Source organism: Chamaea fasciata, unplaced genomic scaffold, assembly GCF_029207755.1.
Source record: "Chamaea fasciata isolate MVZ Bird 193981 ecotype frontalis unplaced genomic scaffold, bChaFas1.0.hap1 SCAF_3, whole genome shotgun sequence".
In the NCBI taxonomy this organism is placed as follows: Eukaryota; Metazoa; Chordata; class Aves; order Passeriformes; family Sylviidae; genus Chamaea; species Chamaea fasciata.
In genome coordinates this window covers 94,879,128-94,951,216 of record NW_027094088.1, presented here as the reverse complement: position 1 = coordinate 94,951,216, position 72,089 = coordinate 94,879,128, and the positions used below count along the sequence as shown (strand labels likewise).

Below are 72,089 nucleotides of genomic sequence, written 5' to 3'. Positions count from 1 at the left end.
CCCCAGTTGAAAATATTGAATAATTTTGAAAATACTGAATAACATAGAATAATATTGAATATTGAATAATATTTATAATATTGAAATACATGGACTTACTGTCTCTGAATGGAGGGCTCTAATAGTGAGATCACTGTTCAGCATCCTATTAACTTTAAACTTCCTTTGTGAATTTGTGTCAAATTCACAAAGTAATTTAATTGAAATTGTTCCAATGCAGACTCCTAAATCAAGATTTAGGCATCACAGAGAGCCTTGAAACTCCCTGTTCTTAAACTGCCTATATCTGATATCTTAAAGGATACAGCGGTGTTTGGTACGCAAATGAACTAAATTCTGCTTAGGTTTATTTGTATTACCTTTAGTAGGTGTGAACACTTACCTTCCTGGTACTCAACAAAACCCTCACAACCCACAACCCAAAGCCCTAGAATCTTCATATATTAAGGTTTCAGTTGCCTGTAATATCCTTAGCTGTGGAGTTTTTTAAAGTCTTGCTTTTGACCCTAGGTAGGCATAGGAGACATCCATTCCTTAAGCCAGAAATCCCAATTTCAGATGGAAAGAAATGTTTTGGGGTGAAAAACATAAGTTGTCTCTAGCCTTCCTTACTGAAGTCTGCAATAGGGCTGGGTAGGATGGGAAAAAAAATCTCTTAGGAACAGAGAAATGAGAGAGGTCTTGAAAATGCAGATAAAGAAAGTATGTGTCCTGAGGTATGATACTGGGTTTCCCAAATGAGCACTCCAGCCAATAACTTCTAATGATGCTCACTTTTTTTTCAGCCTGGGGAAGATTCTACTGATACACCCACTCAATTTGTCTACATTGTGAAACGTGATCTTTGTGAAGGACAGCACTGGTCTGTCTTGAATCTCCGAAGGGGTGGTGGCTCAACTGCATTCTGGTCCAGAAAAGGTGCATCTTCTGAGAATTTTCCATTTCTTTCTAAATTTTTCAAGTCATTAGATTCTGTGAATATTTTTGTTTGATAGAAAGGGTTGTTTTTTTTTTCTTTTCCCCTAGTCTTTTTAGGGACCTGACCAGTGAATTTAAGGCAGAAGGTTTCATTTGGTGATAGGAGTTCCAAAATATTTGCTACTGAAACATTTAGCAGTGTTGCACTTTTGTAGAAATTCCCTTAGTATATGACTATATTTAGTTTTCCCCACGTTGCAAAAACTATGAAAACGAGGAATGATGTGGGACACATTAGTTAGAGATGAATAAAATGTCTTGCTATAAATGCATTGTGCTTCCCTGTTCTGGCAAGATGGAATATTAAGGAGCTCTGTAAAGATTCACACCTAAATTGATTTTTCTTTAAAATAATTCTTATTCAATTTACTTAAATTATGCATCTTTAAAAAAAGAGATGATGTCTTACAGTTCAAACCCTGAAAGTACAGGTTGTTGTTGAAGGGTTGCATGATTTCTACTGACTTCAAAGGGACCTGAAATATTTCAGCATCACAGTGCTTCCTTGGTTCTTACATGAAAATTTTTAAAGCTGTCCAAAATTCTAACTCCCACGAGAGCAATTAAACCCAAACAGCTTTAGGTATCCGGACTTTAGGTCACACAGGCACGTCTGCAACCACACAGTGATTTCAGCTCAATTGAAAGCTGAGCTGTCAGGGCAACATGAAAGGAGAGATGGGGGTCTTAATCTGGAGGTTCCTTGAAACCTTTATTCCACTGCTTCCTCAAAGTGATCCAGGTGCAAAGAATGAGGGATAACAGGGACTTATATAGATAAGCAGGGGGCGGGGTTACACAACTTGGCCAATGGGGTTAAGGACTGAGAAATGAACCAATCAGGGGAAGGATCGAAAATGGACCAATCAGGTAGGGTAAAAATGAGGAAGTAAGGAAAAGAACCAATGAGGTATAACTGATTGAGGTATCAACCTCAAAGCCTCATGGTGGGAACACATTTGCTCCCCCTGAGGGAGGGAACAGTCTCCCAAGGTTTCTCCCTTAGGGGAACTACAACATACTTGAAACCTAAGGGTTGCTCTCTCTCCAAGGGAGAGTGTTCACATCACCTACTGGCCTAGCAGCCTCCACAATGCTGGACTTTCTCATCATAGGTTTTATCACTCTCATTTGCAGAAATACACTTTAACAGTTAAATTAATGCAAAACAGCATTGAAATGTAACTGCAGGTGCTCTCAAAAAAACATAACAATGGAAAGCAATGGAGCTGGGAATAATGAAATGGTGATCCTCTGCATTTTTCAGGTTTTGAGTACAGTTGCTCTTAGAAACGATGTGCAAACAATTCCATCTGAATTACTGTATAGCACACAATCGAAATAGATGCTGTAAGCCTGTTCAACTCAATAAAGCTCCATATGGGATGAATTTGGCCTATTCCATATATTATTTCAATTTAATAAGATTTTTATTGTTTGACAGTCTTTATGTAACATCTAAAATTATTAAATTTCCTGCCTAAGTGATAAAAGTAGGTTGAAAGTTTTTTTTTCCTTTGAAGGGAAACAATGCGACAGGTGATTGTTCTTTTTCATTATTAGTCTTCCTTTTTAAAATGAACTTATAATGTTTAGTTTCTTAGATATTTTATGCAGATTCTTCTAGTACAGTGTAACAAAAGAAGAAGAGTGGGATTTTTAAAATATAGTAGAATACTTTCTGTCCAGAGACAAACAGACAAAGAAAACTAAGCATTGTTTTTGGCATAAAAATTTCATATAAGTTTGCTCTCTTTTCTAAAAGGGAAATTTCCTGAAGAAAAAGCAACAGATCTGCTAAAAAATTTATGCTTATGTCTACTGCAGTGGCTTGCCTTTTGTTGTTGACCTGGCCTGATTTATTTAGAGAAAAGATTCCATTATCAGCAATCATATTTCAATCAGACCTCGACTGGATAAAATGATATTGAGATTCACATATGCTAGTATTACACAAGCTTTATGTGTTACATAAAGACAGTTACAGAAACAGAAGGCAATCACCTAATAATTAATATACACCAAGAAGAATTCAATGATAGTAAGCACAGAGATTATCTGATGTCTTATCAATTTAAACAGACCTTCAGGAACTGGAAAATTGAGAAATATATATAGCTACAGCACCAAACCAAACAATGTTTTTTTCATGTTTCAACAGAAACAAAATTAAGCCTATTTTTGTGATATCAAATGCAAAATATGTACTATTACTAGACATGAAAATTAAAGAGCTGGTTTACTTACTGCTCCCTGATGGTATTTAGAACATAAGACACAATTTAGCTAAGCTAGTGCAGGAACGAAAAGAATGTAAAAATGTAATTTCCTGGGCAAATTCTGTTCTACAATGTTTTAATTCTGTGCTTTCTATTTCTCTTGAGACAACATGGAACACTGACACAAAAGGTGGGCAAACCAGATATACAGCTACTTCTTACAACCCCTTGTTTCTTCAGGCAGGAAAGCTCCCCCAGATTCTACATCCTGCCTGAGCAGATGCAATTACACACTGAGTGGTGCACAAAGTAGAGATTTCAATTGAACCACACATATGAGTGAAGATAAGTATGTGTGTAATATTGGGAGGACTGGACTTGAAACTTTTCTAGCTACCGACATCTTGAAGACACAATTTTATTCCTATTATACGTCCTATTTGTAGTGGAAAAAGCTGTTATTTTCTCAATGAAACACTGCAGAAAACAAGTGATTATAGACAGAGTTTTCATTGGTTTAAGTTGGAAAGAGAAGTTTACAAAACTATTACCTATTTGAAAATAAATCCTTCAAATGGACACTTGCTTTTAGGGTTATTTCCAGCGCACACTAAAATAAAACCATCAAGAATGCCTCTGTTGTGCTCTGTTGAGCCTGCTGCAATAGACAGTGGCATATTAGCTGTCCTAAATGCAAGGCAATATCCTACCTAGGGCTACAGTTTATGAGTTAGTATTTAGATAGATTAGAAATGTTCACTATATGTTTGGCTAGATGACATTTAAAATGATATTTCATTAATTATGACAAGGCAGAAGTTCCCATGACTATTTGTTTGTTTGCTTTTTTTCCAGGCTCTGGGTAGGAATCGAAGAAAGTGGAAGACAGATGATCTAGGACAACCTAGTTTCCTGCCTATTGGAAATGAAAAATACATGTAGCTGTATCTAATCTGTCGGGATTTTCTCTTTTTTTTTAGAGTACAAAACTGCCACATATAATCAGTGTCTGGATCAGTGGCTATTCTTTCTTTGTAAAGATAGAATGGCTTTGAAATGCTGCCTCCTCATACCCCTTTATATCTGTGCCCTGGGCAGGCATTTATGGTTCAATGGGAACTGGAGCAAGAGGGAGTCTGAGCTCAAATTGTCTAGGCTTTCTGCTGTCTAAAGCAGCATATTCTTCTTCTTCCACAGTGCTGAACTTAGGTCATCTCTGCCCCTTTATGTTTCCTGAAGTTTTTCCCTGATCCCGTAGTTGTGAAAAGTGTTAAGCACACACCACTCAGCTGAAGATAGACAAGACATCAACTTCTATGTATGGAAAACTTCAGAAATCCGGCTTGCTGAAAGCGTAACATAGAAATAAAAATATGAGACTGAAATTCAGAAGATAAATCTAGATTATCTATTAATTCCTTTTAACTGCAGCCAGTGCTTGAAGTTTTAAGTTTTGCAGCCATTGAGAAAGTGATTTCTGTTGGAGAGGGAGAAGAGATGAAAGCTGGAAAGAGCCCCTTAGCAATGCAGGTTTTGATTTGTCATTTTGACTAATTACTGAACAGAGTGTTTGTGACCACGGAGGCCTGCAAGGCATGCCTGGGTTCATCACTGGCTGAGAGAATCTTCAATCAGATTCTTCTGGAAACTTCACAAGCAATTAAACCCTGGAGTATACAAGGAGCAGTTGCTGCTATCTTTTTCATTTTGATTTTCCACCTGACATGACAAATACCAGAGAGGTGTCTATTAGAGGTTGAAGATCTGCTGGGAAAATAGTATAGAAATAATCATACCTTGTTTATATAGGCACCTTTCAACATGGAAAACTGAATTTCAAGGGTATATTTACCTGCACAGTTAGCATAATGAAAAAGAAACAGATACAGCCAGGACTAAATGGGTGAACTATGCAGTCATGAAATGTCTCACTGGAGTTCATTCTTCTATTTTCCATGGTCAGTGATGGGGAGAGCACCACAATATCCTTTTCTTCCCTTTTTCCTAGTAAATTTGTTTCCATACATTATGACATCAAAAATCTTCATTTTTGATTCCAGACAGTCACAGACCAGTACATTATATGGGTATTTTTAAGCATTATATAGATAATATCTATGTTTGGGCAGAATTGGAAAAGGGAGGAGAATTCAGCCTGAATGCTGATCTAAGGTCTTTAACCATTTTTACACTACAGTCACAGGACATAAAGAGGAATATTCAGCCTCCTCTTGGCCTAAGGTCATACACAATACACTAAACAGCTGCATCAGATAGTGCATTTACTGAAATCATTACTGATGCAGCTACAAACTGCATAGGTCAGGTTCCACTCTTACGTACAATAATTATAAAAGTAATTCAGGAACTCAATTCACTTCTGGTACTTTCTTTCCTGGCATCAATGAAGCCCCTACATTTGTTCTCCTTAGAGTATATCCAATTTCACTGGTTTTGCATGGCGAAGCTTTGGTGGTTGGAGAATACAGAGATGGTTTCTGTGAGAAGCTGCCAAAGCTTCCCTCATGTCTAACAGAGCCAATGCCAGACAGCTCCAGGATGGACGTGCTCCTGGCCAAGTTGAGCCATTCAAATGTGATGGTAGCACCATTGGGATAACACAGCTAGGAAGGAGGGGGGGGAAAGGCACATCAGCAACTTCAGCCAGAGAGAAAATCAAGAATGGGAAAGACACCTCAAGGTCAGTGGAGAAGGAGGGGGAGGAGGTGCCCCAGGTGCCAGAACTGAGATTGTCCTAAAGCCCGTGGTGCAGCCTGTGGTGAGGCAGCTGTGTCCCTGCAGCCCATGGAGAACCACAGCTGGACAGATACCCTCCTGCAGCCCATGGAGGAACGCACACTGGAGCAAGTGGATGCCTCAGGTAGGCTGTGATCCCATGGGAAGTCCATACTCTTGCTGTGTACCTGTGGAAAGAGGAGTCCATGCTGAAGCAGGTTTGTTCATAGAGCTTGTGACCCTATGATGGACCAACGCTAGAGCTATCTGTTCATGAAGGATTGTCTACCATGAGAGGGATCCACTGTGGATCAGGGAAAGAGGGTGAAAAGTCCTCACTGTGAGGAGTTAAGAGCAGCAGAGATGATGTTTTTCTGGGCACAAACCCAACTCTCTGTTTCCCTGTTCCACTTGCAGAGGAGTAGGCAGAGAAATTTGGAGGGAAAGTTAACCTGGGAAGAAAGGACAGGAAAGGGGAAGGTGTTTTTATGATTTGGGTTTATATTTCATTTTTCTGCTCTTCTTTCACTGGTAGTAAATTAAAGTAATTTCTCCAACTTCTGTCTGTTTTGCCCATTACAGTCACAGGTGAGTCATCTCTCTCCCTGCCCTTATCTTGACCCACAAGCCCTTTGTTATACTTTCTCTCCCTTTTCAGTTAGGAAGTGAGAGGATGGCTTTAGTGGGCACCTGACATTTAGCCAGGGTCAACCCACCATGCCGCTATACACTCTAATGATTCTAATGAAAAGGAAATTTGCCCAAGGCAACTTGGTAGGCACTGGCACTTTAGGATACACAACGGCAGAAGCGATCTTCTCTTTAATCATAGGTGCCTATGAACTCCAGTTACCAACAACTTCATGAAAAAACTTCCTTGGCCAAAGGAATTCTATTTCTATTTAATTCAAAAATTTCTGCTCTGTTCATGTCAGACCTCTCCTAATCACTTACCTTGGCTACAGTGATATTCCAGCTCCGGGTCTGGCCTTGTCATCGTCAGTGACACTGACCTGTCTTGTCCTCACAAGGCATCTAATTTTCTAAAAGAATCAAGCAGGTTCACAGGGACAGCACATATTACATGCACTCAAGACAGTAAGAATGGATTAGAATAGCTCATTCACATACAGTGAGTATACAGAAAGTCAATGGTCATTGTAATAGATACATAGTATTAAATTCGTGGATTAAAATTGTGTGTATTAAAATTTTGCAGTGGAATGTAAAAACCCCTGAATTCCTGGAAACAGTTCCAGGGCATCTCTTTGCATACCACAGTCTTTTCACAGTCCAAAGGTGTTACCTCGACATCTGCCAGAGAGATAACCGGGAAACGACCCATTAAGCATGGGCTGACCACATCTTCACAGTTCATCAGGAGATCCTATACCAATCTGGGTGGAGGGCGGCGGAAACCTTCTGACAGAAGATTTGATTCGGAGACTTTTCATTCAGACGTCTTTTCAATTTCTCAGGAAACTCTTTCACATATCCTTTGCGAACACCAGACATTTCAATGATTATGTTATGTACATGATGTCATGTTCTTCGGGTTCTTTGTTACCATCTTGTTTACGCCTCAGGGTAGAAAGATGGTATAAAACACCTCCCCTGAGACCCCGAATTTGTGGGCAGTACTCCGGAGAAGCACCCTTTGCTGCTCCCAGATTGTCCACCCAACATTCAATCGGTGTTGTCCTGATTTATCGTGGCGTTTCCCGAGATTGCTTTTCAAATTTGTTAAATAAATCTTTGATTTTGGAAATTGGCTCTGATCATTTATAACAGTCATATTGCATAAACAGAAATTCTGTGTATTTATAGACAGGAAAATAAAAAACTCACATGAGCCAGGGTAGTTTATAAGGAAGGGACTTCTGCCTGCTGTTATTCTAACTAAATACGAACTGGGACTATTTGTGATTCCAAGCCAGTGACCATTAAGCAAACTCTTGAGCTGTGCTGCGGCTTGTAATTTTAATTAAATAGTCTTTTGGTGTTGGCACTCTCCTGAAGGAAGCTAATCCTATTACCTTTTCTAATTTTGAAGCTGAACAAAAGAAAAGAAGATTTTCATAACTGGTAAGAATTCTGTAGAATTTTTTTCTCTGTGTAATAGTTAAAATGCATATATGTAGCAACTCTGAGGAAGACTGCTGGAATGATCAGATGAACAAAATAATGTCTCAATGTTTTTTGAGCACCTTTTGAAAATGATGCAGTTTTGGGAATAAGGTCTTTCATATCCTTGAGTATGTGTACCCTCAGAAAAAAGAGCAGATTAGACCCCTGACAACTTCTCAGACTTTTTTTTTTATACTTTGTTGGATTAGTTTCTTTGGCATACAGTCATCAGAGAGTGTGCAGGTTCTCATAGCCCCTGTGCTGGAAACAGTCCTTTAAGCCTAACAGTGTTAGTCATAGGCTGTTGGGGGTTAAATTTCTTCCTTTTTTACTTATGGATTTTTTCCCATGAGTTTCTAGGAGACTGACTGCTGGGTACTTGTGGGTGCTTGACGAAAACAAAGAGGTAGCCAAAAGCTGGGAGAGCCAAAAGTGTAGCATCAGGCTATACTTCTTTTGTGCAGGAGATTGGGACATCTGAACACATAATCCATATGATTGAAGCAGAAATCATTTATTGTTTACAGTAAGCTACAGTTATAAATTTTAAACTGTTTGTTTACTTGTTCACATATCATCTCATTGGTTGCCTGGCTTTGTCTATGCATCTGGCACGAACCCTTTAGGACACTTAATTGGTCGAAGTCTATCATCACATTGTGTTTCCTTTATCAAGGTTTTGCATTCTTGGTAGTTAGTTTCTTAGGCTCTTTGTTCTTATTTTTAGTCCTGTTGTTGTTTTAATAACTTTGATGAATTCTTGAAGGCTTTGATAACAAAAACTAGAGGTGATTTGTTAAGATTACTTACAAACAGTTTGACTGGTGCATAGAAAGGCCTAAGTTATGCTGATAAATTGCTACCCTTTTGCCCCTGGGAGTTTCCCACTGAGGGAAAAGATAGGGTGAGTTTTGGGGGGCAGGTAAAGGATGGGGCTGGGGCAGCTGTGGTCTCTTGCTCTCAGCATCAGAAGGAACACTGTCAAGCTGTTGCTTACTGTGGGGAGAATTCACTGTCACCACCAAAGTCCAGTCATACCTAGGGATCTACCACCATCTGCTCCCGTGTCCGGGAATTCTGAGCTCGCCTTCTCCCGCCCTGCTGGAGCTGGGCTAGCCCTGTCCCACCCCTGCTGCTTCTCCGGAGCTGCTCTGGGTCTTTTTGCTTCACTGTAGCCCCGCACTGCCGGGACATCCCCCTGCGGTTCCAGGTACAACCATAGACCTTCTGATGCATCTCATCCACCAGCCTGGGATTTCTACTCATTCCTGCCGTTCCAACTTGGTGCTCCTCAGAGTTCTGCAGGGACACCGAGATCAGACTGCGAAGCAAAGCCTCTCCTCCATCACTTTCTGTCTTGGCTGAGAAGGCCGTCAGGAGGTTCCTGGTTCTGTTTTGTTGTTAATGCTGTAGTTGTTTTGTTTGCCTTGTTATACATACTAGTAAAGAACTGTTATTCCTATCCCCTTACCTTTGCCTGAGAGCCCCTTAATTTCAAAATTATAACAATTTGGAGGGAGGGGGTTTACATTCTCCCTTCCAAGGGAGGCTCTGGCATTCCCCATCAGACGCCGGTCTTTCCAAACCAAGACATAGGCAAATTTGAAAGATAGCTACCCTCAGATCCCTCTGAATTGAGTGTGGACCTATATTTAAACCCATGGTAAGGATTTAGTTGTGTTTATCTTTTAAGCATTTCTCACAAATACTTATTTTTTTATTCTTTAGGTTTTCTCCCTTCTTCTACGACTTGTTCATAAAAGATTTTAGCTCTTCAAAAACTAGTGTTTTAAAATACAAATGAAAAATTTGAGATTTAATACATTTTGCTTATTTAGATTGTATGTGGTCTACCAGCAGAAAATCACAACCACTTGAAATTCAGCAAATACCTATTCATTATTTATTTTCTGATCACGTTTTTTCTTCTATAGAAATAAAGCTTAATGTAAACACCTTTCCAAAAGTTTATATCATGCGTGATTGTCCCTGAGAAATATCAATAAGATAGAGACTGACTCCATGTTACCAGTTCATCCATTCTTATTTTCTCATTTTCAGATTTTAAAATCTCAAAAGACAAAACAGAAAGAAAATAGTAGCATTATCTCTACATACTATAGCACTGTGAACTGAAAAATAATAAAATTCATTCATAGGGTTATATGAGAAGGCTTTGGTATGAAACACAAAACCATCTTCTCACATATGAAGCATTCCTCAAGCACAATGATTGATGACTAAATCTGCATTGAACTACCCACAGGCATATTGTGTGTTGGTTATATATTTGCTAAGAATATTTTTCACTGTGCCTGAAGTCAAGAGTATGAGACAAGAATTACTCTACCCGTATGCAAAAATCATATCCCTAAGAGTGGAGAAAAGTGAACTTTCATGTCGTGATGTGACCTTAGAAATACCTGGTATCCCATTCTAGCACGTGGTCATCCAAAATGTTGTTTCACAGAAGAAATGATGCCCAGTCCTTCTGGCTTCCTGTGCAACACTTGCAAGGAAGTTCTGATTGAGGCCCACCAAATTCTGCTAATTTAAACTATTGACTAAGCTTACCGAAGTCAAAACAAAGGAAACAGAATAGCGACATCTTGCTCTTTGTATATTTCTACATCACACGCACCTTATATTGGGTGCCACTTCAGATACATAGCCTTGAACCATGTCAGTGAATGTGACTCCGTATTTTTCCATTTATCTTTAAAATTAATTTCAATAATATCAAATCCAAGAGTTTCTTCTGCTGAGGATATGTATAACCACCTGGCTAAGACTCAAACTCATCTTTTCTTTGATTATTTAAAGATTTAAATACTTTATGTTGTTAAATGGACTGGTTCTCCCCAGGAAATCAGAAAGTGATTTAAATTACAGGCATAGTTGTTGCAGACTCTGAAGAAGTAGCTTAAACTGAAATTCTCTCAAACAGAAGTAGAATGTGATTTCAGCTCTCTAATGTTTTAGAGGCTATTTTAAAAACCACACTGAGAGATGAGCCATAGCACTCAGTTTCATTTGAACTTAGAGTTTATTTGGAATGCAAGACAAAAACTCCATTTTAAGGTGAAAATGGTGTTCCATTAAAAAAAAAAAAAAGTTGGTTCATTTATTAATATTTTCATGGTATCTGAACTTTGATGTGTTAAGAAACATCTCTGATAATTGTACTTGGATAAAAAATTTGGATGTTTCTGTTGATTTGATGCAGATGTAAAAAGCACATAACCTTGTAGTGAATTCAGTGCCGTGATGAGCTGGTAAATCTTCCTTCAGTATTAAATATTGTCAGTTCAAGGCATGTTCAGCAGAGAATGTAGAAAACCACTAAGTCCCTCTTCAGTGCAGGATTTCCACAGATATTGAATAATTGTAATTTCTGTTTCAAATAAAATTTGAGGTTTCTAGTCTTTTTTCAATCAGTTGTAATCATCAGTTCAGAATTGAAATGGGACTGCAAATAGGATTCTGCAAAGAGCCTAGTTTAGAGACAATTTATATTTAGTTGGACTTTTCGCATAAGATTTTGATAGTTTATACCAGGCTCTCAAAGAAAGGTTCACTCAGCTTGCCAGCAAGCAAAAAAAACCGGACACACAACTGAAAGAATTTTTTTTAATCCTTTAAATTGAATGGAATTGAATTGCAGTCTGTCAAATGTCATGAAAGAAGTGCTAGAAAATAGTGAGATAATATTTTTTTTTGGTAGAAAAATATATTTCTTTTGTAAAAATAAAAGTTGGGTAATTATACAGTCCAGCATTTGTAAAGTTTTGCCTTTCAGCTTATGAAAGGCAGTAATTTATGCGTAAAGTGTTCATATTGGTGTAGTTTGACATCAGTGAGCTTAAAAAAAATCAGAGCTGGAGTCTAACTTCATCTAAAACCCTTTGACACTGTTCAGAAGTGTAGAGGGAACTGGAATGGGCAAACTACTTCTTCTTAAATTCCCTTGACTATCCATATATATTCAAAATTTCAATAGAACCATAACATTGCTCTTTCATGTTTTCTTTCAGCATTCTTTCAAGTAATTTAGCCTTACTGGCATGAATAAGTACAAAAGCAAGAATCAAGTTCAAAGACTTGAAAACTCAAGCATACAATATAAAATATAATAACAACCCATAAGAACAAATCAATTAAACAACTAATTTCTCACAAACTACTTCTATTGCAGTACTGACACTGAAATAAATTTAATAAAAAAGTTGCTAAATACTTTGAGTGTTTATTACAGTTCAGATCTTTGCCACCAGCAGAAAGAAAAGCTAAATTAAATTAAATTAAATTAAATTTTGTCATTATGACTATGTATTTAACATCAGTTGGTCCTGTGAATATGTTCCTTTCTTCTTGGTTTCACCCAGGAAAGTATTTAAGAAACTTGATTTATTGACAGAAATAACTTTTTCCCTTACCCTCTGCCTGACCAGATGATTTTCTTTAAAGAATATGCTTTTCATAAAGTTTTGGGAAGAATTGGAAGTGTTAGTGTCCTGTTTTCAGCTGATATAAAGTGAATTGTCTTCCTAGCAGCTTGGAGAGTTCTGTGTTTTGAATTTAATTTGAGAATAATGTTGATAATACTCTGTTGTTAGGCAGTGTTTATCCTCAAAATCAAGGACATTTTCGTTTCACATGCTCTGCCTGTGAGGCAAAAAAAATGGAAGGGAACATGACTGGGAGACCTAACACAAACTGACCAAAGGGATATTCCATATAAAATAGTGCTATTATTATATTTTATTTTAGTTCACTGATTAAACTTTCATATCTCGACCCACAGGTTTTACCATTGCTCCTCCCTATCCCACCAGAGGGAGGAAAGGGAATGGCTGCACAGTACTTAGCTGATGTTTGAGGTTAATCTGTGACAGTTGGGATGCTGCAATTCATGGAAATACATATCACAAACCAAATGAGTAATTCAGATTTTTATTGCTCCAGGGTGTCTTAAGACTATTTTTGATACCTGTAATATATGAAGCAAAAGAATCTATGATGTTTACACACTTTCATTAATACCCAGTGATATGGGAAGGGGAAAAAGTAGTTATTGAAATTAATTGATGAAATATCCTGGATTTTTTTCATATTTTTAAAGTATCATTAATGATATCTGTATATAAAATCATTACAACAGAGCAGATAAACCCTGCAGATGTACTTTAAATGATAATTTTCATGGGGAAAAAGATGAGATGAGGACAGAACAAATTTACAAACATTTCTAAGACACTGATTCTAATTGATTGCTGTGTTATATAATGTTTTTAATGTTTAATACAAAATATACTTTTTCTGCTGCTATTATTTTCTATATGTACTTAAAAATCAATAAAGTATTTATGACATTAAAGAAGATGCTTGGGTCAAGGACTGCACTTGTGAAACAAATATTTATACAATTTATTTAGTAGTTTGCATATATACAAAAACAAATAATGAGTAAGCACAATACATACACACTCATACACGTGCTCATAATGTAGAGCTGAATCATCAGATAATTTTACATTAGATATTGACTCAATATATTGCATGATAGAATATCAACAAGCAGAATTTGCTTTATATGAAAGATTTACTGGAAAAAGTTTCCAGAAAAATAAACGAATAATAAAAATTAAAGGTATAAAACCTAGATGTTCAACTGAAAAACAGAACTATTTTGCTCACTCCATTTCAAGCCCTCCTAATACAGATTTTTTTCTCCCTACTTTATTCCATTTTTTGTTTTAAATCCAAATTCATGTCTCATGGTCATAAGATAGGCATTGAAATTGTCATAAGGCTGCTGAGGACAAGGGGAAGCAAGTTCAATTCAAGATTAATTCTTTATATTTGTTACTTGAAATGTGAAAACCTTCTTGTTCATCTGTCAATTTTCACAGTCAAAACTGAACAAGATGAAAATCAAAGTCAATTATAGTAACAAAATTCACATACAATTTCACTCAAAAGCTCAGCTTGCCAGAAATATAATTGACATGCATCACAATGTGTCAGTGGAGGAAAAATGATAAAATACTAACCTTTCATATCCCTTTTATCTCCCATGCATCCTTTTGGTAACTATTTTTGGTATAATACTTGACAATTATTGCAAAGTACTGATTGTAGCTGATTCCATGTGACTGCAGCTATATTACATCACACAATATATCCTTATCTTTTGAGGTCTATGCCTGAGATGCAGAGTCCAATTACTCTAGCCCATTATATCTTGTTGGCTGTTAAGTTGTCAAGACAAAAAATTTTGGTTAAACTTAATGTCTTGACACATCATCAAATTTATTACTCAATTTATACTAGCCAATAGACTCTTTAGTCTTCTATTAATTAGGAAAATGTCTGTCCCTTTCAAAAATTTAATACACTTTAAATAGTTATAATAAAAACAAATTTATCAACTTAAAATACTTAGGCTCCTAGAAAATATTTCCTCAGTTACCACTACTGAGCCTTCTCCAGATCTTCCTTTTCTTTGGAGGGAATACTAGCACCTCCAAGTCTTTCAGCTGCATCTTCTGAGAAGACTGTTTTTACACTTCCATACCACTCACATCTGTTGGTGCAGTTCAACAGGCAGCAATTTTAACAGCATTGTATAAGACTGACAAAAATAAATGACTGCTCCAGACTTAAAAGACCTGAGAGTTTTCTTTTTGGTTTGTTTTTGGGTTGGATTTTTTTTCAGAAGTAGAAGATGGGCTTGTAGGTTATGGTACCTTTGGATTGAAGCAATATTTGCTTTGTTTTTGTCCCAGCCCATATTTCAAATCCTCATGATCTGTCAATGCTAATCATCTCAATTCTCATCCTGAATTCTTGTCCTCATGGAAATGGCCATCCCCTTCTCCATTCAATGCTGTATCTGCCAAAAAACAATGCCTTTGTACACTCAACTAACTAAGTTTACCATAATTTTTATCCTCCTTCCTAATTTTGTATCTCTTTTATTTATATGCTACAGAAACCACATCTCCTTTTCTGAATATTTCACTTATTACACTTGAGCACACTGGATCAAAATTATCCTGTTATAAACTACTAATATATGCCATCTCTAGTTCTAGAAAGACTTATGTAAGTATTCTATTTCATATGATGTAAGTAGTACTGTTTACACCAGTGGGAAGAGTTGCTGTGCAAAAAAAAAAAAAGAAAAAGAAAAAGTTAATCCCATAGGAAGATCTTCAGTAATTTCAAACCAAAATTAGGGAAAAAGACTTTAACCTTCTGGGATCTAAGAGTCCTTGAAGTGCTCAGTGTTCTCATTGCCTCAGCTCAGTTTTCCTCCCACTACATATTGAACACAGCCTGGACCTCAGAACGTTTTAGAAAGGCCACCCGCTCAAAAGTGTGTTTTCTTCTAGCCTGTTATAAAGACTTAGTATCAAACACTGTCTCATTTTTAACTGATTTAACTCAATGGAGGTACTCTGAGTGGCAGTTGTCCATGGAAGGCAAACTTCATATCTCCTGTTCACCTGCTGAAAACTGATTACCCTTTATTCCTAACACAATGTATAGCTAGCAGCTATGAGTGCTTCCACATTTGTATTTACTGTATTGGATGGAGGGCTTTTCATGTAGACACAAGACATTTTTTTTGCCATTTTAAGTAAGAATAAAAGCTGTCCTGGAGGTCCATATGCATTTCTCTACAACATAAATCCAAACTCTGTTTTCAATCAACTCCTGTGCTTGAGTAGTTATGGAGTCCAGAAAAGCCTCAAGACAGTGATAAACTAAAAGCGTGCTATTGTAGGGATGTACTTTTGATTTCATAGAATTAAATTGGGCAATAATTCACTCTACAAGAAACAAGAGGAGAGAACAATTTCTAAGAGAGCAGACAAAGAGTACTATCTTGATTCTGTTTGTTTTGTAATTGATGTATGTCAACAGAAATTTGTCAGTGTTCTTCACCAAACTTGACTTAAAAGAAGAGTGGATATTTACAGTGAGTAATGCCATGTAAAATACCTGATGTAAAATTGGTGTTAAATACCACTTACACCTAATCCAAAAAAGGCATTATTTTTCAAAATATTTTTCATTCCGTCTTTCTAACTAAAATTATTTTCAAGGGAGCCTTCCCAAATGAAAGCAGCAACATACACAACCACACTCCAACAGTTGCTGCACTAGAAAATTTCAAAAGATAAAAACATGTTGAATGACATAAGAATCAAACTGGAATGGACAGGGATGTAAACTGAATTCATAGGTTGTAAGAAAATGTGAGAGAAACAGCTCTGCAAACACCAAAGTCAGTGCAGAAGGAAGGGAAGAAAGGGCAGGAGGAGAGATTCCACTGCAGCCTGTGGTACAGACCATGGTGAGGCAGGGGTGCCCCTGCAGCTCATGGAGGATCCCATATGGGAGCAGGTGGATTTGCCCTGAAGGAAACTTCAGCCCATGGAGAGCCCACCCTTGGACAGTCTCTTCCTGAGGGACCTGTACCCACGGATGGGACCTGCACCAGAGCAGCTCTTGAGTAACTGCAGCCTAGTGAGAAGAAGCCAAACCAGTGCAGTTCTTGTATGACTGTCCTGCAGTGGGAAAGACCTCACATTGGAGCAGAGAAACTGTGTGAGGAAGAAGGAGAGGTGGAAATGAAGTGTTTATGACTAGCCCAAACCCCTCTTCCCAATCTCTTTCATCATGCTTGGGGGGGGGAACTAAGTAGAAGATTTGAGAGTGAAGCCGAGCCAAGGAGAGAATGAGAAATGGTGGGAAGGTGTTTTTAGTTTTACATTTGTTTCTCACTATCCCACTCTATTTAAAAAAAAAAAAAAACAAAAAAACAAAAAAAAAACAAACAAACAAAAAAAACACACCCAAAAAAACACACACCAAAAAAACCCAACAAAAAACCCACACCCAAAACCAAAACCAAAACAAAACCAAACACAAACAAGCAACCCAAATAACCCAAACAAACAAACAAAAAAAACCCCAATAAATTAAATAAATGGTGCCCAGCTGAGTTTGTTTTGCCAGTGATGGTAACTGGTAAGTGCTCACCCTATGTCCATTTTGACACATGAACTTTTTCATCTTATTACTCTCATTATTGTGTTGAAGAGTGTGAGAGAGGCTGGGTGGGGGTCTTGTTGCCAGGCAAGGCTAATCTGTCACAATGGCACATGTCTCTCAGTCAGGAACTGTTTAATGGCTACATTTTAGGCACAGGCATTGCAATTATACTTTAGAAATTCCCAACATGAGACAATAATAAAATCAAAAGTTTTCAAGAGGTATAGAGAAGATAAAGGGGTAAAAAAATCTCTGAGGACTAAGAAAGATTTACAAAGACATTAAGGATTGAAAGCTTCATATAAGCTTTTATTACTACAGATGCAGAAAATTGATGCTGTATTTTGCACAATACAACCTGTCCTGACCACACATTTGTCACATATGCTAACCATCTTCTATGGTGTGTCCTAGATTGCCCTGACTTGAATTCTTACCCCAAGAGGTGCTCTGATTTTGCCAAGATTGATTTAAGCATTTCTCCAGAATATACTGGTGTGATTGTTCCTGTAATAAAATCCTGGTCACCCCTTTAAGCATCATGAAACTGAGTTCTCTTTGCAGATCTTGCCTAAGAGTTACTGATGGGCTTCACCTGTAATGAGGTGCATTGCAGATATATTTATAAAATACAACATTTTTATCAACAAGTACAGATGTATTGTCTCTGTAACTACTATGGAGAAATTAGGGATTATATTTGACCAGTGAGTTAATACATCAGTACCTTCAAAATGTTTATAAAATGAAATGAAAGGAAAACTTGTGCATGGAAAGATTAGAAACACTATCAGTTCAGAGGCATGTTCAGGTCAGCACCAAAGAATTTGTACTTCACAAGTCTGAAGGCTACGGGCTGGTTGAACTGAAGCCACATTTTTGTAAATTTTCTGAGCTGGAATCCAATCAGTTGCTTTGATTAACTGAGAACCTCTCATGTTTATTGCTGGCAGTGTTTTGAAAAATGGAAGTACTGTGAAAGAAACTGAATTGTGTCTTTCCATTACGCAGATAACTGTAGTGTAATCCCTCATCCTTGCTAAAAAAGGTCCACAAGGAAGCAGTTCTGGGATCTGCAGCTTCCAATTCATTTCATCTCAGTCTGCCTGGAATTTGGTCAAGGGGTTTCTTCCAAATTCGCTTTTATTTTCATAAGAGTTTCTGAGACTGAAGGTGTTTCAGAGTAAACATGTTTAGCTCAATGAACCAAGATTTTTTAACATGGTTAATTTCTCAGAAATTTTTTAACAGTGTTTTCTATGTTCCATATCTTGCACATAGAGCTCAATATGGAAAGGACAAATAAACAGATGTGCAGATTTTCCATTGTGAGGGCTTGCTTTTTGTCTGTAAACAAGTACAGTGCAATTACCAAGCTAATCCTTCTGCTTTTTAAAAGTAGAGAAATCATCAGGGAAACTCACTAATAAATGCCTTTACTAAATACACAGCTTGAATTACAGAAGCATTTAGTTAAAACTACTCTAACTTTTGTACCATTAAATTCATTACTAAAGGCAGTGTAAAATGCTCCAGGACATAAAAAATGTACTCTTTTAAAAACAATAGCTATTTTTTACAGTTTCTAGTGTCATGGATGAAAACAAACAAACAAACAAATAAGCAGTTTTTTCCTTAGAATTGGTGCTAAAAAGAAACAGGTAGAGGGACAATGCCATTAATCAAGCAGGTGATTTCATACCATCCATGAAGACAACTCAGGATTAGGGAAGCTTAAGTCCAGTAGATCATCTTAGATGAGTGCATAAGCCTTCAGATGGAGATGAAACCTTGTGAGAGAAATCCACTTTACCATTAACTTCACATAGAACTCAGATTTGACCACAATTTCATGAGTGACAACCATAAGAGATGACCAGCAATGATCTTTGAAATTTAGGCCCATTTTCAGTCTTGTACCATACCTGATATATGTTGGGTAGAATTTCCCACTGGGAGAAACATTTTTAACATGCCGAAAACAACGTTACCATACCATAAAAAGAAAAGGAGAATATTCCCAAGTTATTTGGTTCCTTGTGTAACTTTTGATGGAACATTTAGCACTGAGAATGTGTGTCATGAATCACTTCAACACTAGGCATGGATTTCTGGTTCTTTAAAACCATTTATGCATCAGAGAGCATTAAAGTAGAAGCAGATAATTAATCTTTATAAACCCTAGAATTAGCCAAGAAAATGCACTGCAGTGTTTTGGGGTAGATATATATAAATCAGTAAGTACACTTTAGGTTGTCTATGTGTTTTCACTTAGAAAACAAACTGTAACCATGCCGATATGATTTACTTGCTGAAATGCATCTGTAGGGCAAGATCCACAGGTTGGATATTGCTTTTCTTGAGGGAGATCTGGATGGTGGGATGTATCTATCTTTATGTGACCATTTTCTCTGTGCAGGCTACATTAATGCTCAGAGATTTGTTCTTGCTTCTCCACAGCTCTCTGGTGCTTCATCACTTTTTCACAATGTCAGTTTGTAACACTGTGCCTGTGGGATTGTTGACTTCCCCTCCCCAGTCTGAGAAGTGCTAATGTCTCTGTCTAGACAATAAATAGGAAGTGCTAACATTGCTCCCAATCTCTACATTTAAGGAAATCACTGACTTCTTCTGAGCTAACTACTTACAAGTTCATGCAAACATAACATTCAGATAACAGTACCTTGACAATTAAGCTTTGTAGTCACAGGTAAGGAAATAATGTGTGCAGATCATCAGATCCTCTTTGAGAATGAACACGTCATGAAAAAACTCTTTTGGGAGTGGTGACAGTCTTGAAGTGACTGCAACTTTATATCTGAGCTATACTTTGATTTTAAGTTTCTATGATCCACATAGAGTTAGGGTTGGAATATTTTTTTCATGAGCAAAGAAAGCCTGAACAATGTAAATGTCTTGGTGTACATATGAGCTAATTTCTCAGAGATCTCTACAGCAGTCTCAGGAGTACTATTGTAATCCCTTAGGACCATTTTCAGAGTTTAGCATCAGTTTACCTGAAATAAGGTTAATTTACAAGTGGTCTTTCTCTAAATATCAGAAATTTTGAAATTGCTATTTTAACATCAACTTTTTAATGAAAAACTTCGAATTACTGTGGGTCAATGCACCCTTAAAACTGAAATATAAAACAAAAGTTGACTAATACATCATTTGCTTGCACGAATAATTCTTATAAAATATATCTTAATGCATACCAAATTTGCTATTTTAGCCAGCATCTTAAAAAGGGAAAAAAAAAAAAATCAAAGCTTAAAGGCTGGAGTATGTTCAGAAGTGCAAACTTCTGAAGTAGGGAGAAAGTTTTACCCATGACTCCTTGATACCCTAAGAAGGCCACGAGGGAGCTGGAGAGGGCAGTGCTCCCCCTTCCCTGAGCGGTGTCCTGGCTGGGTGTGAGCAGTGACTCCAGCCACGGGCTCAGCCTCTTCTCCTGGCAAAGGGCTCCTCCAGACACCAGGAGAGAAGGAGTCAGCACAAGAGGCAGCAGTTCCAGCACAATGAACAAAGAACCAGGACCAAGGAATTGATCCCAACTGTGGTACGGGTTTCATTTGTCAGGACTGTCAGGTCCCAGTAGGAAACCTGAACACCTGATGTGGGTATCAAACTCCAAAGGCTGGGAGGGCTGCACAAGCCAAGTGGCTCTGCTCATTACTTACAAGAGTATGTGGGCACAAGCAGACACAAATAGAAATATTTGCTTAATGTATGTGCTCCATTCTGTTGACTCATCCTGTGAGAATGACACACAGAGAAAATTTCTGACAATTAAAAAAATGAGTGTTAATAAAATGCTTTGTAGGCACAAAAATTAACTATTATTTCTACAAAACCCTCAGAGTCTGGGGACCCAGAAACTTCAAGAGTTCCTGCTGTCTTCAGCACCATTTCTTGCAAATGCTGGCAAAAAAACCCAAAAAAAACAATGAAGTGCCTTCCTAGAAGCTACTGGATACTGCTGCAGTGGTCACAGAGCAGCACAAGAGTGGTCCACCCTGACAAACACTGCAGATCCATTATTGTTGCTTCATCCCTGGGCCAGTGAATTGCAGCTCTGGACACCACCTATGCCCTAAGCATGGAAGTAGATAAAATAAATTTATAAAAATAATCCCTCTGTCCTTTGATCTACTTAACAGGAAAAAAGGAAACTATTGTCCCTCATTAAAATGTTTCTGTTAATTGCTGTATTGTGTGACATGAAAATATGGTTCTCTGAAGTCTGTTTCAAACCCAAGCAATTATAATTTTGAAATTGTAATGCAATAATTTACAACATAGTCTGTTGATGTTCTCTTTTTCAGAGTGGTACTTCGAACAGAATGACTCTTTGAATGAGAGCAGATTTTGTCAAACAGAATAAACTCAAATTGGTCTCAGTAAAATTATTTCTGAAGGGAAAAATACTAAAAATCCATAAGTACTCATATCTATATATTTCATATGTAGGAATATAATATATAAACTTGCACATACAGACTACAGATTTGCTAAATAAACAGCATTAGTAGTTTGGAAAAAATTACAAAAAATGTTTTTTAATGAGTAGACAGGAATTAAGTAGACTGGCATTTGGTTTAAAAATACCTTTTTCAAGAAAATCATAGTTTTGAATTATGCTCAGCATTACATTTAATATGATAGTCATATAATAAAGTTGAGATCTGATAATAAAAATAGTTAGTCTCTGAATTTTCTATTCAGAGACTATCAATAATTTCTAAATTCTTGCTGACGAACACATGTATCAATTTAATTACATGATTTATTATAATTTATCTCTGATTTTATTTGAAAATTAAAACACATTGCTGGTATTACGGGAAGAAACATACACCATACACCCCTTCAATGAACAGAACAATGACAAAACAGGACAAATTGGCCAACAGACTGAAGGCCAGCAGAAAAACATAAATTTAAGTGACGTTAAAAGATGACCTGCTCTTAATACCAGTCAAGGAATAGGTGTTTCTTAGTATAATAAAGAAGTAGCAGTAGTAGTAGTAATAATAGTTATAATATTATAAGCTGTTCTAACTTGAATTCTATTTTCTATCCTCCAAAGCTCCAGCAAAGGCATTTTAATCACATCTCATTGCCCCTCAAAACCCCCTTCTTTGCTGAACACATGAATTGTGTCATAGTCTTGTGTTAAAAAAAAAATTGGGAAGAGAGAGGTGAGATTACAGAAAGGAGAAGATCTAGAGGGAGGCAGTGGCAGGTAAGCTAATTCAGGTCACAGTGTCTACAATATGTTTTGCAACAATATTTTTCTTGAAACTTAGATCCTATCTCAGGAATTATTGCAATTTATGCAGTTTTCTAGAAGAAATTTAATACAGCATAATTCCAAAACATTATATGGTCTGGAAAATTTCTCAAAGTTATGCTATCAGTGATAACTTTTTTTCAACTGTGTGCAGAGGACTATATTCAAACAGCAACATAAATATTAGCTTATTAGTACTGCCAGTCAATGTTTTAAAAAAAACTTGATTCTTTTAAGTTATAGGACATCCCAGTAAAGCGCTGAAAAGTGAAATCTCATGAAACAGAAAAAAAAACATGTCTTGTCTCAACACCAGTGGGAAAAAGAAATGGAATTCAATTAGATGTTTTATGTAGGAGTCTCCAGTGATAAATCAAGCATTGTTTATTAATCCACAGTAAGTAATATCATCAGGTTAGGGGAGAAAAAAAACTATATGACAAAAAAATAGAAGACAATTCTAGCTCTGTGTTTGAAAACAGCCCCTGGGAAATGCCCTGTGCATGAAAGATGAGTGGAATTCAGTCAAAAAAGGGAAAAGTTTCCAGAAAAAAGCTTGCAGGAACACCATTTCTGGAATCAGTTTCCCATCTTACTTGCATAGACTATGGAAATTATTTAATTTGAGCTCTCTATAGGAATGATTTTCTCATGGTGGTCAAAATCCTCACACAGTGCCCACAGTCCCCGCCCCTCCCCCCCCCCCCCCCCGCATTGTTTTGGTTCTTGCTGGGATGTCCATTCTGTCTATGCTACTAGTTCTCTGAGGTTTTGAAAATATATTGTGCTTATGACATAGTGAAAGTGATGTCTTTCAAACTGTGATCTCCAAGAGCTGACAACCAGGTCGACGTTGTACTTTGTCCAGTGTGCCCTTCAGACTCACTCCCTGCAAGACTGGGAGAGCTGTTACTGTGTACTGTGGCTGCCTCCTGGCCCACGTGCTCAATGTTTTGGTTTTTTTCCTCCTACAATATCTGGAATCCATTTTTTTGTCTCAAGACCATTCCTGATTGAAATAGCCCATTAAATCCTCTTATCCTTCAGATTACGATGTACAGAGCCCAACGGTTGGTTGGTAAGGGCAAAGATATTAGGAAAGGAACACAAAAGGACAGCTAAAAGAGAAGACAGAAGGAATTACTGCCTTATCAAGAGAGACCAGAGAATTCTGTAGGCTGTGCAAGTGAGATTTAAAAAATCTTGAAGAGTGAGTATGAATACATAACTAGAGCACGACCCTTAAATTATACAACTAGAGAGCAGTCATTAAAGCTGGTAGCATACTAGCTTAAATGAAGCTTAAAAGCCACTGCTTCATTCACTGCACATCGAATTTCCTGAATTCATTGGCACAGGAACTTGTGAAGGTAGATAGTATTTGCAGATTCAAAAAGGATAAGAAATTTAATGACTAATACGTCTCTAAACAGACAGAAATATATACCTTCCAGTACTTCCAATATAAAGATTGTGGATGCTAGAGAAATTACAAAATAAATTGTCTAAAAGTACTGTTCAGGTTTGCCTACTTATTCCACCTCATTTTGATCTTTTTGAAATAGAATATTGTGTGACATGAATCATTCTGAGCCAGCCAGGCATTTCTGATGTCACCACATCATTGTTCAGCTTCTGGTAGTTCCTGTACCATTCTCTGGGCTAAACTATGCTAGTCACCATTAAAAAATTTTTCAGGTAAGGCACAGAAACTCTAGAAGCAAAATTCCCTGGAATTTCCCAATTTCCCAAAATTCTATAATTTAGTAGTACAGACATAATTAAATGAAACAGTATTCAGATCTTGAAAAAAACAACATAATATTAATTCCATTTGCAGTCCTTAACTAAAACGTCTACTTTCCTAACTCATGATGCAGTTCATGTAGAAGATAACATTACTTTAGAAAGAATTTGTTATGGAAATATGGATTTCTTTTCAATTATCTAATCCATTTGCTGTTTTAGATCCCTATGCTTTGCTAATGTACTGTAAACTTTCTCTTCAAACATTAGGTATGTTGTTTAGATATAAAGAATGAAATGTAGCTGTATCAAGATTCACATTCAATATAATAGACTAGGAAACTCTATCATCAGATTAATAGAAAAAAGTGACATTGATTATCCCCCATATTGCTGCTTGATAAAATCTTATTTTGCCTTGTTATATTTGAAGATTGAAATACTTACATTGAATTTGATTTTGATAGATATTCTTAGTTTAATTAATGAGCTTGTAACAATCACATAATCACATAATCAGAGATTATGACACAATGTTATAACAATATAATTAATAAACTTATAATGTTCTTGCCTGGTGAATATTTCAACTTCACTATAATAATTCCCCAAGGTCTTTGAAGTTGTCATGTATCTTTGTTGTCTCTAGCTATCAACCCTATTTATATTAGAAGTTTTTTAAATCCTGCAATTTTATATAATCCTCATAATAAATTCCCATTCCACTTCATTTCTCTAGGAAAATTCCAGTATGACAATAAATAGATTCAGACTTTACCAGAAATCTCTCCATGCACTTTTTCAATCCTCCTTTGATGCATGCACGGTCTTCTTCAAGTGCCCTGACACTCACAGAGATTCTACATAAACCAAATCTCATTTGCTGGTATTTTTCCATATTGACTTTAAAGAAGATAGGTTAGGTAAGAAAAATTAAAATACACACTTCAGTCTTCTTTAAACTCTGAAGAGATCACAAGTTATTTTGAACAATAATAAAAATCTTTTAAGTTATCTTAATTAGGACCCACTATCCCTCAAATTTTATAAACAAACAGGGAAGTGCACCATTTTGATTCAGTCTCTCATTTTACTGGAACAGTAGATTTGCTTTTATTTATTACTTTTTGTACATAATACCATGTATATGGCCAGTATGTTCTCTGTAAAACAAAGTCCCACCACGAGTGTTTTAACTTTTCAGTGCTGTTAGATAATATCAAAGGAGCAAGAAATCAGAGTCAAGCAGGCTGTGAGACTAAAGAACTGAGAAAAATGCAATTAGACAGGAGGCAACCTGGTGAGCACCCCTGGAGAGACTCTTTGTCCAGGCTGGAATAAAGGACTCATTCAAGTAGGTCATCAAGTGTATAAGACATCTGTGGTAGAATGATGAAAGTAGCACTGAGATGATAGCAATCAGAGCCCAGAGCATGTGCATAGAAAATGAGATGTAATATCAATGCAAGCCCCAAGGGAGAGCATAAAATGTTTGTGATGGCATGTCATAACCCAGGAAGCTGGATGGAAGACAGTTGTAAAAGCAGGAGAGAAAGAAGTTGCTAGTAAGGTACAGTGACATGCAGGAAAGGATGAAGCTCGTTGAAGGCAAAAGGTGCCAAGGTGAAAAACAACATGTCCAGCTGGTAGCACAGGAGAGACAAGTGGTTGCCAGGTGTTACCAGCTGCAAGGGGAGAGGCAGGAGACCCAGGAGCTCCTGCATTTCCCTTAGTGACCACGTGCTCTCTTGCAGAGGTGAGTTCTCCATGCAGGATAGGGTACATCAAGGACAGGGAAATGAGACAGAGGCACACAGAACTTAAGTGAAATCAGAAGCTTTAATCAGCCTTGATTAAGTCTGGACTGAGAAAGAGGCAACTTATGGCCAAGGAGGTTGAAATACTAGAAGAACAAAACAGAAAAGAGAAAATCACAAAGGCAGGGATCAAAGCTCAGGGGAAAACTAAAATTTTGTCTTAAAATTTTGCTACAGTGCTGTTACTGCTTCTGGGAATCATAGTGTCTCTGTGCCTGAGAGTGGAATGATACATCATCCCCAGAGTAATCAAGCAAAAACTTTCAGGTACAATAGAACTACAACCTCACTAAATTCTGGGAGAAGATTATGAAAATGTAATACCAGTGGTGTCTTCCACATATGAGTTACAGTATGAGGCATGAGGAAGAGACATGTCCAGCTACAGTATCTGGGACATGTGTGATGTTTTCATGGCACGAGGCAGAAAATGAGTGCCACTGAGTATGTAATTGCATGATTTAAGCAGTTAACATGGGTTTTTTAGGAAAATATATAGCTTTTATTTGTGAAGGGTGATGCTGTGATGAACAAAAAAGAATCAAGCTAGCAGCAGGAATACCACTTCTATGCCATAAAAGTGTTACCCATCACATAATATGCATCTAACAGCTACATGGCTGTCTACCCTGTCAAACTTCCTTGAGCAGTCTTCAGTTGATTTTTTTAGCCTTGTTCACTACTTTTTACTCATGACAAGCCAGGAAAAATGAAAAAGTTTAAATAAGAATTCTTGAATGTAGATTTCCAGTTTCACAGCAAACAGCCTGTATCTGCTAGCCATTTATTTCCTTCTTATTGTCAGTCTGCACCTGAAATGGAGATAAGAAGCCTAGCTTAACCAAAGTTTAGTGATTGCAACACTGGCTGAATTTCAAGGCTGTTTTACTTTGGCCCCATTCTTAACTGCAGAGAAATGTTATGTTCTCCCAAAGTATATAGAAGACACTTTTATATTTCCCATTTATAAAAATACATGCATTTTTTTCAGATAGCTTTTCCTACTAGACTGTGTCTTTACATGGCTTCCCCCACCCTGCCTGACGGGCAACCTTTCAGATTTTGCAGCAAGGAAATTGTTCGATGAAGAGATACTCTTGAGGGCCTAAATCTGATTTCACATTCAGCTACATGAACAAGGAGCACCTGTGCTGAAACCAAAGTAAAACTAGTGTCAGCTGTCATCAACTGTAAACCCTGAAACTTAAATTTCAAAACCAGTGCACCAACAAAGTAAAAGAGTTCCACTTCAGCTGAAATGGGTCATTTTTCAGTTGTATTGTCTAAGAAATGAAGAGCAATTAACAGAGAAGAGCATGACCAATACTATTATATTTCATGACAAAATATAAAATTAATATTTTAATAAGTTTAGTTTTCAGCAGGTTTCTTGTTTCAGTACTTAGTCAGCAAATAGTCATTTGCAATAATTTACCCATGCCAAACACCAGAGGAACAAGACAGCTGTGAGATGCAACCTGCCTCTCACAAATACTGCCTAGTGCTGCCACCCCCATGTCATATGCTTGCAAAATGGTAAGGCTCAGTTCATTTTCATCAAGGATATGCTGAGACTTAGCTCAGGCATAAGAGGATTAAAGATACACCAAACTGCGGACTATGAAGCTGGTATCACTGTCTCCTGTCTGTGTTATGGTGATGAGGGAAGGATCAAATGCACCCTGAGACACTATCAGCTGCATCTGATGGCAGGCACTACTATGACCAAAATTGCTCCGGCAGTTAACAGGACAATTACAATGTGTCTCTTTAAAATTGAAGCCCTGGGAATCTTCACAGAAGATCAGTGAGGTAATGAGTCTCATTTTCTTTGAAGGACTTACTAGAATACAAGCAATTTTTAATGTCTCCTTAAATTAAATTATATTATAAATTCTTAATTTAAATACTCTTCCCAGCCCTTCATGTCAAGCATCTCAAAGACTATTTTTTTAGTTATTAAACTAATTTCATGGTCTACACTGAAAAAAGTGTGATCGAATCAATCACTAACCCAGAATTAATAAGGAACATTAAGAAGATATCAAGAAATAATGCTGAGCACATAGAAAGCACTGGCATTAGTGTATCTCTTATTATAGGAAAAAAATTTAAAAAAAGATCATGAATAAGACAAAATCTGATTCTCAAATTCTTATCTAATGATATTGAAAGGCACAGGTTAAAACCAAACGTGCTTTGACCAAGGTTAGATTGTATTTCTATAAATGAAAATGTGACTTGTGATTGCTGAAATATTAAAATTTCCTATCAATTCTTACTGCTTTGAGAGACATGATTTTTTTCTGTAGCAATAGGTGAAAAATTTGAGATGGGTTTATGAATTATGTAAAGCCAACTGTGTACATTTCCTTTCAGTTTTTTTATTGTTTACATTTATTTAGAATTGTAATTTATTAATACATTGGTACTTAATGATCTTTTCTCAGGTGTGGCTAGGTCATTCTTCAGCTAAAAAAATGAAGATGCTGAAAGATTGAGGAGCTGCATAATGTCAGCACAAAAGGACAAAAAATCCCACGTATTATGTGCAGCATCTTTGTGTCTGAGAGAGACTGAATTGAATAAAAGGGCATGGATCTCCAACCACTGAACTTCCTCATAAGGTTATCAGACACAGCAGAACTTCCCTTCATTATCTGAGAGACTATGAAGAAAGAGGTCAAAAAAGTCACCTCCTCATAAAGGTTAAAGTCACCTCCTCTGTAAATTATCCATTACCTCGGATACTTCATAATACCAACAATCCTGTAGGAAACTCTATGGAATGAATTCCTGTGAATATCTGTAATCTACTGCAAAAATCAGCCTTTCTTTGTAAGCTGCCTGAAATATTAGGAGTTCAGAACAATATCAAATTACTGATTTCCTTATGTGTTCTACAGAGTGCCGCAGAATATTGAACAGGTATATCACATGGATTGATTCTGAATGTATAAGCTTAATTTAACATTTGAAAGTTGATATTGTTATCATCACTTAATCAGCTTGGGACAATAGAAATGCTGCAGGCAGAAACATCTCAATCATATCCTACATTACTTTACAGAAACAAAACCATGCAGAAGCCACCCCATGAACACCACAGAAGTGTGTAGGAGGCAATTTGTAAGCAGAACAAAATTTTTTGTATAGTAAAAGAGCTGATTTAATAATTTCTTTTCAGATGATTCCAACTTTCAACTCCAGAGACATGAAGAGAATGGTACTGTACTGTACTACTGTCAATACTCAGCAAATGAAAATGAAAAGACTCATGGTGTAGTATCAGCCCTAGACAGAACAGGAAATTTATAAATACCTAAAGGATGGAAGAGATTTCGTGGGAAATAAACCTTGAAAAATCTGAGTATGTGGCGAGCAACTATTAGTTTTTCTGAAAAAATAAATGAAAATAGTTAGACATTTGTAAAGCACTGACTAAGTAAAACATGGCATTATGATAAAGAATTGGCACTATATGCTACATTTAAGAATAGACTACATGATTTCCAATATTACTGCAAATGGTACAATTACATCCATTTCAAAAGGGAGATTTCCAAGAGGACTGCTTTAGTCTTGATTCTGTCCAATATTGTCATCACTGACAAGGAAGCTAATATAAAAATTGCTACTGATGTGCAGATGGCAAACACTTGTAAAATAATAAAAACCAGATGCATCCAATTCTAATATGTTTGTATGACTTTGGAACTCTGAATCTTTTGGTAAACAGAATTAATTCTAACAGACTCACTAGAGCATCACATCTATAACTGTTTTAGGCACAGCAAAGAAGGAAGTACACTATGTGTGTGTGCACATGGACACTCATACACACAGAAATGCAGTTTATACCAGATTTCTGTGACCACTTGTGATTAGTTTAAAAGTATCAGGTGGCATAAGAGCTACTCTGACATTTAAAAGGGAAGAAATTGGTTGACTAGTTTTGGTTCTTTTAATAATATCCATAGCTCTTGTGAGTTTTATTCTGATGCATTATTTCAGCCACATTCCCACCACAAAATGGATGTAGATGGGCTGGAGAGCGTCCAGGAAAGGGACACAAAGAGGATCAAAAGACTGGCAAGCTTGTTGTTTGAGGAAAGGCTGAGAGAACTGGTTGTTCAGCCTTGAGAAAAGAAAGCTTAGAAGATATCTTTTACAGTGTTCCAGTATTTAAGGTATCTAAAAGGTGCTTAAAAAGAAGATGGAGACTCCCTTTTTTAAAAAGAGTTGTGGAAAAGGCATAGAGCAATGGGTGTAGGTTACTTCTGAGGAGTTTCTGATTGAACACAGGAGGAAAAAAATTTCCACAGGAGCAATCAGACGTGGAATAATCTCCCCAGGGAAGTGCTGGATTCCCCAGAGTTGGACAATTTTATGATTCAGCTGGAAAGCTAGACTGTGCTTTTGCCCAGAAATGTTGGACCAGATGACATTAGAAGTCTCTTCCAACATGGTGTTCAATGATTCTATGAAACCAAAGAATATATAAAAATTCTTTTATCTATTCTGGCGCATGCATGAGGTTTACCAGTACAAATAATTTATTGGTTTCAATATCTTGATCAAATTTATCACTTAGTACATAATAAAATTCAAAATGAGCAGGGAGCTTCAAGATTTGAAATAGAACAGTGTGAACTTGCTTTCCAAGCTTGAGAATTATATTATTATATTATAGTGAGAAGTTCTGCTCCTTAGGCATGAGTTAGTCCATGCATGAGCACACGAAGGGGGCTGACTGGCTGGAAAGGAGCTTGGCAAAGCAGCCTCTGGGGTCCTGGTAAACAGCAGTTTGAACATGACCCAGGGATACTCATTGGTGACAAGGAAGGAGAACAGCCTGGACTGTGTTGGGAACAGTGTTATCAGCAGGTCAAGGGAGGTGACCTTTTCCCTCTCTTCAGCTCTGGTGAGGACACACCTGCAGTTCTATTTCCAGTTCTGTGCTCCTCAGTACAAGAGACACGATAATCCTGGAGAGAGACCAATGAAGGCCCATGAGGACGAATAGAGGAATAGAGCATTTCTCCTATGAAGGAAGGCTGCGAGAGCTGGGACTGTTCTGCCTGGTGACAGGTAAAAAGTCAAGTCAAACATAATTTTAGTTTCCTGGCCTTTTCTTTTTTTAAACCAAGGAAGGAGTCATATTAGTAGGAATACTATTTGTACACATTTTCAGTGCTAGGTTGCAGACTGATGTCATTGGTGGCTGCTCTATGATTCACAGCAACAGGAAGACCATATTAGAAAAGAACTTGGGATTTAGGTTCATATATTCAATATGTAAACGCTATGTAAGTATTTCAACATGAGCAAAGATTCTGTTTGATTGATAACAACTGCAACATAGAGACAGAAGGATAAAAAGGCAGGGATAGCAGAAGATGCAAAATTGACTAATTTTTCTATACAAAAAGGAAAAGCAATAATGTAAACTTTAAGCCATTATATTTTGCATGATAAAAAGAAGTTTTCCATTTTTTAATTTTATTTTTCTCTGTCAAAGTTTGCATGTGTTGCTATATTATTTCTAGTTGGAATATTTTCTTAGGTTAGACTTTTCAGGAAAACCTAAAGGCACTTGAAATAAAGGTTAATTGGATTTAGGTGTCTAGGCACATTTAAATCCCATTGTGTTCCTCTCTGTAATCTTTAATAACACTTGCAAAATATTTTCCTTCAAATTGAATTGGTAGAAAGTTAAGGAAAAGTAGAGTCAAGGTGAATCTCACAGGCTTCCTGGCTGCATAGTCATATTTTGTTCTCTAGTAGCCAGATTCTCAATTGTATATTGTGCTGGTTTTAGCAGGGATAGAATTAATTTTCTAGTATGTTGGTATGGGGCTGTGCTTAGGGTTTGTTCTGAAAATAGTTCTAAAGCACAGGGATGCTTTAGTTACTATGGAGAAGTGCTTATATGGCATCAAGGACTTTTCTGTTCCTCACCCCACCCCAGCAGTAAACAGTTTGGGGCTGCACAAGGAGCTGGGAGTGTACACACCCAGGACAGCTGAAATATGAATGGTAAATAATTTAAATCACTATGTATTTGTGAAAACTGAGCAGTGGAGCTGCTCAGTTATTACCTCTAAATGATAGTCTTTAATAGTCTATAATCTTACAACAGACTGTACTGGGAAGTAAGGCAAGAGAAGACTTCCACTCCTATTTTGATTTTATACAATATCCACCTTTCAAGAAAAAGATTTCAGCGAAGAAATTCTGGGCTAGATTTCTTGGATTATGGAGCACTCTAAATCCAAAAGGGTCACAAATCTCCTGTGGAAAAGCAATAACTTTATTTTGCACTTTGTAGATTAATATTGAATGGTAAAAAAGAAAGTAGAAAAAGTCAACAGAAAAAAAAAATTAATGAAATTAAGCTTCCAGACCATTGTGAAATCCTAGATGTTGAGAGAGTCTCAAAAACCTTACTGAAGCCTAGGTGGAGTTTCACTTGTTTAACAGTATTAAATGTTCTACATCTATGTAAGATAAAGAGATAAAATAGTAGGCACACATAATGACAAAACAAGAAGTATCTGCAATAGTTTCTATTTCTTTCTTAGTAGAGTTTTAATGACAAAATTACTGGATATTATCTAATATTAATGCTATGATAAATATAAAAACATATCAGTTTACCTTTATTCCGTTCAGACTATAAAGTTATAAAGAAAATAAAAAGATTTCTTGTTTATAAAAAATGCTGACTCACTGAATTTAAAAAATGAGCCCCAAGCTCTCAGAATGAGAAAATGAATGTGAAACACCCAAACTTAGTCCTTTTTTTATGCACAACTTTTCTGAAAGATGAAACCTTATCTTGCCAATAGGTTGGTACATTGAGCAGTTATAGAGTGAATTCAGGGTACCCTTTAGATATCTAATATCTAAAGGAATGTCAGATTACCTATGCTATTCTCTCTTTAACTCCAAAACAACAGTATAAATGATGCTTCACAGAGTCTGAGTGCCTTTCTGATGGGGTTGGTCACAGACCAGCACCTCCTGCTGCAAACAAATCTTCTTACCATTTTCCACTATAAAGGGAGATTATACAGCAGCAAGAACCAGCTTCTTCCTTGAGGTGCAGGGTGAGAGGACATAGTAAGACACTGCACACAAGTTACAACAAGAGGTCACAACTTGTAGGAAGGAAAATTGCAGCCAGGCGTAGCGATGCAGCTCTTTACCATGAGAATGGTGAATTCCTGAAGCAGGTTTCTAGCAGAAGCCTTGGGATAAAAATTCCTTGATGCTTCCAGAACTGAACTACATGAGCCCCATGGCTAACTGATCTAGTTTTGAAACCAACTATGTTTTGAAATGACCTGCAGAATCCCTCTCATCTGAATTTTCCCGTCTTTTTTTTGCACTCTTCTACATCTGGGACACAATTAAGTTTTAATAAGTCAAGAAGTTCTGTTAATTTGTCAACAATATTTTTATTTCTCTGTCAGTAGATGACTCAGTTTTCCCTTTTTCATTATTTATTTTATTATAGGTACTTACATTTTTCCTCTTTCTATACTCAACTATGTGAACAAACATCTAGAAATAACTGGTTTCATTTGGAGAGACAGAGACCACAATATCTACACAGTTATATAAACAAACAACCAACCAAACAAAAGGCTGCGGGAGTTCTGACAAATTTATGTTCATTTTTACAAGGTCTCCTTATGATTTGGAGTGATAGAAAATTTTAATTATAAAATATTTTGGTAGGATATATAGGTGTTGTTTGTTAACCACAATAGAAAAAGAAATTTGGAAAGAAAATATATACAGGTGTACTGCATTTCATAACAGCAATGTACTAGAAAGTCTAGAATACAAAGGACTGCCATGATCTAGTCTAGTTTCCTGTTATTTTAAGCAGTACATTGGATAATGTCTCATAATATTCTAGTTTCTCTCCCGAAATTGCTTGGGCATCATCTTTGTTTAAGTTTAATTATCTCTCCTCAAAACTCCCACTGAGAGGTTCTTTTCAGACCAAAAAATACAATAAAGACACAAGTGAGTTACAATATGGAACAACTCCTAACTTTTATTTGACATTATTCTATGAAAATCAACAGAAGGATGAATTTTCGCAGTCCCTCCATGCTTTACAGACTAAGAGACAAACCATGAGCATTTTATGAGGCTGCTCGGTAAGGCAGTGGGTAGAACTTAGAATATTATATCAATATTGTATGATATCAGAGCACCACAGAAACAGCAGGTTAGAATTTAATTTAAAATCTTGTGGGAAGCCGTTACCAGGAGGAACTGTATTACTGAGCATGAAGCCTGCAGCATTATGTAGCAGTCTGGTCAGCCTCTGCACAGCAGCATTTATGCTCTGATACCCTATATTGTTGAGAGGCTAATGAAAAAGAAAGGCTTGATCATTTTATTCTCAAGCATTTGGTACATAAAACATTTATATACTCCCAAAGAGTTTAAATACTGACAAGCTTCCTTGGTCCAGTATAGATTAAAATCATGGTCTCTAACTATGAGAATTTCCAGTGAGAGCAGAAAATATATGCTTTGTGTGATGGGAAAGTACAGCAGGAATAAAATTCAGTAAATACGATGCCAGTATTTAGATTTCTACATATGTATGTCAACAGATTATATAATGTGTAATGGCACTCATCCAGTACTTATCAATCCAAACAAAAGCATCTGGTGTATTATCTGATTCCAGTTCATTGGCAGATATTTTCCCCTGGGCTTCAGTTGTTTCTGTAGAATTGATTTCAGTAATTTGTGTGTCAACAGCACCTTTTTCTCCACATACCCTCCTCTCTACAGGAAGCTGTAGAGAACAGTGAGGTTGCCCCTCACCCTCCTTTTCTCCAAAGTGGACATGCACTCAGCCCTTCCTCATAGGATTTACCTTCCAGTCCTTTCAACAGCTTACTTGTCCTCCTCTGGGTGCATTCAAGCCCCTTCACATCCTTCCTACATTCCTTCCAGTGCTGAGGGTGAGGCTGCACCAACTCTGAACATGGCTGGACAATCACCTCTTTTGACCAGCTGGTGATGATGGGTTTGGTGATTCCAGGATGGGCTTTTCCCTCCTGGCTTCTGGGCATTGCTGATTCAACTTGGCTCCCACTGTCACCGAGCATCCCCAGATCCCCTTCTGTTCTCCAGCCACTCCCCTCCAAATTTATAACTGTGACATAATTGCTCCATCCCAAGTGCAGAATCCAGCACTTAGACTTGTTTCATTTCATCCCATTAGGGATGCTGCAATGTGTCTAGATCCTCCAAGGCATCATGTCCTTCAAGAAAGTTAACAGCACCTGCCAGTTTGTTATTATCAGTAAACTGTTTAACACAATACTCAAATCTTATGTCCAGCACTTTTGGGACATTTGCTGTTGCTCTTCCTAGAAAAAAATTGCTGTTGCAAACTTGGGTGGTGCAGATAGACACAAATGACTATTTGTGTCTGTAAGCCTCCAAACCCCCAAAGTTTCTGGCTAACAGGACAAGAAGTTGTCCATGAGCCAGCAGGCCAATGGTAACCTGGGTGCATTAGGGAGGGCACTGACAACAGGTTGAGGGAGGTCATCCTGCCCCTCTACTCAGCCTCAGTGAGGTAAAATCTGGAGTCCTGTGTCCGGTTCTGGGCTCCCAAGTCCAGGACAGACAAGGAACTTCACATCCCTGGAAGTCCTCAAGACCAGGTTTTATGAGGCTTGGAGCAGTCTGGTCTAGTGGAAGATGTCCTTGCCCATGGCAGGGGGTTGGAACTCGATGTTTTTTAAGGTCCCTTCCAACTCAAAACAGTTTTTGAATCTAAATACTACCAGCAGCAGTACCAACAGCACAGTCTTGACATCTTTTTGTAAAAGAGGTAATGCTTTCTATACGTCTGTTAGCTGTAATAGGCACACATGGAAAAGTTCTGGCATTAAATGACACATAAAGAAGTAATATGTCTGTTAAATATTGCTGAAATGTATTACAACTAAACTTGTGCTTCTTTAAAGAGTCAAGCCAATGTGAACACTGCTTTCTACTTCAATATCCTCTGTGTTTCACTTAGATGTTAAAGTAATAACACAGTTTATAAAGTATTGAAGTTTTAGATGAAAACAATCTTCCCTGGAATACAAAACTAAATCTTAGCAGTATTCACTTCACTGTTTACAAGAAACAGGTACTAAATTTATCTAAAATGGTTGTTTCTTTTTATCTCCATAACTGCTTCATCTATTATAACTGGGTTTTAATGTTTTGATTTTTGTTACTAAAGTAGTTACCACTAAATTTTTGATAAAAAAGAAACAGCAGTAAACAGCCCAGAGTGACAAGGATTACTGCTGTTTTGAGTATAAATAATTAAGCAGCATATGTGAGAAATGGATCTTTTGCCTATTCTAGAAAAGAAAAATCATACAAAAAATAAAAAGAGAACAGGATGGATGTCTCTGAAAGCTAGAAATGTCTCCCTCAAAGACTGCAAAAGCATTTCAGTTTATTCCTTCTCATCACAGACTTGCCCTGATTAGAATAATGTTATCACTGGGATAGATTTGAGTATTACTTACATGAGTGGTAGAAGAGTAGAGGGTAAAGAAACATTGCTGCATTATGCTTATTTACTTGATTATCCTGCAGCAGTCCAATGCAATTTCTTTCTTGAAAGGCTTCAAATGTAGATCAGATAAAAATATTAACATAAAATGAACACATTAATACAGCAATAAATTAAACTGAACAATTCTTCTATTGCTGCTTTTTTTTTTTTTTCCCCTTGCATCTCTGAAAGTCCAGCTAAACAAGAACTGTTCCTTGACTCAAAGTCCTGTGTACTCTATGGAAAAAATTCATGCTGGAAGCAAAGATTTTTTGTAGTATCCTGTGCAACCAGTTCTGTCTGCAAACGCACATGTGACTTCCCCCCTGTTTGAATTATATAAATATCTTCATTTCTCTATTTATCATGGGTTCCAAGTTAATAGTTACATTACGAGATGCAATGACAAGTTTATACTATCCAGTGTGTCAGGAAAGAAATTTTTTAACAAAACAGTATAAAGATCTCTTATGTAGGTTAGAATTTGTATTTCCCAACAGGAAAAAAAAAATTATATGCTCCACCACTATAATTAAACTAATTAGTAGGAACTGTTAAAGAAGGAGATTTATGGTCATTGGAGAAAAAAGATGAGAATAACCTAATGGAAGTGTCTTGGGTTTTATAACCAAAAAAATGTTTATTCTATTCCATCTATTGAAACCGGGTGGAGCAGTATTTCTTAACTCTGCCCAGATGGGTCAGTGTTGCTCAAATAGGTCAGTACTGCTTATCAGATGGAGCAGTGTTGCTTATCTCTGTTCATTGTTCCACTACCCCCATGGGGATATCTTCTGTTAATGGACCATTAAAGCTCACCAATGTCATGACACATTACATCATACCATTGTGAGGTGCTCTACCGAGGGAGGAGGAGCCAAACCATCTTCACCTTGATAAAAAGAGCCACAAGTGTCACCAGTCATCCTGTTTTCCACTGGCTTCCTGGAGGAAGACCTGACCCATCTCACCATTACTGGACTTTTTTTTTTTTTTTTTTCTATGGGACCATCTCTACTCCAAAAGAACCACATCTACCACTTACTTTGGACAGCTTCAAGCACCCTGACCAACAGGGCGTCAAGATGTATTTCTGACTCTGTCAGGGTTTTCTAGGATTTCTTGTTTGTTTGTTTGCTTGCTTATTCTTCTGTACTACAACATTTGTATTTTTTATATGCCTAGTAAAGAACTGCTATACCTATTCCCAAAATCTTTTCCTGACAGCCTTTTAATTGCAAATTTATGATAATTTAGAAAGGGGAGGGGGGGAGGAGGGGCTTACATTCCAAGGTAGACTCCAATCTTCCCTGGCACATAACTGTCCATCTCAACCAAGACAGGAAGTTAAAGATATTGTAAAATGAAGCTGTGGTTCCCAGAGCTTGCAGATATTTTATGCCCTCAGTGAGGAAGTTAAAAATATAGGTTTCAGCATTTTACAGGAACAAATAATATCCGACTAGAAGAAAAAAAACACAGGAGAGAAAAAAAAGAGAAAAAAAGCAACAGAAAGCAGGGACCCTTACAGATATTAAAGGGCAAATTGATTAACACTTAAAATATCTTAATAGTATTCTCTTTTAGCAGTTTATTTAAGGATTAATCAATTCCCTGTGCATTATAAACTACAAAAACCAAAGCAAAGCAAACATGGATGCATCCCACTCCTTTCTAAGAATAAAATAGTGTATGTGAGTTATGAATGTGCATCAGAAAATGTTTCAAAAGAAAAAATAGGTAGCTTAATTGGCTAAAGTCCGTAGAGATGAAAAATAATGTTGATAAAAACAAGCAAAGCTCTGCTTGTATTTATTCAGTCAGGAACTCATATTTTTTGTGACCATTCAAATGGATTTTTATTGACATCTGTATCGAAATATATCTGAACTACATGCATAATTGATTTTGACTCCCTATATTTGTCTGTTTGCTGATGTCAGAATTCACCTTTCCAGTACAAGGAGCACTGGGCTTACACTGAAGTTTTGCTCTGGTCTAAGTGGTGAGAGTTATCCACAACCAAATGCAGATATTAACTTCACATTTCTCAGAGAATATAATGCAGCAGTACAGATTTCTTACCTTATGGTTCTCCAAAACTTGTACCTGTAGTTCTTTCTCATTCTGTGGTTTTCATTCACTTTAGACACTATTTTAGTTAATGCAGCAAAGACTGAACTGGTTTTGTCCATGTCGGTATAGCAATATGTTATTAAAAATTTTGCTGAATACTCTATCATAGCAAAAAAGACTTCTGCCATTATCCTGATTCACTGGAAAATATAAGACATAGACTATTGGAACTAATATCAGAATCTTTTTGATTATGGGTGATTTTTAGAGTGCCAAAAAGCCAACAAAAGCAGTATTAAAACCACTATGTAAATAGCCTTTTTATATTTGAAAACGAAGAGCTATCAATATCTAATTCTAAATGCCTCACAGTACATATTAATAAAAATTCTGATTGAGAAATTTTGCCAGATATGCTCACATGTGACTTTACAAAAACATCCAGAGATGGATGAAATAAACTGCAGAATATTTTGCAATATTTTCGTAGTGGGTTTTCACCTGTATTTTGCCATGATGTTAATATGCCATTTAGAATCATAAAAATAAAAGTTTTCTAAAATCTGAGCCTTTATGGAAAGTGTAGATTATTCTTTCTCATCTAAATTTCATTATGTTTCATTTATAGCACATTTATAACCCCGCATTTCCTCTTGCTCACTCCTCCCCCATCACATGGGGGATAGAATTGGAAGGATAAAATGCGAAAACCTGTGGGTTGAGATTCAGCAGTTTAATAATTGAAATTATGATAATAATATAATAACAACAACGATCACAAAAAGGTAAATAACAAAACAGGAGAGAATTAAAACCCAAGAAGAACAAGGATTACAAGTGGAAAGCAATTATTCACCACTAACAGACTGTTGTTCAACCTGTTCCCAGGCAGTGGCCCCCAGGCAGTTTTCCTCTTAGCTTGTATGCTGACCATAAATCCATATGGTATGGAAGATCCCTTTGGTCTGTTGGAGTCAGCTGTACTGTCCCATTCCAGCTTCTTGTGTGCCACCACTAATATCTCCAGTGGTGAGACAGCATGAGAAACTGAAAAGTACTTGACTTTGGGTAACCCCTGCTCAGGAGCCATGGAAACATCAGTGTCCAGCATTATCCTTATCCTAAATCCAAAATACAACACTGTACCAGCTACTATGAAGAAAATTAGCTCTACTTCAGCCAAAAACAGGTTGCTTTCCCAGATGTTTTATTGAATGCATATATTGTAGCCATTAATGTTTTATTTGGGAATCTCAAATTAGTTGTCAGAAATTGGACAACATCCATATAATTTTGCCATCTGACAGTTCAGTCTCTGAGATAAATAAACAGAAAATATGCAGACAATTAAAAGAGTACAAATTGTACATGTGGGAATGGCTACAAATAAAGTGGTTTTCTCTGTATAATAGTCACTTTCTAAATTTAGTACCATGAGTGGGAGAAAACTACTCATTACCATTCTTGAAAATGTAAGATTATATAATGCATGCATTTCTGTCACTGTAGCCTATTTGTTGAGGTTTTTATCATAAAATGAAAAAAACACCCTCTCTGCCGTGACTGCAAAGGCTAGAATGTATGGAAAGGCAAGACAAGGGAGAAAAAAGAAGGGTGAGAGAAAAGCAATAATGCAAGACTGAACATATCCATTCTTCAGCTTTATTTTCTGGGTTTGGCTTTTCAATTCCAATGTATACCGAAGTATCCACTTTACAATTCATAACCCCCAAGCCACTGTCCTGACAAATACAAATTACTCTGCAAAAACACTCTGTAATGTTCAAAAAGCCTAAAAGCTAGGTGGGAGGGGTGTTTTGGGGGGAGGGGTGTGGGGCCAAGATAAAAACCCAAGAAATAGAGCTGTAAGAGTTTTATTGCCATCATTTTCTCTTAAAATTTATAAATTTTTAAGGCCACCTTTTAAACAGCAATAGCTGTATGAGGCAGTTCCCTCAGTGTGACAAACAAATACAGTCTGCAGGAATTGATACTTCTATTCTATACTCTTTTTTTGGCCCTGTAGTAGAGAGCCCTGTATTATTTTCAACATAGCAAGCAGGAAAAAAAAAAGAAAGGAGATTTAAAACAAGCCACTTACTTGAGGCTGAGCACCTTCTACTTGCATTACTTGATTGACTTATTCAGGCAAATGACTAATGGTTTTCTTGCAATACAATAGGCTATGGCATTGATCATTCTGTAACATTTTTTCCTTCTCCTCCTCCTCCTCTTTTTCCTCCAGAACATATAGACGCTGTATTCTCCCATTTTGGATGAGGGTATGCACCTTGACATCTGAAGCATGAGAGTCCCCAACAACAGCAAAAGTAAATACCTATTGAATTCATTGCTACATAGTATGAGAGTTATTCTCCATCATGTTAGTCATTATTTCATCTGAGCCTAATAATGTTCTCAGGCTGATATGCTACTCATTACCAAGAGCCTTACTTTTAACCAGAAGAGTACTTAAGAATGCATTATTAATACCAGTAAGGCATTAGGTGAAGTAATTAATCATTCAAATTCTCATTTATTGGCCTAATTAATGGGGTGGGGTTTTTGTTTTGTTTTGTTTTGTTTTTCTTTTGAGCACTTGGAATACAGTCCGAATGCTACAAATATAGGTGTCCTGATGTATTTAAACATAACTATGAAGATCAGTCCGTTTATAGTTGCTCTCAGCACCACAGTGTCTACTACCCACTGAGGCATTTGACACTTGCCTGCAGTGATCAGGAAAGTGGCATTGATGTGCATTCTCATTCCTGCTGTCACAGCCCTGGAAATGGCATGGTGGCTGCAGAGTGAGACAGAGCAGCTAAAGAAGGAAATGTGTGCCTTGCTATGGCAGTGGCATGTCACAACATCATCTCTTACCTTGATGAGGCTTCTGTGACACATACGTCCCTGGAGGTCTGGGGAGCTCTTCTGCAGACACCTGGTCCTAGGACATGGCCCCTTTCATGAATCTGTGTCTTGTGTGATGGAAAACTAGTGGTCACTCTTACAGGGACAGAAGACTACATCCATCCTCAATTTGAGATATTTATCCTCCTTTAGTCATTGTGAGGTAAGAAATTGCTATGAGTCTATCACACATGAAAGTGAAACAACTTATTGAGGGTGACTTAAGTCAGTCTAACAGACTGGGGATTCCAGCCAGGGGCTGTATCTGCACTGTCAAAGGGCACAAAGACTCAGTGTAGCAGGGCATCTTACCTCCCCCCCACCCCCCTCCTCCAAAGCTTTGTTAATTGATCAAATAACTCAAACAAACTGTACAAACTATATGTAGTGAGTTATTTTGGCACCATGGGGTTATCACTGGTCTGGCACCTCCCAGCTACCAATACACATCTTTTTAAATTAGATTTGACAAGATAAACTGAAGTTTTGACTGACAGCCATTCACTTTGTAATTATAAAAGTAATACCAAACTTCCACAAAGCAGAAATCTTCCATACATTTTCCTGGAAATGAGTGGAGTTTCTCCTGCAAATAGGGATGCCTATTTCACAGTCACTCTCCAGGGGTAAATGAAGGAATCTGTGTACATTATCTTCATTTTGGTGGTAAGTTACCTTCAGCTTCTAATCAATATTCTTTATTTTTCTAGCTTCAATATGAGTACCATGATATAGTGCACTGTTTTATGTTATGTTGTAATCTACTACTAGTTCTTTTAGTTTTACCCTGTGTATTACTTTTGATTAAGATCTTTCCTCTGTTATATTTTATATGTTCATTTATCTTATTAACCAATTCAATTTTATAAATATATTTGATTTGGCCATCATTAGAACTTGCAGGACAAAGGGATTCAATTATACCTCTAAACACTTTCTGTTGTGAACTGTTCCTTAACAAACTTTCTACAGAATTAGTCCTTGACGTGTGTCAGATGGAACAAGCTGGTTCCCTTCAAAACAAAATTTAGTGCATAACAACTGGCACAAAATGACTTTAAATCATGGAATTTCACATGTGGACACATGTACAGTGCTAAATGCATTGACAAACATAATGAATAAGAGCAGAGGCAAAGTATTTTTGTCTGATTTAAGAATGAAATGAAACTGCTGAAGATACTAGAAGTAATCAGGATTAAGAACTAAGATCATAAATTGAGGTAGGATATAGGACTGCATTTTCCCTTGTACCTAAAAGTTTTCCACTGTTTCCTTGCAGCAAAGCCATGAAAACAGCCATCAACAGGCTTGAAACTCTATTGAGCTAAACATTGATGGGGAATAAATCTGACTCAATATTTAAAGTACAATTTAAAATTTTCACACAATACATTGTCAGTAAGAAATTGTGAAGGACCAAAGGACTGTTCAAGGCCAACTGTAGCAAAGCCTTCTGAAATGCATAGTTCCAATATTGGACTCTAGGTACCCTGTATCTCTCTCAAATACATTCCTGTTGGGGTGCACCTCTTGTGAATACAGAGAAAGAGAGAACTGGACATAGCTTGCTTCTCATTGAGGTTGCAGCAGAAAAGTAGTAGTCCTGATTCTTCTTTCAAAGAATAAATTTATCCCCTGAAATCAGTCAAACTAATTTGGGGTGAAATTGTGATAATAGAGGAACAAAACAAACCCAAGATTAAAAAAAAAATAGAACAGACTTTTTTAATAGTTATATCTCAGATAAAAAAATTCTCAACTATGCCTCTGTGTGATACCATTATTATCATATATAAGGGGAAAAATTTAAAAGCAAACACATATAAAGTCTGAATTACTAAATATTTCTCTGTGAATCAGAAATTATTCTATTTACTGGTAAGCAATCATTTTCTATTTCAAAATAAATTGTTAGCAACCTCATAAAAATGTCATTGCAAATGCTGGATAATTGAAGGCCTGGAAGGAGTATCTGGGGAACAGATCTGCTGTTGGGGAAGATTATGGAGATCATTTTATGTACCATCATGTGGCATGAGCAGAAGCACCAGGACATCAGTTCCAACCAGCATGGGTTTATGAAAGGCACATGATTTTTGACCAGCCTGATTTCCTTCCATTGATGCCATTTGGGTTTTGCCTTTTGTGTTTTATATGTTCTCTGTATTCTTTGCACGTATATTTGTATCTCTGTAAGGCTATTGTATTAATGACTAGCTTTCCCAGTACTTTTCCATGGCCTTTTCCTAAGCAGAGAGACAAAAACAAATTCCAGATCTCCAAGCCCCGGCAGGTACAAGGCCCCACTGCCATCTTGGTTCTTCCTGGGAACCAAGGCCAAGAACAACTTTTTGAGATACATTCTCATGGACAAAGTACAGCCAGTGCTGACTCCAGAGGATGGGCTTGACCTGGAGGGGAATTGCATCATCACCTCTCCTCCTAAGTGGTGTTTTTTATCAATTGTGCTAATTTCCTAAAACCTATAAAAATGTACTCACCTGTTGTGGTGTATTTTGGGTTTTGCCAAGTTCTTCATGCTTTTGTTCCTTGCTTTAAAATGGCTCCTCCCTGTACCCCCAGGTTAAACGCTTTTGGTCTTTCCTGAGTTATGAGTGCTGCCCATCACTCTGCAATCCCGCCCAGAAGCCTGGAAAGTTCTGGTGAGGCTGTCGGGTGGTTCGGCAGAGTCTCGGTTCCCCTCCCTTTTTTATGTGTAGAACCATTCTACTGATTACCCCTTTGTTCTGGGTCATGGCCCCCCTTTCTGGGATTGGTTCTAGATTGCCCCCTACCCCTTTCCACACCCCCTATACTTAAGCTGAGACCCAGAGGAAAGAAACCCTCACTTCTACGTGGACCATCCTTTGGGTAAAATAAAACCCTGTTGTACCCATGTGAAGTCCTCCTTTCTTCCACACCGACACCCCGCTTCTTCCCAAGGCCAAGACCCACAAAATCGGAAAGGTACCAAGCTGTACCCTTATGTGCGAGTTGGGTGAAAGAGCTAGCTGGGTAGCTGCTCCGAACACCTGCACTCACTCCTGGGTGGGAGGTTGGGCTTTTGTGGATAGCTTTCCATAACTGCCCTTGGAGGCTTTCGAGTAAAGATCTGCTCTTAAATAGCCTTGGGAGGCTACCTAGAACAGACACTAGGTAGAATTAAAGGAATAAAGTAAGTATTTATTAAAGAAAGGCCTTCAAAGAATACACCTTGGGCAGTACAAGAGTGCAGTCGAGGCTCCACCCAAGATGGATGATGAGTCATGAGTTTTTCACACTTTTATAATTTTGGTCCATTTGGGGCCAAATTGGACCAATAACCCTATTGGGGTTAATTGTCCAATTACAGCTTCAGGTTTTGAGGTCCTCTCTTCCCAGATTGCTCTCCTCAATTCGCTGTTGTTTATGCTTTTTAGGCCTGAAGCTGCAACAGTGTCCTTGGTTCTCGGGCTGTAAAAGGATTGTGTTGTCTAACTACACTGTGAAGAGAACTTGCTAACACTTTATATGAAGTTCAGAATCATATACCAGTGCAGTGTAGAATCTGGAAAATATGAAAGCTAAAACTTAAAGCATCAATATTACCTCCTTACTTGTGTTTATCTCATGTTTATTTCCAGATTGGGAAAAAGGCAATACTATGACAAAGTGACTCACCTAGTGGATGAGGGAAAGGGTGTGGATATTTTCTACCTGGACTTCATTAAAGGCTTTGACAATGTTTCACGCAGCATTTTCCTGGAGATACTGGCTGTTCATGGCTTTGTACAGGTGCCCTCTTTGCTGGGTGAATAACTGGCTGGATGGCTGGGTCCAGAGCATGGCCCGGCTGGTGGCAGTCATTAATGGGATTCTCCAGGGCTCAGTTTTGGGGCCAGTTCTGTTCAGTAACTTCAATGATCTATACAAGGAGATGAGTGCCCCCTCAGTCAGTACACAGATGACACTAAGGTGGGCAGGAATGCTGATCTGCTGAAGTGTAGGAAGACTCTGAAGAGGGATCTGGAGAGGCTAGATCAATGGCTGAGTCAATTGTATGAGGTTCAATGAGGTTGATGGCCAGTGGAACATGAGCCAGCTGTTTGCCCAGGTGGCCAAGAACGTCAATGGCATCCTGGCCTCTATCAACAATAGAGTGGCCAGCAGGACAAGGGCAGTGATTGCCCCCCTGTAATCAGCACTGGTGAGGCTGCACTTCAAATCCTGTGTTCAGTTCTGGGCCCCTCACTACAAGAAATACATTGAGGGGCTGGAGCAAGTCCAGACAAGGGCAACAGACCTGGCTGTGGTCCAGACAAAGGTCTGGAGCACAGGTCCTGTGAGGAGCTGCTGAGGGACCTGAGGTTTTTCAGCCTGGAGAAAAGGAGACTCAGGGAGACATTATCACTCTTTCCAGCTACCTGAGAAGGGATTGTAGCCAGGTGGATGCTGGTCTAGTTTCTCCAGTAACAAGCAGAAGTACAAGAGGAAATGGCCTTTAGTTGCTTCAGGGGAGGTTTAGATTAGATATTAGGACAAATTTCTTCACCAAAAGAGTTGTCAAGCATTGGAACAGGCTGCTCAGGGGAGTGGGGGCGTCACCATTCCCTGAGGTATTTAAAAGATGTGTAGGTGTGGCACTTAGGAACATGGTTTAGTGGCGAACATGGCAGTATTAAGTTTGCAGATGGACTTGAAGGTCTTAAATATCTTTTTAAACCTAAAAAGTTCTATGGTAAGATCATAAATATATTTCAATGTAAATAATATTTGTGATCTTTTCTTCCAGTATGCCAGGTATAAAAAAATGCATCATGTTATAATTAATTACGCATAAAATGATGAAATATATCTTTCATTGGAAAGCTGAATACATAGAACTGTAAAATCCCATCACAGAATGGGTTTGTATTCTGGTGGTATATATTGGCCTAATGTTCCTGTGTCATAATAGAATATGATTGTGTCATCTGTTACACCTGATTGGTATCTGATGCATCTTGTAAACATCCATAGTCTGCAAGGAATTGTCCAGCAATGTCTGACTTCAACTGCTTTTTAAACCTGCTCAAGTTCCATTAGGCCCACCAGCTTTTCTCGAATTGCAGAACTCATTAGCTGACCTATTATTCTATGCTTAAAATTCTTTGCCAGAAAAAAGTAATTCCGGTTAGGACTAACCAGGAATTAATGATCTTCAGAAAAGACAATGAAAAGGAAAACAACAATTTACTAGAAAAAGAAATATTTAGTAGAAATAGTAACTGAAATTTATCTTCATTTACAAGTCACAAAGAATTCACATTTCATGGATGGTTCAAAGGAAACACTGCTAAAATATAAGGGATACATTTTACTTAGAATGTCTAAATATTTAGGAAACATTTTGCCAGCTTGGTGGTTTTCCTCTCTGGCCCATGAGCATTCAGTCATTTAAATATTAATAATCACTTATTTGCTTTAGTTTACTCTCTAGCCTTTTACCTCGACTCATTAGTTTGTTAAATGCTCAAGATGCTTCAATACTACAGACAGAAAAAGAGTATTGGACTGGGTCTGAAGGCTGAATAGCTTAATGAAGTCAGATTGTGGCAAATACTCTGGAGAACCTGTTTGTTGAAATGTCTCACATTTTTAAACTCAGTTGATTCACTTGCTCAATAGAATAATTAACCTCGTTTAAGTACTGGTATGCACGAACTAGAGTAAATTATCAGGCCTATTTTGACTACTGTGGAGTGTTGGCACCTAGTTAAAATGGTAATCTAGAACCTCTATGTAGACAACAGAGAAATTCAGGAAGCTCCCTATGTATGTCTGAATGTGTGATTTCCTTTGTCCTGAGGCATGTGAAGGTATTATTTCACCAAGAAGAGATATGTCTAGAAAATAGGTCAGATTAGAGTTTTGATTTGCATCACTTCAGTGTAGCCTTACTCAAATGAGGCTTAATAATTGAAGTAAAATGAACAAAAGTATGTCTGGTTTAGACGACAATATTTAATCTGTCAGGCAGATATCTCATTATGAGAAAGGCTGTATTAGTGTTCATGAGATATTCAAAACAATTGCTATGCTTTCTTCTGAGTGAACAGTACGTTAGCAGTATTACAGGAAAAAAAATAATTGGCATGATTATAAGATCGTATTTTGTATTTATTTATTTATTTATTTGTTTGTTTGTTTAAAGAAAATTTTATTTCAATGAAAAGATATTCATTCCACAAGGTGTAACAAAGTCATTTAGGTCCTGTGCTCTTCAGCATCTTCATAAATTCCTTGGGCACAGGACTGGAAGAGATACTGACCAAATCCACAGATGATACAAAACTGGGAGGAGCTGTTGACTCCCTCTAGGGCAGGAAGGCCCTGCAGAGAGACCTCAACAGATTTAGAGGGCTGAGCAATCACCCACCACAGGAAGTTCAACAGGTGCTGGATTCTGCACCTGCCATGGGCCAACCCTGACTGTACAGACAGACTGGGGAATGAGATTCTGGAAAGCAATGCCATGGAAAGGGACCTGGGGGTCCTGGCCAGTGACAAACTGAACATGAGTCAGCAGTGCCCTGGCAGCCAGGAGGGACAACCCTGTCCTTGGGGGTATCAGGCCCAGCATGGCCAGCCAGGCAAGGGAGGGGATTGTCCCCTCTGCTCTGAGCTGGGGCAGCCTCACCTCCAGTGCTGGGGGCAGTTTTGGGTGACACAATACATTGTCTTTGGACTTTACTCTGAGTTTGTATCTTTTAGACATGGAATTCTCAAGAAAACTATTCCAGAAAAATAATCTGCAATCTTGTGTTGCGAATCCTTTAAAAACAGTAGGAACACAGGCAGAAGCTTTCTACTGAACCTTATACTTCACATAAGTAATAATTTGTTCCAATATGAAAAAAATTTGTGCTGGAGAAAAGTGAACTTTTTTTTTTTTTCTTCAATTATCAACTACTCTTTCCACTTCAGTCTGATTAAAGTTAGAATTGCTTTTTGACAGTGAAATTGAATATTTCTAACTAATCTAGAAACTGAATGTGAATCACCTAAGCACTGATCTCTAGATATTTAGCCTGCCCTCTATTTCAAATAAAACTCAATAGGCTACAGATAAGAAAATAATTCAAAATCTGAATTTCTCTTGAGTTAACTATTTGAGGTAAGTAATTATTATTTATATAATAAAAACTATTAATCTCCTATTTTTTTTGAAAACTCTTTTTGATAGATTGTTTGTTTGCTTCTCTGTTTGTTTAAATGCCAAAATAGCTCAAGAATCTGGCTTGCAGTACTTGTTTGGACAAAATTCCTAGTATTTTCTATGATGTTAATAATAGACCTATGGCATAAACTTTAATTAAATTATTGTACTCACAAGAAAGAGAAAGAGAATGGACAACTGTCACAAAATGTCACCTCAGTAAGACAAACAGATGAAGCTGTAAGTGATTGAATCTAGCCACTATGCTATAATATTTCCCTAATTATATCCCTGCATCTGTCAAGGAAAAGAAATGTGTTTTGTCTGGTTCAAGTATTTTTCACAGCAAAAATCTTATTATTGCTTAGATTAAATTGCAAGTAAGCAGAAAATCAAAATGCAATTTAAAGACTCAGTGAATATAAGGAATGATTTAAATGTGCGTATGGGGGAATTTTTGTTGTTGAAAAATACCAAGAGCCAAGTTTAAACAACCTGCAGAAATTCACTAATTAATTGGATCCTTCTACCTCTTCTGTCACCAATCCTTGATTTTTGTACCCATTAGGTTACCACCTTAGACCTAGTAGATAGATCAACATAAAATCACCTGCATTTTTTTCAGTGTAGATAAAAATGTATTTTTTTCCTTTTCTTTTCAAAAGAGGATTTCAGAATTTGCACTAGACAGAAAATGCAAAGGTTTCACTCCGAATCAGAAAATTTGTTTTATACTGTTTCTGTGGACTGGATTCTAGTTAGCTTCAGCTGCATTCCGTCTGTGGAAAGCCACTTTACTATCAATGCATGCAATATTTAACAGCTCTTCTGTCCCTAGAGAATTATTCATATTCTGAAAATTATATTTTTAAAAACTCTGGGGTTAGTAACAGAAAATACAGGGGAAAAACAATAAACTCACTACAAATACCCCTCATCAAGTCTGTGTTCATGCTCTGCCAAGCTTCATGTAGAATGGATAGATTTTAGTCCTGCTTCTGCCTATTGTCTGCATCAAAGTATCCTGAATAATATTTCTGTTTCCTCCCTTAGTTAGCTCACGTGGAAATAATAATTTTGTTCCTGTTTCCATATATTAGATTACTCATTTATTTATAAGATTTTCATGCCTTGCTATAAGGCAAAACTACACATTCACATGAAGGAGGGCCATACAACTGTCATGTCATGCCATTAGAAGGGGCCACAAACCACTGAAGATCTCTGAATGCTCCCCCAGCTCATTTCCACAGGATTGTGTCAGACAGTGTAAAAGCCCTCTGGAGCATTCCCATGTAAGCTTGAATGTCTGTAAGCAACAGAATTCTGCTGCACTTGTCCCCAGTTCCAGGGAATCAAAACAACAACCATCGGTCTGACCATGGACATTGAAACTGCAAAGACCAAGTGTTATAGCTGGATCTACATGTGGTGATATCTTTCCTTCCCACTGTCTACCTTTGCCCTTTCCTTCTCTTTCTTTCCTTTACTTAGATATTTTCTTCATGATATTATTTTTATTTTTAAAAGAAAAGAAGCAAAATGGTCACACACTTCCTTTGTGCTCAAATTACTTTTTTAAAATAAACTTGCCTCACATATACAGGGGTCCTTCTGTGTTTGGTTTCATGCTCAAAGATGGGTCCTGACAGAAGATCATCAAACTTGATGACTTTTTGACTTCTATCTTATATGAGATCAGATGTGCAAGTATTAAACTTCTATCTGTTTTCCAGAGGCTTTGAATCAGAATAATAGTTATGGATATCAAGATGCAGCCCAGTGAAATATGAGCCTGAAAGACAATTCCCCTGTTTCTAATCAGATGAGACAATGAAATATAGCATTGCATAAATGTGTTATATTAAAATTCTATTTTTAAAAAGAAGCACATAATTCAAAAAAGGATCAAGTTTCTTCTCAGAAAACTAATTTGATATTATGTTTTCTATTGGAAATGCCCCTAGTTGTTGTTAAAGTGCTTAATGACATACAAACCACTACTGTTGTTTTGTTCTATCAAATTACTTTGCTTCCTTCCTGGTTTTCTTGCTGCAAAACAAAAGCAATGGAAAGCACAATATACTTAAAATTAACTACTTGAGTTCATCTGCAGAGTATATCCTTCATTATTCAGTAAAATCTTTCAGTATTAGGTCTCAAGTACCTTAATGTTTTCAAAACAGCAAAAGAGCGAGAATACATGCATTTATCAGAATGTTGCAATACATTTCTTCCAAAGAGAAAAAGAAATATTTTTATTCCTTAGCAATCAGGGTTTTTTCCCAAGAGAAGGGGAAATACAAATTTTATTATACATAAATTGGGAAAAAACCCCATACTGTAAATAAAATATACCATTTTGCAACTAAGCAATAGGAAATTTCATTAAATAAAGGTATTTTTGACTGAAACAAAATCATGATCTATAATTGTATATATACACTTTAATAATATAACACTAATGATATTTGGCACATCCCTCTTCCACTAACACATTCTAACTAAAAGCTGGGTCAATAGGTGAGAATACTGGACTGTGGGATTCAGCTGAGTAAAAGGAGCAATAATCCAACTCATAGAAATATTAATCTAGCAGCCAGAAAAGGGTCAATATTTAATCAAATTATTCATTTTTAAAAACAATTTTTTTTTATGATTCTTAAGCCAGCATTAAATAGGGATGATGAATTATTTCACAGTGTTTTAGATGCTATACGTAAGTCTGTGAGATTTCCATGCTATATGTGTGCCACTTTGGAGGTAACCTGAATGAAAATCATTTAACTGAGCTAAGATCCGAATTTTCTGATTTAGTTCTTAAGTCAAACAAAAAGTAATGCTTCATCCCATCCCACGATGTGGATTCAAAGCCTGCTGAAAACAGTGCCAGCTCCTGGGCTTTCTGGAGGGGTCCCATCCAAGTACAGCCACTAACAGATGCAGATACACCAGGTACTGAGCTGTGAGATAATGAAGAACTCCATACTGAAAATGTTTATCAGCTGAAATGAGAAAGGAAAAGCAGGGAGCTGTTGGAGATACTGAAACTAAAAGGGTTTCACAGGCGTGAAAAGAAAGCAGAAAAGTGCAGCAAAATGGTCCATTTGGAAAAGTGGAAGGCTCTTTATAACAAAAAGCTCTACAGAGGCACAGACTTACCTACTGCATCTCTGTGCTTGCTGAAATGGCAGCTAGAAATGGGTTTAACTTTAGGCTAGTAATGAGTTTTATTTTTAGGCCAAAGACTCACAGATACTGAGTTTGCAGCTGCAACTGATTCCAAACAGAGCTTCATGTGTTTGCTTTCAACTAAAATATACATGGAGACCTATGCATTTGGATTTACACAGAAAAGAAAATACCCTCTGTGGAAGAAACCTACATGAGAAGTTAAATAAAAGTTGTTTCTCTCATCTACCTCCATTGTGTGGACAGTGCAATTTCATACAAATAAATATCAAAACAGCTCATAAACTTTTCCTCTTTTTCTCCTCCCTCTGGTAGAGATTATTATTGCCTTGTTCATATGGATTCACTGATTTAAATGCACACAAGCACTTGTCACAGAAAGTGTGAGAATGCCAAATACTTTTGTGACAATATAAAGTATATAAAGCTTTTACTGTATGTTGCTTCTTAAGGCCAGTTGTGCCTTTGTATTGAAAAGCAGCTGGATAAAGGAAGTCACCAACAACAGGAACAGCAAATACAAATGTTGTTCAAATTTTACAGGAAGAAAGATCGAAAGGAGCTGTTGAGAATTTGCTAGAATATTCTTTTTGAAGGTATTAGATTTTTGTGGTCTCGATTACTGAACATTCCATCGCATCAGGCAGTGAATTTCTTAGCATATGTTCTCAGATCAAAGGCATTGACTCCCACCGACTGAAACCGTACATTAGCATGACTCAGTAAAAAAATAGATAAATTCCTTGAATGCCCTTAAGCAACGCTGTGTTTCTGCATTCTGGAAGATCTTCATATGTCATGTAATGTTTTCCAAATCATCCAATCATATTGTGGCTGAATTAATAAAGAATTCATAAATATTAAAATACACAAATATGTAAACAGGTTTCCACATTATCTTAACAGAGGCAGAAAAAGGAACTACAGTATTTGCAATTGAGAGTTTGTATGGTTTTCAAATTTAGGAAATAAAATTACTGGAAAATGTTATGCCTATTATCATAGCCATCTACATAAAACAAGGTATTTGCTTTTGCTTATTGCATAAAATATAAGGGTGATGGCATACATCTGAGTTGCTTTTCATGGTCTTTTTTGAATTTCTTTATAAACCACCCAGAAACTCTGCCAAACTTCTGGGGTTTCAATGTGTATGGTGAAGACAGAAACTGAGCATCTCTACAAAGTATCACAGCTGGATCTGTTCAGCATAATGTGGTAACACAAGTAATTCAGGTATGTCTCAAACTCCAAAGAACTTCCTTTTGATTTGACTGAAGTAAATGGCAGGAAAACTATCTTGCTCTTATCTTAGGATAACTTTTTTTTGTTGAATGTAAACAATGTATATTGACTTCAGTGAAGCATCTTGTAGAACAAGGAATTTCATAGTTTCAGTGGCACAGGTTTATTTCATTTGTGTCCTGGAATATGAAAAAAAAAAAAATTATAGGTACCAGAGTTATCCTAAAAATTAATAAAACAGGCTACTCAAAAGATACTGGCAAGTCTTGGCAACGAATGAGTTTCAAAACTCTTGCCAACAAATGAGTTTCCAACTTTACATTTGTTCTAGACGCACCCACTCACATGTAAATTTCAATTAGTTACAAGATATTTATTTATTTCATAGAGTCATAGAATCATTTTGTTGGAAAAGACCCTTAAAATTATCAAGTCCAACTGTCCAGTTTGTATATTATATGGTAGAACCTGGGTTAAGATATCTTATTCTTGTGCTATCCTACATCTCAGAAATCCTTGCTAGACTGTAGGGTTAGGTCTATTTTCAGCTATTTAAAAAAAGAAAAAAAATAAATTCACCTTCTTGCTATTGGCAAAATAGTTTTTTCCAACTGCCTATGCAATATAATTGTATAGACTATAAAGGGACAATTTGCTCCTGAATTTAGCTCTCAATATCATAGGTATTTATATCTGGACAGGTCAAACCACACTGTCATTAATCAATGTATAGACAGTCCTAGAGCAAAGTTCTGAAGTTTTCTTTCAAAATTGAAGAAGTGATGAGCTCAGTTGCAAGTTTAAACAATTTTCTTCCTAGAGGGCAGAAATATCCTATGTTCAGGTATATGCAGTTCATCAAAGGAATATTAGGATAAAATTTTGATTAGTGTCTATGTTATTCAAGGTTGTTAACTGGAATTCCTAATGCCAAGTCCTCTGGAATCTCTGAAATTTTCATGTATAGACACTGAAACTTCACTGACTTCTGAGTGGTCCATCTGCCTAAGCTGATACAAACCATAGCGATATCTTTAAAGTGTAATTTTATTTGAGGCACCTGGGTTTTTTTTTGAGTTAGTTTATCAGGCAATAATGAATGCAGTTGTTGTGAAAGTGGTGGATATGGTATGTTCTTTAAGAATTCTAAATCATGGTATCTTGCAGCACTCTGACTTAAATATTGGAAACCCTCATCAGCACTAGAGCAAGTTGCTGAGTAATGGAACATTCAAAGCAGTCACAAAGAGCAGTTGTAGTCTTACTCTTAATCAATGAGATTCACAAGGATTTTCCTTATTATCAACATATTTCTAGAGTTTATTTCCAAAGAAATTGTAATTTTCAGTGTCTGTTCCATCCTATGGGTGGATTAAGTCAGCAAGGTCAAATTACAATCATGTAGTTTTATCTGTAGTTTATTAGATAAAATAAAATGCACAAGCAAAAGGGAAATTCTGATCAGAAGTCAGAAGCCTTGAGAAATTACAGTGATTGTACATAAAACTGAAGATGTGCCGAGAGATAGACTTGGTTTAATGATCTGTCACTTCCTGTGAACCCACATTTCAAATACAATGAACCATTTACAACTGCATGAATATTACCTTAAGTGCCTGTTGAAATTACAAATATCTAGGAGTTGGTTAAAAAAAAAATCCTGCTTATAAAATATGGACTTTTCTACCTAAAGTATGTTAAACTGTTAAATCCTTAACTATTACTTATGTCCAGAAAATATTTACAACTAAATACAATGAACAGAATCATTCACAAGCATATTTCTTCATGACTGATTTATTCATTAAGTCATCAAAACCCAGTGCTGTGGTGTTCACCCTTCAGCTCTCTGCAGCAGTGGATGAAGTCAAAGGGAATCTGTTCACTGGCTTCAGAGGGTGGCTAACTGAGCTTCTTGCCCTTCTTGAGATGTGTAGGATCTTCTGGGTAAAAACTCTCTGAATTGCTCCCTGATTACATTGAATTCTCTGCTCTATTTAAATATTCTCCAGTTGTAGCATTGATATATTCTAATTCAGTAAAGTTTCTAATTAAGATTTGGCTTATGTGCAAATCCTGGTTGACAAAACTGCCTCCAAAGTTTTAATCAGCAAGTGTAATTTGTTACGGCATCTCTGTGAAAATTTATTCAATTTCCATGAGCCTGTTTTCTTTTCTGAAAAGCAGGACAATAAAAAGTAATTTTATGCCATGACTGGTTGATGGCATAAGGCACTGTTTTTGATTACAGCAGTGATTTTCTGAAATCATAAAAAGAACAGAAGTCTACTCATTAACATGGAAAAAACAAGTGACTCTATCTGAGTTCCCCTAAGAGTCATATCTTTTACAAGATTATTGTTCCAGGCTTGGAAATAAAGACAATTTTACTGTTTAGGAGGAGTTAGAAAGAAATACAGCATAAATTCTGAGAGGGAAACAATCAATAATCAAAGATTATTTCAGCATAAATGCCCCAGCACCTTGGGCATTCATACTAATGGCATTAGTCTTCTCAAAAGGCCAAGTAAATAATCCATTCTAGCTTTTACCCAGTCCTTTCCATCCTTCTCTGCATTGCTCATTTACTCAAACACTCTTGTTTAAGAGACCTACTCCTTATGTCAGCCTGTGTTGCAGCCGGTTGAGGTGAGCAGGACAAGGTTCCTTTGGCCAAAGACAGATGTATCTCCACTCCAGCAGCTGTGACTTTGTTTTTCCCACAGTGCTTAAGACAGAATAAATCACTTATGCCAAAAGCCTGTTTGGTTAAAGTTGGGATGGGTGACTTTAAAGAGCTCCTCTGTTACAATTCCTCACCCAAGTCGTAGTAAGGTCATTTGTTTTACACAGGAAACATGATGGCATTTCAATCTTCTTAGTCAATTATTCATTTACATGAAGAACCCAAATAATTTAAATGACCAAGAGTCAGAATTTCCTCTGTAATGTTTCATGGTATCTTGTGTGAGGCAATATAGCATCACCCTGGGGTAGAGCTATTTCTGTCACCCTGTTCAGTCAGTAACATTTGGAATCCTGGGAGATGCAAACCATCTTGGACGGCCAGTTCAGGAACCCAGACATACAAAGAAACATAAAAAACAAAGTCAAAATCCTAAATATGCTAGAAAAGAAATGCCAAAGTAAAAATATTTCTCCTTTTAAACCTTTTGGAGAAGAATTAAATAAACAACACAGAGCGGAGAATAATAATTAGAGTGAATCTTGTGGAATTTCAGTTATGTCTTTCGTCCTTCTTGCTGTATGGTAGACAGTTAAAATTTTCATGGTCTCCTACCTGAAATGTAGCAATTGTTATTGCTTATATTTTGAACTGTATCAAAAGCTGTTCCAACAGAAATACTATTATGTTGTTATGGATAATAAAAGGAATGGCTTGACTTACTGTAAAAGGTGAATAGACTGCATACATGGCTTTCAGAATGCCAGTCACTTGAATTTAGAAAAGTCAGACTTGCTTGTTGGTTTGCAGCAATGTTCCCTGCTGCACTGAAATGTGCTCAGAATAAACTTAATGAAAGAAAAAAATAAATTTCTAGTTTTCCTCCCTCAAAAACCAAAAATAAATTGAATTGTTTGGGATTTTGCTGATTAATAGGCTCATTCCTTTCTGTTTATTCTTTGAGATGCAGGTAATTTTCAGTCCAGCTCTGGAATCTTTTTTTCTGAATAAAAGAAAACATATTTTCAGAGTCTGATCTGTCAGTAGGATTTTTTTGTGCTCAAGTCTACACCATGAGAGGAAAAAGTTTCTGTTTTTGTGGACATGAAAACACACTTTTCACTACCAAACAGTTAGGATACAAATCATTTTAACCCCCAAATATAATGAGTTGATTTATTAGAGGCAAATTATTTATGTTCCTCAGTTATTCTAGAACAAGTATTAGCACAAAGTAGTTTATACATATTCTAGAACCTAATTCCTACATGTCACCCTCAGAGTAAGAACAGGAGGCGCAGAAAAAGAAAAAAACAGTCCTCCAGTAGCCCTGTCCATAGAAGTAGCAATGTGATTTCTGGTGAGTTTCAAACACACTTTTTGAAAAGAAAAAAGAAAAAGAAAAAAAAAAAAAGAAAAAAAAAAGGATTTTTATAAAAACTGATTTTTTCTGCATAAACTCATATATATATCTAAATAAAATAATGTAATACTAGATATAAATAAACATAGTAATTAGAATAAAACAAAGTAACCATTCCTTAACAGAATTGCACTTTTGAAGATACTTAGTTTTTCTGAAATCCTCCCCCAGGAGGGGATTCTTTGCTGCATGTTTGACCTATTTTTGAGGTAAAGGAGAACTTTCAACAGCATAAGCCTTCCTTTGTTAGTGACTTTACATCCAAATGGAGGTCTGATCTTTTTTTTCTCCCAGACATTAAACATAAACACCCCAGACATGATTCTAACCAAGGCCAAGGACACAGGTGTGTCACAGATTTTAAACCTTAAACCTGCACCCAGCACTTCCCAAGGATCCATTTGAAAATGTTTTCAAGAAAAAATATTTTTACAAGCTAAACCTTCCTTTGACAGACCCTCTACAGGCCCACTACAGATGCACCTCAGCTATTTTTGCCTTCCCTATACTCACCCTAATCCTAACCCTACATATATTCTGACCCTTGGCCAAGGAACCCCTGACCTGGCCCAGATTAAGCAAATATCAGAGAAAGTACTATGGGCAATCTACCCTCCTTTAGCAGACTCTGTGTCTCCACTCCAAATGGCATACTACGTTTTGACTCTCTCCTATTCTAAATTTCTAAGACCATCTTAAACTCATGCTTTTGTATGGACTAAAACAAAAAATATGTAATCCCAATCAGGCCTATCCCAGTTAAAAAAAAACATATGTTGGGTTAATTTATTTATGTAGTTTTTCCTTTCCTTTGTCAGCCATTTCGCAGCACCCAACTCCAACCCTAAGGCTACAGATAATTTTCTTGGTCTAAGTCTCAACAAATTCAAGACTGAGAAAGGGAAATCTTTGAGTTTCTGTCATGCATGTACATATACTTGGATATGTATATGCATATACTGGGGGAACTTACGGTCCCTTCAAACCCAAACCATTGTATGTTTCTATCGTTAAATGATTGCATGATGTAATGCAATGTGATTCTGTATCTCTGTGTGTTTCTCTTTAAGACATGTGTGTGACTGATACATACATATCCATATATATATGTGCTTGCATTCCTGCATGTGTGAGCTAAAATACTCAGTAATTTCAACAGTATGAGACCAAGCTCCACAGAAGTCTAGCCCTAGATGAAGTGTTTTTCCCTACTATACTTTCTCACTATACTTTTGTCTTAAATGCCTGTGATGGCCTCTGGGAGCCTGGTAGCCCTGTGTTTCAAGACCATGGCTGGGGGAATGACAGACTTCCAGCTGACACTAAACTTGTTCAGTACTTGCTGCTCCAGCTGGATGCACATAAGTATATGGAGTCTGATGGGATTCATCCCAGAATACTGAAATAGCTGGCTGATGTTATTGCAGGCCCTCTCCATTATTTTTCAATGTTTGTGAGTGCCTAGAGAGGTCCCTGTCAACTGGAAGCTCAAAAATGTTGTCCTAATTTTCAAGAAGAGTAAGGAGGACCCAAGTAATTTCAGTTGTGTCAATCTCACTTCAGTGCTTGGTAAAAATGTGGAGAAGGTTATTCTGGGAGTTCTTGAAAAACACTTGAGAGACAATGCATTCTTTGGTTGTAGCCAGCATGGGTTCATGAGGAGAAAATACTGGTCAACCAACTTAATTTCTTTATATGACAAGGTTATTCATCTAGTTGACCAAGGGAAGACAGTAGATGTGGGGGGTTTTGTTTGAGCAAAGTTTCTGATACTGTCTCTCACTTTATCTTTCTGGATGTGTCCAAGCACACTTCTAGACAAGCCCATGATACATTGGGTGATCAATTGGTCAATGGGCCAGGCTTAGAGAGCTACAGTGAATGGGTGATCAATTGGTCAATGGGCCAGGCTTAGAGAGCTACAGTGAATGGGGCTGGTGGCTCTTCCTCAGAGCTCAATACTAGGGTCAGTGACTTTCTAATGTTTTTATAAATTATCTGGATAGAGGAACAGAATGTGCATTAAATTTGCTAACGATACGAGACTGAGGGGATGTGGACTTCCAGAGGTTAGAAGGCAGCCCTGCAGGAAGAGATCTGGGGGACTTGGTCAATGGCAAGCTGAATGAGTCAGCAGTGCCCTGGCAGTCAAGAGGGCCTACAGTGTCCTGGGATGCATCAGGCACAGCAACACAAATAATTTGAGGGAGGAGATTGTCTCACTCTACTCTGCACTGATGTGGCCCCACATTGGGTACTGTATGCAGTTTTGGATGTCTCAACATATAAAGGACATTAAACTCTTAAGAGTGTGTGCAGAGAAAAGCCATGAAGATGGTGAAAGGCTGTCAGGGCAAGACTTAGGAGAAGCAGCTGAAGTCCCTTAATTTGTTCATCTTGGAAAAGAGAAGGCTGAAGGGCCACAGTCTGGAACTTGCCCAAAGGAGGCAGTAGAGAGGGAGGTGCTTTATATCTCTCTGGTAGCTACAGAACATGGGGAAGTGGAATGAAGCTGCATCAAGGGAAGTTCACACTGGACATTAGGATAATGTTCTTCACTGGGAAGGCGATTTGTCACCAGAACAGGCTTCCCAGGGAAGTGATCATGGCATCAAACCTGGCAGAGTTCAAGGAGCACGTGGATGATTTTCTTAGTCATAAGAGTTAAGATTTAGGTGTTCCTGTGAGTAGCAGTAATTGGACTTGATGGTGATTATGAGCACTTTACAATTCAAGATATTCAATGATGCTATGTATTTGGTTCATTACTTACACGTATTCGGGATTACTGCTGAGTGGTGAAAGTAGAGAGAAAAGGATGTATATGCATCCATGGGCACGGTTTTCATGATGAACTAAGTTAATATCATACCTTGGATAACAGTAAGTTTTAAACTTTATCTTTTCCAGACATTAATGTCAGTTAAGGGGGTTTTTGTTTGTTTGTTTCTTTTTTCCACTGGAAGAAAGGAAATAGTGGAAACTATAAATTTTTTGACTGAGAGTGAAATTTCTGTAAAGTGATACTGTGGCAGTAAGGAACAACTTCAAAAAAATCACTGATGCTTGTGGGAGAAGAAATAGTACTGATAAAGACTATTCCTCTGAAGCTGAGTCATAGTCTGTGTGTGTTGGGTATGCCCGAGATGGAGCTCTGTTTCCCCATAGCAACCCTCACAGTGCTGTGCTGTGCACTGGTATCTAGAAAGGTGCTGTAACACACCACTGTTTCGTGTGTTTTGTCAATCGCTGGGCAGCACTGGCATCAATGCTGTCTCCAACACACTATTCCTCATCAGGCTGGGGGTGGGCAAGTTCTTGAAAGGGGACACAGCTAGGACAGCTGACCCCAACTCACCAAAGGGATCTATCCCTTATGATGTCAGGTCAGATACAGAAGCTAAGAAAAGGATGAGGAAAGAGGACAATCACTACGGCGTGGGCTTTTAATATTTCATAAAACCCACGTGAGTGCCAACTGTGAAAATACCCCCTGTCTGCCTCCGGGGGCTTGAGATTACTCAGTTATTAGGAGGCTTTGGATGGAATTTTTACCAAGAACTAGGTAAAGATATCAGAAGAGGTCCTTTCCGCTGGAGCTTTGTCCCAGGTGTTTATTCTTCGAAATTTCAGGGGGAAAAGAGAGTGAACAAGGAAATGCAAGGCATTATATAGCCCCCCGCTCTGGGAAAAGATAGTTGGACCATAGCCAATAGGGTCAGAGGAGGAAGGAAGGGTCATTTTATGTGGTAAGGAAACTCCAGGGGGTCAGAAGGAAGAAACCATTCCCCTAGAGAATTACAACAATTTACAATGTTTGCCTTTTGCAATCTACGTGTACTGAAGCCCTGTTTCCCAGGAAGTGGCTGGACATCACTCACTGGTGGGAAGTAGAGAATAAAATATTTTCTTTCTTTTTGCTTGTGCAACCATTCACTTTTACTTTAACAAACTGCCTTTTTTTCAACTAACTAGTTGCTTTTCATCTTATTTTCTGTCCCTGTCCAGCTGAGAAGGGGGAGTGTTGGAGTGGATTGGTGGGCATGTGGCATCCAGTCAAGGTCAACCCATCACAGTGTGATAATTTTGCCCCAGGAAGTCCCAGGAGAATCCAGCAGGGTGCTTCCAACAAATGAGGTTCCCTCACATAACTGGCAGAAAACTCACAAGTTTTGATTGCGCTCTTTGCTTGAGTTTGTCAGACAGGGGTTAGTAAAATGGCACAGATCCACTAACTGGCACAGCTTGGACTCACACAGAAAATAAATCAAAAAATATGGTTCCCTTTGCAAAGAGTTAGTTAGCTCATAACATGAACAGAACTTGTTTCAACATGAAAGGAGATACTAAATAGGCTGCATTGCTTTACTTTGATAGCAATTCTTTCAAAATATGAAGACTATTGGGAAATAGAGAAACATGCAAAAATGTCACAACTGGTTTATAAAAACATTCTGTAGTCTATATTGCAACTACACACAGAAGCCCATTGAAAAATATAAAAACTTACTCTTAATAAAACAGACCAAAAAAAATTGGAGGAAAAGTAAACAGCTTTAAAATATTATCCCTGTACTTGATGTTGGTTTTGCTAAAATTTGTATGATCTACTGATTCAAATAGCCTGAACCACACATATTTAAAAGCATTGTACTTCACAGTCCACAGTCTCTGCCACCTGGTACATTTTAGTCAGCTCAGTTGTTATTTCACTGATGCTGGGAAGCAATTCAGATCACTTATCTCAGATTGCAGTTGTTCTAAAAATAAATAGATTACCCATACATGACTGTTCAACTTCAAGTGGACAACAAATATTGTAGCAAGGTGGGGGGTGGCCACTACTCCTAGGCAGTCAGTGGCAGGGCAAGAAAAAATTGCTTCAAGCTGCACCAGAGGAGGTTCAGGTTGAACATTAGGAAGAATTTCTTCACTGAAAGTTTTGTCAAGCATTGGAATGGGCTGCCCAGGGTAGTAGTGGGGTCACTGCCCCTTGGAGGTGTTCAAGAAACAACTGGATATGGTACTTTGTGCCAGAATTTAGTTCACATGGTGGTGTTTGGTCAAAGGCTGGACGCCAAGGTATTGGAGGTGTTTTCCAACCTTAATGCTTCTATGGGTCTATGATTCTAAAATCATAAAACTTTTTAAGTTTTTTTCTGTAAGCCTTTACTTTCATGGACAAAGGTACTCAGAAGGACCATGTTTTAAGGTCAAATGTTTGAATTTTTTTTTAATTAAATTTCAAACTGCATTTTAAGCGCCTATATTCACAGCACACACATGGTGCTTATGCCTGATAAATACTCTATGAGTAAAATGATGCACTTTTCTGAGTCTGAACTTTCTCTGAATTGTATGGCTCTACAATGATTTGATAATAAAGATCAAATATTATATAGAAATTACCTCAAACGATTTTAAGACAAAAGAGACATAATTTACTCTTGCTGGTGGTTTGCCTATTATACGTTAGCAGATCTTTACAAAGAATGTGTTGAGGATGGGAATATGCCAACCAGGAATAACAGAGTAGTGTAGAGGCAGTATCTTTATTCAGTGATCAATAGCTGCTTTCTTCACTAGAAGTCATGTCCCATGAGGAACAGCAAAGGACAGGGAGTGTGTCTAGTTTGGAGAAACACTGAGGGGTGACCTCATCACTGTCTACAATCTCCTGACAAGGGGAAGTAGAGAGGTGAGTGCTGAGATCTTCTCCATAGGATCCACTGATAGGACATATGGGGAATGGTTCTAAGCTGCACCAGAGGAGGTTCAGACTGGATGTCAGCATTTCTGTACAGAGAGGGTGGTCAAATACTAGAACAGGTTTCCTAGAGAGGTGATGGGTGCCCCAAATCTGTTGATGGTTAGGAGGCATTTGCATAGTCCCCTTAACAACAGGATATAATTTTTTTCAGCCCTGAAGCAGTCATGCTGTAGGACAAGATCACTGTTGTAGATCCCTTCCAACTTAAATATGCTTTCCTCTTCTTGGGCAATATTTTCACCAGCTGAAAACCAGGAATAATTGTATTAAATAGCTTTATAATTTTTAGGGGGTTTTAACATTAAAAATCATTTAAAAAGTGACTTTTAAAGCTGTTTCTTCTTGACCAAGCAACATCCCTTGAGAAGTGATGGAGAAAGAGAGACTGAAGGTCGACAGTTGTGAACTGAGGACAGTTTTTCTGTTTTCATTTAATTTCCCTTTCTGTCAGATTCAAGAAGTGCATCTTAGAATGAATGAAAGATTAATAAATTAAAGATTAATATTTTAGGAAAATCTGGTTTAGAATTTTCAGGCACTGATTGATCTTCTGTGTGAAGACTTATTTCAATAAAACACAGGAACTTGAAATACAAATCTGAATTCAGTGATTCAGTGTAGGAACTCCTATTTGTCTCTTGTGGGAGTTTGTCTTGTTGCCATTGAGGTACCTGATAAATTCATCTTGACATCAATAATGTAATATCAGTTGTTTAGAAACAGAGGACAGGAGTCAAAGAATTGATACTAAGTTATGCTCCACATTTACAGAAAATAATCTGGCATTCAGAGGTTTCTGCATCCAAATCATAAACCTACATAGAAGTGTACATTGCCTGGCACAATTAAAAAAAGAATAGCTTTCAAAATAATAATATCACTTGGTATAACTTCATTTTAAGTATTTGATCCTGTAGTTTCATAATTCCTGGTGCAACCTCCTAAATTTTTAAAAGCAGTAACATAAGCCTGCAATGAGTTCTTTTACAAGACACAAAACACAGATGCTTATGGACTCTAGGCAAATTCTTCTTATGCCAGAACAGCCTCATAAAGTTTCTCATAAACTAAAATGCCCTGGGATCTATTCCAAAAATTGTCTTGTTTTGAAAAGTACCATAGCCTGAGGGGTTTCACAGTTCAAGTGAAGAGAATAAGGTCAAATACGCACAAAAAGAAAGGAGTGTAAAATGTCATCACTTATGACACATCTTTCTAAAGGAGGTCATTTTATCAAGGCTTTTTCCCAGTATTGGATAAAAAGAGCAAGAGTAATGAGTGCCATAATGAGATGGTGATGATTCCTTTGTTTTATTCTCTATGCTTCATAATCACATTCAGCAGGTCCAAATAAAACCCTGAAATAAGATACATCTAATCCAGTAGCACTGTCTGCTGCAGCATAAACCTAAGGTCACCGATCCCTGCTGGCTCTCATTCATTTATAGCCTCGTGGGGATCCAAGGCCACAATGTGAATGTTGGGATAGCCTGCTATCACCATTTTTTTACTCCCACGAACATGGGTTTGAGGGGGTTTTTTTTTTGGTTTTTTTGGTGGTTTTTTTTGTTTGGTTTGGTTTGGTTTTGGTTTTTTGTGGGGTATTTTTGGTTTTTTTTTTTTTTTGGTTTTGGTCTGGGGTTTTTTGGGATTTTTTTTTGTTTGTTTGTTGTTTTTTGTTTTTTGTTTTCTTTTAATGCTTTAACAAAAACACATTGATATTTTCACCAGAATTTACACTAGAAAGACAGTAGCACAATGGCTAGCAGTTGGACCCAAATTCCCTGTACAAAGGAGACGAGAGCCAACAACACCGGTGGCTGTGCCAGAAAACATCCAGCCTTGCAACAGACTGACAAGGCTTTTTGGATATGGTTGCCATGAAACCCTCAGAAACCAGCTCATCCACTCTCCCTTTCCCTCTGTCTGAACTAGGTTGTGTACACCTTGTTGCTCTCAACAGGGCTGTTCTGCGATTTTTAGGTACAGAACGTTTGTCCATGTCTCAACCACAGTTTCTTATGTGGCAGAACTATGCACAGAAACTTTAGAAATGAGCACACTTAATGTGCCTGACATCACTCTGCTCACACTCATTGGTACCTACTAATACTGATAGTGGTTATGCATTAAACATGCTTTGTCTTAATTGCAGTCAATAATTTGAGCAAATTATATGTTATATTTTGATGGAAATACAATAGTTTTCTCTCCCTATATATTCCTAAAAGGAGGAGAATATCCAGAAACCTGTGCCTCTTTCAAACATGCTACAGACACCCCTATCATGAAGTGTTGTTCAAAAGTAAGGTAGTTTTTTATTGTACAGAGAAATATTTCAAACCATGACCATTAGATTTCTTTGAAACTTAATTCTTAGACATATAATTTCTCATAGATCATAAGTGTCAGTCAAGAGTTTTAAACTTTGAGTACCTCTCCTCATAAATGCATTCCTAAATTGTGGTATTTCTTAATTAATTACACAGTATTACTTTGAGCTGCACTTAGAAATAAAGTCTTCACTAAATGGTTTTAGAATAAAACAAAATTTGCACACTGTTTTTAATGCACTACAAAAAATTCAATTTAATTTGAATTTAATTTACTGTATTTGTTTTGTAGTGGAAAATAAACATCTAGTGCTACTGGCTCAAAAATAAACACAGACTCAATAAAAAATAATATACAGACTCAATAAAAAAAATCTTCATGCTTCTTTCTTACCATCTGAGTGTTCTCAGTCTTTGTGAGAAATACATTGTTTTTAGGTGTAGGATACTACCGGGCTGAGTTACAGAGCAGGAGATAGGAGAGATGAAGGGAAATGGCTATCAATGTAGAAAATTCACATAGAAAGATACTTCTAAGTTGACCAAAATACTCTTTAGGAGTATATAGTATAATGTGATATTGTTATAATGGTAGGCAAATCTCTCAGCGGTTATTCAGCCTATTCCTTGGCTCTGGCAAAAATCCTTTCATGCTATTTTCCTGACAGAAACCATCCTAAAATCAGCTGTCATGTTTAAGTTCACCAAAATACTTTGTTTTGGGCTCTTTCTACACTAATGGAGCCAGAGGAAAAAGGTATGCATACCCATCACAATTATTCCACAAAGGAATTAATTTTGTCTGCCTATTTTAGAAAAGGATAAAAATGTTTCTGGGAACCCAGGTTCCTTCAACAAATCAGAGAAAATAGAATAAATTCTTTAGAACTAAGATTCAGTAATTAAGAAGTTTAGTTAAAGCAATCTGTGGAGTAGACACGAATTACGGCATTAAAAAACCCCATCTATTGACAGTCTAGAATGCAAGCACTGTACTCCTTGTAACACTTCTTTACTATCTGTCATCTATCAGTAGTTAATAAGCCATGAACCTTGGGTAAGGTTGTTAAGATTGAAAAAGAGTTGAAAATAAGTAAAGGAAAAATTGTTAGGTGGGCCCATTAACCAAAGAGCCATTCAGCCTGTGGTCAGTGGACTGCTTGCACTTGGTAAAGCATCTGGAAACACTCTACAAAATGATTAAAAAACCCAGCATGCCTGCAGACGTCATCAGGAGCCAGTCCTTGTAAGCACATGTATTTCATTCTACTACTGCACATTAACCAAGCAGCTGCAAATTATTAAACAGTGTAACTAAAGTGGTCCATGGCTGAGGTTTGCTTTTTCTCCAGATAAAAATTCAGAAATTCATAAACTCAAAAACCCTTTTCAAAATAGCAACTGTCTGTGTAACAAGAACTGTCTTTAAAAGTAACAACACTGAGAGACCTCAGAAGCTGCATGAAAAAATGAATAATCTCCTTTTTAACAATAGTTTCTAAGAAAGTTTTAGGAAGCTATTTGTGGCAGTGGAGACATTACCTCTACAGCTATTGTGTTTGTGTTATTATGGGATGTGTTTTTGATTCCAAGATTTTCATTTGGATGGTTTTTTGAAAAACACACTGTTTTTAAAAAATGCCCTAATCAATCCTACATTGTTCTATTTTTCTTCAAGTGTTTCTTGTAATCATATTACCATTTAATCACACTAGCATTTAAAAACTCCCAAACTAGATTCTTGAATTACCATTTTCTTGGGTTTTATTCAAATTTTAGCAAGTTTCCAAAAAGTAAAGAAGTAAATTGGAATATTATTGGGAAAATGTAAAACAGAATGCAAGAGTGGACTACCAGCTCCCAGAAAAAGGGCTTAAGTACAGTAGGGTACATCTGCTTTCCTGCATAAGACAGATGAAATGCGAATAGAGATCAGAAAATTTTAAATCGTTTCACACTGATTTATCCCTTATTCACAGTAGTGCTACTTCTTTGAAGTTGAAACATGCATAGATACACAGAAACATGCACAGTTTATTCATTAGCTTCTCAACAGCTTATGCTGGTAAAACCTGCCAGAAGGATGCCTTGTCTTTCTTCCACAGAGCAAAACAATTCCTTCAACATACTGCAAATTTGTTTCTTGAAAGGTTTATTTAGGATAAATGATAAAACACATATATGATAGTGCCATTTTTTTTCCAAATTTAAAGTAAATTGCAAAAAAAAAAAGTACCAGCTAGCTGGAATAATCCTCTTTATGTGAAATATCTCTAATGTTATTGATGAACATTAAAAAATATATCCTGGAAGTTTGGACTTTATTCAAAGAGAGAATAAAGTAATTGTGTTTTCATTTACACATCTGAGGTTGCCTTACTCTGGACACTTATAATGCTATTTTCAGGTTGTTTTTTCCTCAACAAGAAAATGCTAGATTTATTTTTCTCAATTGCTGAAAATAGAACTGAGAATCTGAGATGTTAGGTGTTTGTTCTACTTCATAAGATAAAATTCAAATAATGTTCTCTAAATATTTCATAAACCATCAGTTTATCTTTTCCATTCAGTGAAGTTATCACCCTTCCCTTTTTTATACACAGTGACATTGTAAGGTACACTGTGCCTGATTAAGCCTGATGTTGAAGTTAAGAAAGATGCCAGAGGTAATTTAGCAATTAATGACTGCAAAGATAAAGCAGCCTCTCTTCTTTCCTCCCTTACTGTGGTCTTTTGTGTAGACACATCTGTGGGGTTTTATTTTTCCTGAAGCAGCTTATCTGTTACTCACTAGGAATCTTTGTGCCAGTCCAACTCACCGATCCTGAAACCAATAATCCAGTGAAAAACTAAAGACATTTCTTCCATAAGAGTTAAACTGATTCACCAAGTGTTGCAACTGGCAGTAGAGAGGTGCAGGGTAAGAAACAAGTGAATACAATTTGTTCTGTTTTAAAGAAGTTTTGCATGTATGTGCTTCCCTTCTACCTGGAGTATTTGGAGTATACTGTGATCATACATGTGATCTCATAAAGCAGTTTAATTAATAAGTGAGTGGTTTATTTTACTGATATAAAAAAAAAAAAACCCAACCAACCAAAAAACCCACAAACCAACCAAAAAAAAAAAAAGCCCAAATAAATTGGGCTAAAAAGCAGTACTAGATTTTAAAACAGTTTTCCTAAAACCTTAAATTATATTTACAAAACTTTGACCTTTTTTTACTCCTACCATTTATTTCACCTACACACTAATTTATTTGGTTTTTACACATTTATCTACAAATTTGTTTAACTGAAACAAAGTGTTCCCGTGACACAGTTCTTATTAAAAACAATATTGAGTAAGAGTTAATTTAAGTAATTTTTTGATCATCAGTCTGATCAGTTTCAGCAGCAGCATTATAGAAAAACATTTTCATGGTTTATCAAAGTGTGAATATTTGTCATCTTACTTTGTTACTTGTAGATGACTCTCCTGCACATAGCTGTCTTGCTTTCCTTGGAATTGGCTGAGAAAATGCTCTCAAGTGAGTTTACAGCTTGCATATTCCGGTTGAATAGTTGAGAAAATTTACTTTCTCTAAGTTTCCAAGCCCTCCCTGCTTGCTGCTGAAACATCATTTATGAGTAAAATATACTCATTTGCCATGAGCAAATGAATTGTTTCGCCTAAACATAAAAATGGACAGAATTCAACCTATTGGTTGACTCCATGAAATAACAGTTCATCAGGCAACAAAGCTGTCCAGAGATTTATTGACATCCCATATTTATGATCATATGCTGAAGCTGGAGGTTAGCTGCAAACTGCATAATGACCACATGCGAGAATCTCGTGCTGTCATGGCTTAGATATCTTGCCATGAGTCACTCTGAGGCCACATGATTAAAAAAGGAAAAAAAGGAGGCAGGTTGAGAAGTACTGAAGAGAGAGAAGGATGGGAAGAAGAAAGGTAGAAATGATGGCAGGAAAAAAAAGAGGAGGAAGGGAGGAGGCAAGCAAGCAAGTAAGCAAGCAAGCAGAGAAATGACTGGAAGGACTAGGCAAAAACATGTTCCAATACTATCAAGAAAATGGACTATCAAAGAATTTTTCACAAGAAACACAACAACTCATCATGTGTTTGCTAGAGCTCTAAGCTGAAGTAATACCAAGGTAATGACAGAAGGAAGATTTTTCCTAGAATAAAAAAAAAAAAGTGTTGCATAGAACACAATCCTCTTTCAATCCACCTCAAAATCACAAGCAAGCAAAAAGCAGTGATCAATAAAATGAGAATGCTAAAATTCAAAGAGGAGGAATGTACCCATAAACTAAAAAATAGACTAGAATAGAGAATACGGTAGACAGCAAGGCAGAGATTAGGCTGTTCACATGAAGTACACAAGATTGTGATGATAAAGTACAAGGAAATAATAGTTAAAGAGAAAGCTGTCTGTGTTCTCAAAGGAGTTACATTTTCTGGGTTTGATCACATTTATTACTCAGGGAAGTGGACATTGTTTGATTATTAACACTGATATTAACAGTGATAAGGAAGTGACATGGTTCTATGAAGGGAGATCAGAGTCATAACTAGACCAGCAGAGATCAACACAGAAATTCAGGACACTGTTTCTCTTTCACTACCAGAACAAGCACATAACCATTCACTGTCCAGCTGCAAACAGGAAAGCCCTGGAATTTAACAAATAGCTAGTGATCATTCTTTGCCAACAATGTGCAAGGAAGCTTATTTGCAGTTCAAGAGTTTCTTTGGGCATATTTATTGTCTGCTGCATGGTTTCAGAGCCAATGCTGGCATGAATGGTTTTCAGAAAAATCTCTCCAACGAAAAATTTCTTATGTGTTGATGAAATTTTCTGTGTGTTTTACTTTTCATAGCAATCACCAGGGCAAGTTCATCAGAAAAAAGATATAGCTATGACTAGACTTACTAAAGTTCAAAAACATTTATTTTGACAAGTGTTGGCAATACGGCTGTAATTCTCATCAAGTGATCTTCTCCAGAATGTTTTGCTTACAAGGTCTATACATTGCAGAGTATTTTTCCACTTCAAATCCAATCAAATCCACAAATCAGATTCTTATATGTATACCAGATCTTTAACAAATGCACTTATGGCTTACAGGAATGCTTTGAAATAGAGGGTCCTAATATATTAGCACAGTATTTTCCTTTTTAATTTCTAAAAATACTCTTACAAAATCAAGAAATGTTTTATAGCTATTATTTCTAGCAACCCTCCAACAACAAAAAACAAATAGTTAGATTTATTTAAACAGAATAATGATAAACCTCATAAATAAAAGAAGGACCTTCAAAATATTTCCTGTCACTTTAGAATGGCTACTATCCAGTATGTCTTTCAATAATGTGTATACAATCTCAAACTAGACTTTACCTGCTATAATATTTATAGCAAGGCCCTCAGGACGGCTCTGGACATTTCTGGATACCAAACAGAATGATGGACTTTATAGAACAATTTAAAACATCAATCATACCAATACATTTTAATGGAAAACAACTCCTGAGCAGGAAAGGTATGAATGAAAAAGTAGGAAAAAATAGATTATGGAAGAAGTGTCAATAAACCAACACATGTGCTAGTCTTTTGAGAAACTAGAACATAAGCAGCAGAACCTAAGACAAAATAATCAGTTTAGTTCAAAAACACTATGCTTATTAAAAAGAATAAGGACTTTTTATCTCAGAGCTGCCTGTTGCAAACTTTGCAGCCTCAGCAGAACATAAAAAGAAGAAATGTTCTACATTTTAATGCTTACGCATTCATTACATGGCCTGCAGGTGCCATTGTGCTAGTCTTGTCTGACCTTCGTCATAGCACAAGCAAGAAGACTGCAGTGAGTTCAATTTCTTTGGGAAGAAAGAATGTGGAAGTTCTTCTTCTGCAGGTGTGTGATTTTATCACAGACATTCAAAAAGTTCTATAAGGCAATTAGGGGAAAGATAGGAGTGGTGGGCACATAGACAGCTGTAACTAGGCATACTTAGAGCTGTCATTCTCCTTAAACTTACACAGAGAGGCATCAAACACTTTTTCAGAGTCCTGCCTGTGTTCTGGACTCTCAGCATCTTTTTCATACAGTTAGCAGAGACTTCTGAAGAGAAATTCCATCAAATTCAATATGGCCTTCATTACATGGCATTTATATACCTAAAGTTACAGGATTTGGATTTTTATATAGATCACGCTTTTAAAAATGCATTTAAAGTCCATCTATCACGTAAGAACCAAGAAAGGAAATTCCAGTACTTTTCATACCTCACCAAGAAGTACACAAGACTGTTAAAACAGTGTTTATTGATGTAATCAAGAGACTAATATGCAAGTTTACAAAATAATCTTTATCTTCTATAATTCATATGAACTATAAAAATAAATTTTTCTATGGTACTCCACACACAAGTAATGTAAATTATCAAAAACTGTCTTATAACCTTGTTGAGACTCACATCTGCACCTATTTAGTCCTCAGAATTATTTCAAAATTTACTAAAAATCAATTTTCCAAAATTCAGTCATTAACTAATAAATATATTCCAATTTTTTACATGGATGTAAATTTTGATATTAATTTACCAAAGCAGTCATCCCTTCTAGAGTAAAGGTTTCTCCATATTCTTTGTCTGTTCTGTGATTTTTTTTCTC

At 37.0% G+C, this 72,089-nt stretch overlaps 1 long non-coding RNA gene across 1 annotated transcript; it reads left to right on the top strand.

Annotated features, from left to right (window-relative positions):
- Window positions 1-27,444: 27,444 nt before the first annotated feature.
- LOC136287839 (uncharacterized) lies at window positions 27,445-29,675 on the top strand. The gene is made up of 2 exons (XR_010720373.1): window positions 27,445-27,797; window positions 28,436-29,675. It is a non-coding gene; the product is annotated as an uncharacterized lncRNA (long non-coding RNA).
- Window positions 29,676-72,089: the final 42,414 nt, after the last annotated feature.